General features: G+C 41.8%; 1 protein-coding gene across 1 annotated transcript; it reads left to right on the plus strand.

The window, feature by feature from the left end:
* Positions 1-24,996: 24,996 nt before the first annotated feature.
* FUNDC1 (FUN14 domain containing 1) lies at positions 24,997-38,734 on the plus strand. The gene is made up of 5 exons (XM_064472934.1): positions 24,997-25,131; positions 27,643-27,799; positions 29,664-29,739; positions 36,384-36,512; positions 38,091-38,734. The coding sequence occupies exons 1-5, from the start codon at positions 25,020-25,022 to the stop codon at positions 38,166-38,168; spliced, it is 552 nt and encodes a 183-aa protein (XP_064329004.1). The 5' UTR covers positions 24,997-25,019; the 3' UTR covers positions 38,169-38,734.
* Positions 38,735-60,948: the final 22,214 nt, after the last annotated feature.

The following is a 60,948-nucleotide window of genomic DNA, read 5'->3' on the forward strand; positions in this document are numbered from 1 at the left end:
CCATGGACATGTAATCGTTTGTGTTAGAAGCTTAACTGTTGTATGCGAAGTGAGAATCATGCCTATGGGTATTTAAAACGGAAGAATAATACCAGCTAATGACTTCAGTGTAACTAGTAAAATTACATCAGGGAGAGTATTTTAGATTTCGCAGATTGGCCAAATTTATATTGATGAGAAATATATGAGATTTAGCTCAGTAAAATCTAATGAAACCAAGCATATATTGAGGAAATGAAAGTGTACAGGCTTATTTGTTGCAATGTGTGGAAATTGGTTAACTTTTTATTTTGGAGGGAAACGAAGTTCTGCTTTATGGACATTTCTGATTATTTTTCCAAAACATTGTTACTTCTTTTGACGTAAACAGTTATATGGTCTTACAGATGGGCTTCTTTAGTAAATTAAATTTATGGAACCTGCTGTTTCCTTCGCAAAAAAACCATGTTTCTTTACCAGGAGTACACAGAGGCATATTTCTTTGCAGAAAGAATGGTGTCATTTTGAAATACAGAAGGAAACCAGAAGAGTTCCTGTTCAAAGTTCTGAGAGTTTTCTAGAGAAATGCTCCATCACTTTTCTGCCTGTGTTCAACTTTGTAGCATCCTCTTCTGCTCAAAGATACACGCACCTGCTCTGAAGAATACCCAGCTCATTACGCTGGGTAATGCCAGTAGGCTCTAGCGTTCAGGCCCTGGCAAAATTCATTTGTGTTCACCACCTGGCTTGCCGTGTGAGGTATGATTTGTATCATAGGTTTTGTTTTAATTACTCCAAGAAGTACAACTGCTTCTCACTTCTATCTTTAATATGTGATGTAAGGGCATCCTCCAATTTCAGGAAAGTTTTGGTTAATCTAAGCTGCCGGGTGCTACAACTAACTTCTTGCTGTGAAAGAGAGAGCATTTTGGATCTTGATATTACTTGCAAGGAACCGAGAGGTTCAAGATGAAAATAGGATCAGTATTTTGGACTTCCTAGTGAAGATATGGAATCTGAAAAGATTATAATAGAATTTATTTGTTAATTAATAGAATTAATTGGAGAACTTACAGTAAAATACTGGACACTTGAAAAGTGTTAAAAATAGAGAGATGCAGATTCAAATACACCCATGCTTTAATGAACCAGATACAACTTTCAGGCAATCAGTTGATGCATGAGTGCTAAAACAGAATGAGATAAATCTAATTTTTAAAGTTGGACGGTTTATTCAGAGATTGAATCAAATTAAGAGCCTGGGTGTATGTTCTACTAGCACAGAAATGGTATAATGAATGAATAAAAACATAAGCCTAATAATGTTATCCATAGAATATCTGAAAGGAAGTAGAACAGAACAACATGTTTTAACCAACCAGCTCACAAAGCAGTCCTCTGGTACATCAAAGCTAATTAGGACAGAGTCCAACAATTACAAAAGATACTTAGTTGTGAAGAGATACCCAGCAATGTTTTGTCTTATCTCTTAAGCAGATCATTAAAGGCCTCCTGTTATATTTCTTCATGACTTCTTTGCAGGAGAATCTATTACCCTCTCCTCAGGAGGAGTTTGAGACCTACCAGGACAATTCATTTGGTTTACTCTCAGCAACCCCGTCTTCTGAGATACAGCTGGGGAATAATAATAGCCTGCATGAATCAACAGCAGTCTGCTCTGATTGTTACCTTTCCTCATCTTCCTCATTATGCTATACAACATAGGTTCCAAATTTTGATCCAATCAAATCTGTTGCACATGTGCAGACAAACTTCTGAACGTGTCAGGGATGTCATCGCAGCACAAAGCTGAGCTGTGAGTTTTGTCATAGCAGCAAGCTTGGATACTGCTGGCACAGCAAAGTCTCAAATTCTCGAGGAAAAGATAGAAATTATCTGTAACAGGTAATGTGGGGCGAAGAAGGGCTGGCATCATACGAGAAGTTTCTCGAAGTCCTTCTGTCAACACCTTCTTTCATATGATTTGGCTTGTGATAGTGTCCTCGTAGTCTGGGGCACAATCCTTAAGCAAAGCAACAGCAACTCTTTTTACAGTTGAACAAAGTCTGGCGGGGAATAGAGGTAATTATTCTGCATCCCAGACTGAGGCCTAAAGGTATCATTGTTTATTTTTACACATAGATATCAGTATTTTAAAAACAACTTTTCAGTGGAACCTATTCTCATGCTCTCAGGTGGCGCTTGTTCTTTTGTCCTTTTTTGGCCTTCCTCCACAGCCTTCTAATGGAAATCATGGCTCAGCCTTTGGATTTCTAACTCAAATTTATCACTTTGGGGGGGGGGGAAATGTGTGTGCTCCACAAGTATGTTTTTCCAGGCTTCCTCTGTGTCACACTGTAAAATTGATGCAAAGCATGTCCTGCCATTTTTCTAAGCAGAGGGAGAAATTGTATAATCTCTCCAGAACAGATGCCTCATTGCCACTTGACCTGTCTACTATCCACTGTTCTGAAGTCCTATCCGTAGGTAATCTTAATGAAAAGTGGTCTAGAAGAAGACAGATAATGCCTCTGTGTTTTTAGTGTGGGTTTTTGCCCCTGGTCTACTTCAATTCATCTTTCAGTAACAAAGCAACTGAATATAGTATTTAAAAATCAGTTTGAAATCAAGTGAACTTCATCCAAGCTCAAAATCCTGACAGTCAGTTCTAACATTTGCAAGTACACACTGGAAAAAAATATTTTGACACCTAGGCTGTCAAATAATCTGTCAGTAACAGTTATATCATTCAGGGAGAGAAATTATATGTTCCAGAGGAATTTATTGGGAGAAATAATACATTATGGCAGTGAGGTACCCTACTGGATGCTAGAAAAGTTACTTAGCATTTTTGCAGGGGAAGTCGTCGGCTTCAGAACATGGGTTATTCCTTTGTGACAAAAACACAGAAAAAGAACTACTGGCCAGAAATCATCAGTGAAGAGCACGTACCTGCTGACAGCAGTGCGTTCACATATGTTTAGGAAGCATTAGGAATCTCTTGCTGAAGGATGTAATGCATGGAGAAAAGGGAAGGAGTGCTCAGCGTTGTCCTTATAGACAAGGCTGGCGGGGCACAAAGGGTCATACACCAACTGCTTTACTTGGAATAATTTTTAAAAGCTAGAGAAGTTCTTTGCACTGTTTTGCTATGGCTGGAAAAACGGTGCTGTCTTTGGGCAGAGGTGTTTCCTGGCACAATGCAGTGACTGCTCTGTAGGGCTTTCACAGCTGTTGGTTTTACATCTTCCAATTTTGCGTCACTGACGTTTTTCATTTTCCTTTGTCTGTTAAAAAGTAGTCTTGTTTCTGTAGAGAAATGTCTGAGCATTATGTGTAATGACAGTAGTAATCATTTCCAAAGTGCTCAGAGGACTAAAGCCCAGGTTTTGTCAGCTTGCATATTGCTGTTAGACGGTATCAGTCTGAGGCTACATAGCATGTCTGCTTTTAATCTGGCATAATTTGTGTCCTATACTGATTTACACATAAAATTTAAGTAATAATTGAGGCTTTTTGGAAAGAAAATAAGTTTTTTTCATGCATTTTATCATGTAATTAACAATTAGCAAATTTGTTATCCAAGTTATAGCTATTCTTGGCAATGATGGCAATAAAAGCCACGATTTTGCAAGGATAAGCAAGACCAGGTCATACAAGGAGATTGGCAACTTTAAAGATTATTCAACACTTGAAGAAAGGTGTTTGTAACTTAGACAGTCTCAGCTTTCAAACTCTTCTTAACTCTGCCCTGTCTAATTCATCAACCAAGGCTCATTGGAACTTACCTTTCTCTTGATGGTTAACATCACTAGCAGTGCTCCATTAAGCTGCTTCTTCCAGAGTCTTTTTTTCAGTCCTTTTCCTGATGCAGGAGATGTTTTCCATTTTCAGATAGGCTAAGCTGTTAGATTCTGTTGATGACATTTGCTCTGAGCTTCAGGTGTTCTGAGTCACTTGTTAGGAGTTACAAAATATGTAAGACATGATCTTAGATTGTTACATCTTACCACATCTACGTCAACCTTTTATTCTCTTGTCATTTTTACTGGAAAGACAACCTAACAAATTATTGTGGAACTTCTTGTCTTATATTTTCATTTGTCTTCAGTGAAACTAAAAAATGAAAACCTGTTGCCATATTCATCTTTATTTGTCCTCCTTATTTGTTCTTCTGTATTGCTTCTTCTTTTTCTGAGGCAGAACAGAAGAGGGGGAAAGAGAAGGCAGAGGGTAAGAGGAGGAAAGGAAAGGGTAGAAGAAAAATAAAACCAAGGAGAGAATAAAAAGAGTTTTGATACTTTTTCATGGAAGCTTCTAACTTGAAAAAATATCCTATTTAAAGGGTTTACAGTTATTTCATATGGAATAACAGTAGTTTTGTCTTTTTTAAAAAAAGTTCTCTACCGTTTCTAATGTAAATCAGCATAGCTCCAGCCAGGTCAGTTGAGGACAAGTTACGCAAACTTTAGTCACTGTATTAGCCCATACTTAATATGTTTTAAAATACTTCATCCAAGTTGACAAGATGTGCATATGGTATCTGAGTTACCAGACTGAAGAGCTGTAGCCTTTAGCCTTCCTCTCTGTCTCCTCACTGTCATATTTCACTCACAGTCTTACTCCACCAGACTTACATTATCAGCCCTTTTTTGTCAATAAAGCATCCAGCATATTAAAATGTTTTGTATAAATTATAATTCTGTATATTGAAAAAAACCACCAAGTTTCTATCTCGCATTTCGTAAATCAAATTCTCCTGTATATAAAGGACATGTCCGAAATTAGTATCTAAACAACATGCCAGTTGGCTTCTCTATGTGGCAGCTTGTAAACAAAAATATTTGAAGACTGCGAGTTTGTGACATGACATGTAATGGAATGTGCAGGCACCAGTTATTTGGAGGTATCCTGTTCCCCTACAATGAAAATAAAATGATAAATCATGCTTACATTGCTGTGTCACGGTTCAGTGGTGGAACTTTCCCAGTTCAGGTGGTACTGTTGTTTTTTCAAAATAGGTGTACCAAGAGGTTAAGTGTTTTATCAGTGACCTATCTTTGCATCAGAGTGATACATCAAAACTGACACGGTGTTTTGTGCATTTACCTTTAAGCTACCTGGAAATTTTTTTTTCCCCTCCATAGTAATTGCGTTTCAATCAGAGTCAAATTCCAGTTGTACTTAAATCAGTGAAACATTTTCCACTAGCTTCAGGAATCAGCTGTCAGAGGACAGGGGAAGAATACTGCTACCTGCTGAAGCTGATCTAAAACCATGCTCTTGCGGAAAGGGGAAGTCGTGTTCTTGTTTCCACCGATGGCCATATTTCTGGTTGCATCTTTCATGCAGGCTTAGCGATCATGTGGCTGTGCAAAAAGGAAGATCGTGTTGCTGATCCACCTGAAAAGTATCCCAGGAAACAAAAAAAAATTATCTTGTGATAATTGCTAGGGCAAACAGTGCCAGCTATTGTTCACGTAGTACAGATTCTGAGCTGTGAATCAACATCCATGAAATATTTAAATTCAGTACGAGAAGAACTGAGAACACAAAATGCACTGCTGCCAAGGTATTTATTTCACGAAAACCAAAACAAACAGGCCGAGTCTTGTGGAGAAGACGTACAGGCACATTATTACATTTTTCCAATAGAATTGAAGCTGGAAAACGCTAAAGAAAATAATGTTTAAAGCACAAAAGGGTGAGCAGGCTATAGAAGAGAACTAGAAATAACAAAAAGTAGTTGTTACCTGACTGAGTGGCTATTTAAGTAAGCATTGCAGCGCAGAAGCTTTCAAGCAGGGTTGAGGATCAACTGGCCTAACACATTAGTACATCATAAAGTACAGTGCATAAAAGTAATTTAAAAACCCCAAGCATTTTTATTATTACTTAGACAATGATGTAGATCCTTTTAACATTTTATCCATTTTTTGTTTGTTGTCAAGCCTGCAAATATACTAAACATTTATAAGATCCTCTAGAAAATTATTTCTTCTTGTTCTTTTGCAACTGCATCTAGTAAAATAATCTCGCGTTTATGTTTGTGTGTCATTATTTTTTGCGCCACATTCATTTTTGTGAAATCAGGAAATACCAACTAAGAAAAATACCACTGATGAACAGTGCAAAAGGTAAGTAGCTTCCTAGAGTGGTGACCAGAGGGGAAAAAAGCTGGATTTATTCTCCAGATATTCCCGTAAATCAAAGTAATCATGGAAGTATCTGAACCTTATCTCCTTCATTTGCTTTCATAGGTTTCCAAATCTCTCTGTTACTTTCAGCCAAACATAAACTAATTATGGTTCCAAATGCTTATATCTTATTTAATTAAAACAGAATAAGTTCTTTCTGCTGTTTCAACTAAGTGATAAAAAACAGACTTTGGAGGGTGAATGCCAGACTCCAGATTCTGATGTTCCTAAAACATCTGTATTTCAAGAATTTTACTAAATTCTTTATTGTTTTTGTCTTACTGTATTAACACACTCTTTGGTGTTTTCTCTTTATAGTAGGCATCCGGAATCCCAAATCATGTTTCTATCAAAGTTTTGGTTTTGGGGTTTTTTTTTGTAGGTGAAATGTTCTTTTGCCGCTTTTTAAAGTCTGATTATCTTCCTAGTGTCTTTCTGAGGACTTTTTGTAGCTCAGACTTATTTAATTGATAAATAGTTTTGCATACAATTTTGTATTCCCAGTTATGCATCCTTTGCATAGCTAGTTTTGTAATTGTTTCGAAAGAAGAAAAACAAGCTTGAAAAACTCAGTAAACCTATCCAGTTACGTGACTACCAAATAGAGAAACACAGGATTAGTCAGTGAAGCGAACATGGCAAGTAAAATATAACTGGGACTTCAGTGGAGCATTTCACAATGTGTTGTTCAGTTTTACATGGATTAAGTAAAGGTTATGCAGCATGCAAGCGCTCTCCTAAACCGAGGATGAGGATAAATGTCTCAGGCTGGAAGGAAAGCTGGGAGGCATGGAGCACTGTTATGTCCTATTTGGTATCTTGATAAGTCATTCAGAAAAGAAGGAAGGAAGTTGATCGTTATCAGCTAGCGTGGATCCCAACATGCAAACACCAGAGAGGAATGCAATAACGCAAACGCCAGACTGGAAAAAACATGACAGAAGTCTTGGCCAAGCGCAACTTAGTGCTGCTGAGGCAATGGGGTCAAGAACAACGCCGTTCCAGGGGAGGGACGGGCCTGGACGACAGAAATGCCAAATGGAACCTCGAAGCGGTGTCGGGCGAGCATCCAGCAAAAGGCCAATGCAATTTTGAATAGCAGAGGTATGACCCAAGAGACCAATGTGTATGGCCTTCTTTTCACAAGGCTTTTGTGATCACATTTTTGAAATACTGATTTCAATTTTGTCTTGACAGCAGAAAAACAACTAGGGGATTTACAAAAGAACAGAAAACTGACAGGGAGATTAAAGTTATGATTTAAAGAGCAAGATGTAAAAAAACCCAAACAGATGAAACTGTTACTGATTATCCTAAGTAGCAATCTCTTGAGTAGAGACTGGAGTGGAGTTAGCAAGCTCCCTAAGGTTTGATGTTATGGTTTTATAGTTTCAGAGACTAAAATTGTCAGCAAAAAAGGGAATATTGACCATGTTTATTGTGCTTCCTTGTTGTTCCATTCCCAAAATTTGCCAGGTGCTTGTGTGTTCTTCTGAAACAGGTTTAAATATTCAGGATTGATACACAACTGAAGCCCTATAGCACCAAGAAGGGAGCTAGAGTGCAAGTCATTAAATAAAACAAAAAGAAAATAGATGAAATTTTAAAATATAAGATTCAGGCTAATTATTAGCAAATGTTTAGTTACGGATGTCTACATGGCAGCATAAATCAGCGCTTTGAACATTTAAAACTAAATAGGAAAAGACATGGAAAAATCATGTAGTGATTCATTCTGCATTGGTCAGATGTATTAGGATGACTAGTAAAATAGCGTTTTAATATCTAAAATCTGTACCGCGTCCAGCAAATTGCAACTGCATATACATGCATGCAAGGGATACCCGAATTTGACCCTGTAATTGGTAAAATCCAATTACTTCAGTTTGGCAAGACAATCCCAAAGTATTCTATGCTGCATGAGAATGAAGACTCTAAATAAGTAACGTATTTATTTTTACATAAATGGGAAAGAGTAAATTTTCCCGTATTCCTAAATGCTTATAAATCATTGTAATTTATTGTGTCAGTCTTATTTTTCAGATCTGCCATCTCTTTGAGTTCAGCTTAAAGGCTGTACATGTGGACAGACTGACTACAAGATTTTCGATCTCTGGAAATCCAAATCTGCCAGAAGAAAATTTCTGGAGGCCAAGCTTACCCTTTTACCTACAGGAAGAAGTGGCAGCACTTCTAATTAGGCAATGTCCCAATCAAAAACTGCATTCTGTTAATTAATTTGGGTCTATGGGATATAGCTCTACCTTTGTATAAATGTGTCATCTGAGGATTCACTGGAAGGAAAGCAAATAACAGGCCAGTAGCAGCATTTTATGCAGTTTTGGTGCTGCGGAGGTGGGTTGCTTGGTTGGAGGTTACCCTCTTGTAAGAAGGGGCACAGAAGCACACACAACCAGTCATCGGTTGGTATTTCTGCTGACCGGAGTGCTGGGAGTGAATAGGCAGACCGGAGCAGAATTTCAGCTTTAGAGTGTGTTTTCTATAAAAAGCTCCCTTTTGATGTCTCTCTCAGTTTCATTCTGCTCATTTTTCATATCAAAGCTAAAACTTCCTTTCCCTTCCTCCATTTCACATCAGTTTGCAGCAGAGTGAATTAACTCTTCCAAACCAGGAGTCTGTAACGTCTTGCTCCAGGAGATGCCTAATCACTGCGATGAATTGTCCTAAAAAATCACGGACCTTTACAGATGACATTTTCATCTGCAGTAAGTTGAAGAGGGGTTTAGCAAACAGCTGCTTTCCACAACAGCCAGGATTAGTCATCTTATTCTTACATCAAGCATAAAGTAGTTATTTTATATGGGGAATTAGGAAAGAGCCATATAATTCTGGATTATTGATCTATTTGTCTGCTGGGAGGTTGTGAGTGAAAAATCTTTTGCTCTGTTCTTAATTCAGATGCCATTAGTGCAGGGGTTACTCTAGGATCACTGTGAAAGAAATTGATATAATGCCCACGGTGCTGAAAAAATGTTTCTTTTCCAAATAAAAATAAATGGAAGTTAACACAGGAAAAAAAATGTGGTGTTTGGTAACTTAGAAACCACAATGTTTTACAGTAACAACATCAATCAAAAGCCGCCACAAAACATGGCTTAAGACCTTGTAGAACTGTACTTAATACTTCAGACCTAAACAGCCTAACTACAGAGTAATCGGTAATTATTACCCTGTCTTCTAAGGGACCTGTTTGCACTTACTTTCTTTGACTACCATCATAAAATATAGACTAGCTCAATTTTATGTGTGGTGTAAATACGCTTTTTCTGATTTCACAATAATTGCCTGAGGTTGTTTAATTTGTCACTGTGATTGAGATCTTTCCTCATTTACACTTCCAAAGTCCTACTGGCTTGATGTAACAGTAACGTATTGTGTAACTATGAAAATTAGTGCAGGGTATGATGCAGTAAATAGTATTTGCAATAAAAAGTGGAACATAATTTGTCCTTATTTATACCCAAGTAATCGAGAGCACTTTGTAGTAATTTCTACAGTACGTTTTTTCTATATTTAGAAAAACAACAGTGTATCTTTTATAATGATGAATAAGAAACTGCAGAAATCTTCCAGCTCAGCGTAGGTGTTTACAGCTTTTTGCCTTTCTACTGACTTACGTGGTGCCAGTTTGCGTAATGGATGAGCGCCTTCCAGCGCGCACCTTTTGGGGGTGCCCACCTGAAGCCCTTGAATGCACTTGCCTCCCTGGATCACATCACGCTCCCGCTACATCCCCTTTTTTGCTCCTCTACCGTACTTTGCTGCCTGGTTGTTGTTTTTTTTTTCGCCTGAAAAGCAGAAGCAATTTAGCTTTTTAACAACTACTTTTTTAAAGAATTCGTCATATTTCTCTTTGTGGCTGAATACTTCTAAGTGTCCGTTCGAAACCAGGCCAGAAGGTGGTTTTGGCCTGTCCGGAGTAGCTGGCAGGAGCTGTGCCTTGGGGAGCTGTGCAAATCTGTGAGCGAGGAGGGGGAGTGGGACTGAATCTGTGTCACCCATCAAAGGGGGAAGAGGCACACCAGGCTGCCAGACACAGAGGGAGGGCAACTCACTAGAGAGAGAATCCTAGAGGCCTCTGAAAAAGTGGGCCTTGGGGCTTGTGGGTAAAGGAGAAGGTAGAGACTTCTGGGAGACAGCAACGTGAGCAGGTACAATGACTTGCATTGGAGAAAGGGGCTAGGCAAGACCTCACAGGCGTGTGTGGTTTTTGTGGGTGTTTGGGGTGTCTTTCTCTAAGCGCTTTGGATATCTCATATGGTAAAAGAGAGAAAAGAGGACTTAAGAGCCATCTCAGGCTGCTGGAGGCACTCCTGAGTACATTCACACCCTTCAGTTTCTCCATGGCAGACCTTTATTTACGTAGCTACAATGGACAACCTGCAATCTGTTCAAACTGTGCTGCTTCTACCACCTGCTTTGGGCAGTCCCCTGCATGGAAGGTGTTTGTGGGTTTTACCTACGTCCACATGATCCCAATTGTGAAATGATGACCCTTGGCTTATCCCTGAAGTTCAATGATGGGCTTCCATTCCTTATTTCAATATTGTTATTGCTTGAGCAACTTTGGTCACAGCCTAGCACTAGATACAGACCTCAGCACTGCACAGGAATCTCGGTTAAGAATTTAAAGAGATTTTACAAAACACTATTAAAATTCTTGCAATGTCACCATAAATGAACATGCAGAAGTGAAAAGGCATGATACTATATGTAAACAGGGCTTGTACCAGCCTGCCCTTTAGCGAACACAGTTACTCAGAGCAGACTGTCGCTGCTGTATGTGTAAGGTACCAAAGGACTTTTTAACAAAGTTTGTTTGGAAGAAATGAAAATTCATATCTCATTTTTTCTTTATGCTGTGGAAGATGCCATATTCTTTGTAAACAGAAAGCAGCTGTTTGCAGCACTAGGCATTAAACCAGGATCTCTAGCTGTTAACTAAGAGGGTTCAACAAGTTCACAATGCAAGTGCTAATGAATGAATTGATTTTAATATGTATCACATTCCACTGTAGAAACATCCTTACATTTTGTCTACCCACGGTTTAATTTTATCCTCATTTGATGTTCCCAGTAGGCAACGCCAAAAGTAACCTGGGCTAGCCAGCATTACCAATCCAGATTTAAAAAAGGAGAACTCTGGGATAAGTCTGAGCCAGTTGAGAGGACAGGGAAATGCCTGAACCCTAAGCAGCATTCCCCGGCTGGCGAGGATGCAGCGCAGGATTGCCTACCCCACCCCAAAAGTATGACGGAGTGGTCAAGGCTGGAAATGAGCACAGTCAATTTCAGGATGAGAAAGGGAGGCGTGGGAGTGAAAAACCAGGAGGGAGAATGGGGATTGGTTTTTCATCAGATTTTCTGACCTTGTGGATTTGCCAGTCCTTCTGCTTGCCAACAGGGGAAGTCCCCTTCTCCCCACTCCTTTATGCTCATTCCCAGCCTGGCTTTGTGTGGTGAGGCAGTGACATTGTTCACTGAGGAACAAATTTGAATTCTTTGATCTTAATATCCTAACTTCATATTTGCCAGGCAATTAAAACCAGACAAACACGCACGCACGCGTTAAAATACAGCAATGTATTTATAAGTGTAATTGAGCTGTGATTAATTCCTCATGTTTCATTACAAACTAATAAAAATCCATTACAGGGCAATGAATGGATCTTGCTAGCAGGAGGCACGTATCTCCTCTATTCTCCATAATCTGTAGCCACATAAAACTTTGCAAAGAATGGGCAAATGCTAACAGGATGATTTGGCAGTATTTCATATCTGCGTTGCACATGTGAAAGCGACAGTGCAAGCTGTAAGAACGTTCAGCATCAGAATACCAGCAGATCTTTTAAGTCTTACATACACTTCTGCCTCTGTGTAGGATAATGGCATTTCTTCTGTTTCTGAGATAGAGAGAAACTTGCTTTTCTCTCCTTTCCTTCAAAACAGACACTATAGTGGCAGAGGGATGTTATCTTCTTGCTAGTGGCATGAAGGCAGCATCTCAGATATGGATTACTTCAGAATTATCCTTCTTGACAAATAGGTTGTGAAACCATCGCTTAGCCTCTTGGCAGGTCCCAGCCCTGCCTTCACCCAAGGAACCCTGAGCAGCTGCTGCCTTCTCTCTACCACTGCCTGCATGTACGTATTTTCCTTTCCCTTTGTTACCCTGTGCATTTCAGGGGGGTTTAATCCATCTGATGCAAGGTATGTAACTGCACAGAGCACACACAGTTAGAGGGCTTTATCTGCTCCTTGTTCGGTTAGCTCAGTTAAACACAGAAGCACCTGCCAGCTATTCCACCAGAGCCACAGCCCGTCTGCATGCAGCTCCAGCTAAGTTGTTCTTCTGAAATACTCCTGTGCTAAATATACTGATTCCCTGATGGCTTCTTGCACCATTTGCTCCTGCCCCCAAATGGACACAACGGTAGCATCCATTTGGGGAGGTACAAAGAGGGAAGAAAAAAACCCCATATTCTTAGTTCCTTTTATTTCATTTCAGTATGACCACTTTCTGGTGTTAAAGGAAACATAACTGAAACCCAATGTGGTTTTGGAGTAAGGAAAATGTTAGATTAAAAATAACATTTTAAATCAGGGAAAGGATTTGTGAATTAAAATACTTTCTTCTTGTGGCTTTGCAGAATCACCTTCCTTTTGCTTTCGGGGTAGCCAGAACAATTTTCAGGCCAAACCAATATTTGAATTCTTGTTCTTCCCAAAGAAATATAGCGGGTGGGTTTCTGTCTAGGAGCTAAACCAGACATTTGCCGTAGGGCTGAGCTGCAGTTCAGCTTTGGGGAAGCCACAATCCTGTCCGTCCTGCTGCCTTCCACCAAGAGCAGACACACGGTGCCATGTAGCAGGCATAGGGATAACGTTATACCAGAGTTGCTACAATGCCTGCTGTCCCACTGATCATGCTAGAAACATGGTCTACAGCAAACACAACTTTGTTTTCATAAAGGAGTGATCCACTGCTTTAGACTAACAATGCTCAGCGGTGTGTCCAGTTGGCTGCTCTGGCTAGCAGAACCCAAAAGGAAATGGGGAATATTCAACATGAAGATACCCTGCAACAAGCTCAGAAGCTCAGCGTTGCTTTTTTTTTTTTTTTTTTTTTTTTTTTTTTAAAGTTGCCTGTCATTTTGGTAAGAGAGGTTTCTGTTCTTTGGCTTGATTAACAAATATGAACAGCAAGAAGGGCTATGAGATATGTCTGGTGTTGAAAAAAAGAACGAGGAAAACTGCTGTGTCTTTTCTTGATGCATTTCCCTGCACTAAACTCGTTTTTGGGGCAGAATGGCTTTCAGCTCCAATCCCTTCTGCGACCTGTGAGCAGTGTGGCATTGCAGGCTGCAGCGCTGGCGTGAGGAAGGGCTGGGAAGCTCCAGCGAAGGGTCGGGAGCAGGCAGCTGCTCCAGGGGGGCAGGCACCACACAGGCTGGCTTCCCTGCTGGAAGCACTTGCGAGGCTGTGTCCCAGGTTCCTGGCCTCATCCCCCTGGGAGCACAGAGACCCGTGACTTTGGCCCTCTGGAGACAGAGGTTTCCAGTTAGATGTCTGCAGTGCCCAGCGGTGGCGGTGTGGGAACACTCCAACATGGCCTGACTCGTTTTTTAAGTCTATTGTGCTTTACCATGATGAATCTGGATGAAAACCAATGCAAAGCCAGGAATACAGCTTCCCTTTCCTCAGTCAACGGCCATGACAGAGTCCTTCCTTCACACAGCCTTTCGAACCCCATGTTGCAATCATATCAGCCCAAAAGTCAATGACCAGCAAAAGATACTTCTGCAGGCCAGGAAGCATGGAGCAGGAATTCCCACAAAGGAATCCTTCAGAAAAAATTGCCCATTATTATTTTGTTCATCTAAGGTATCTAGCTAGCCCTGATCACTATGGATTTGAGGTTTTCATTCTTTATTTATTCTCTTAAATTCTTTGTGAGATATGTTAAAGCTAAGGCATAGAGACCCCCACCTAACATGACGTAGGAGGTCTGAGACAAAATAACACCTGAACTCAGATCGCAGGCTGTGGCTTTGACCACCGGGCCAACTTCCTCTACAATCTTGCTGGATTATGGAGAAAAATAAACAGTTCATTTCACTAATCATGTAATAATATGGATTTTACGCTAACTATATTTTTATATATACACAGACACAAACAAAATAGAAATGCATGCACATTTATTTCAGGTAGTATTTATAACCTAGTAATATTTGTATAACATATGCATGATTTATATAACACTTAAATGATATATATGCATATGTTTTCAAAGTGCATTAGTATGGCATTTAGTATGACATGTTGTCTCTCACTGCAGAATTAGTATTTTCAACTTTCCCCCGCCCTGTTCATTTCTTATTGCAACCCACAAGAAAGCAGCTTCATCAGTAACTTATTTAGGCTGACGTGCACCTATAAGTGTGTAGCATTTATTTGCCATATTGCTGCTCACAAAAATGTTGCCATGCTATTGCAGTCCTTTGTTTAAAGTTCTCTAAAAGGCTCTCTGCAAGGGCTGCGTAGGAGGCTTTGCAGCAGGGAGGTTTGAAATTGTTTTTCTGAACATTATCCTGGAAAGTCTGTCCTTTTCAAGGTCTTGGCCAGCTGCACAACTATTTTCTTCTTTTCATTTTCTTGACTTCTGCAGCACTGAATAATAGTCCCTATCTAATATTCATATATAAAATGTATAGTTGAATCTCTACCATATACTTCCCTCTTTAGCAGCTTTTACTGAGCACTGAGGCATTTTCAGCGCTTCTCCTTTTGCCAGCGTAGTGTTCAGTCCCTTAGAGACCAGCCACTTTAGGGACCAGTTTTGCCACCATTACACTCATCCTGCATTCCTTCTATTGCATGTAGTCCCCCAGATGTCAACAGGTCTCTCATATTTATGGAGTAAATTGATACCATCTACGTCAAAACCTTGTCTTCAGCAGTTGTCTCTTGCTCACCTGCAATGCCAAACAGTCTCACAAGGTATTTCCAGGAATACTGACCAGCCAGCATCAGTATAGCTGCCAGTCCCCCCGCAGGAAATTCCCACCAGTTTCGACCACGGCCAGGGAAAGGCCAACCAAACGCCCCAGCACCCGTAGTCTGCATGGGGTCTTACACTCGGCTGTCTCTGCAGAGAAAAAAGCACTAGATGTTGACTTAGAGACAACCTTTTTCACCAAATGTTGTAAAGTAGGTGTTTCACCGGGTTGGTGTCCAGGAGTTTGATCCTACGCTCCTAACGGATGGGAGCCAAATGGCCCACAAATGAAAACCCTTGTCTGCTTCAAACTGTGCCGGTTCCTTTATTTGTGGAGGTCACAAGTATCCTGCACAAAACCCAGCACTGATCTGGTTCCTGCACACCCCCCTAGGCGATTCAGCCATCTAAGCAGCGACACTTTCCTCAGCCTGTTCACCCGGGAAATCTACCTGTGTTCAGAAGTCCTTGTAGGATCTGTCCTCTGCTATGCTGTGGCACATTTCACATGAAGATAGGAGCAGCCTTAAGGTTTTGGCTATGTTGACATATACATGAAAAAGTGGATACTTTTCCTCGTTCCAGGCACTAGGACTATAAATCCATAGAGAACTTGAGTAAACGTAACTTTCTTAGTATGTTAAAAAGTTCAGACTGTGGAAGGAAGACATTTCTGAGAAACAGATTTTAGCCTTTGAAATAATTAGACTGAGCTAAACAGATTTTTGGCATTATTTGTAAGCCAGTCATTGTTCAGCCTTTGTACTTAGAAGAGCAATTATGACTCCTTTGGAAACATCCTTAGCTGAACTCTTAAAATAATAAAAACACTCCTCCATAAGACCACATCAACATATGGTTTTCCTAACGACAGCACAAACAAATCACCCACTCATCAAACACATTTAGGAAGAAGACAGGAACAAACAGAACAAACAAATTTTCTGAAGACTACTTACGGGTCCTCATCAATCAGAAAAAAATAAAAACCCAACCCTAAACTGAATTCAGGAATTGCCTATGGGATACAGAAGACACATAAAATATGCAAAATACAAGTAAGCAAAAACATATACCACCAAACACTGTAAAGCAGTTTATAGGTAATATGCTGCAAAGTTGTATTTCAAAAATACTGAGCTGCTGATGCCCAGCTTTCTGATCCACTCACTAGTTTACTTTTTAACTTTGGTGATAGGTCATGAGTAAGCAAGAAAGAGATAAAGTGTGTCTACACTAGTGATCATTATCAGAACATCCTCCCTGGTTTCACCACCTTCCTGGTAACTCCAGGGTGAGGTCCCAGCTGAACAAGAGCTGGTGGGTGATGTGCATCCCTGCTGTGGTTCCCACTGGTAGATGCTGCCGCGTGGTGACTACACGGGTGTTAATTGTTTTGAGATTCACAGAACCCTGTCACCTTGGCGTAGCCCTGTGGTGCGTACTGATGAGTTAGTATCACTTCAGAGCAGCGGAGTCCCAAAGCACATCTATCTAGGCCTCTGGAGCTTCAGCTAACACAGAAAATATAAGCATCCATGCTTTCTAGGAGCCCAGTCTTGAGGCAGTCCTGAAAGAATCCACGTCTTTAGAAATGTGGAAGTTGGGGTAAATGGACACAGAAAGGTTTCGAACTATGGGTCACTCCTGATCTTACTTCATGTAATGTGTGTACATGCACACACAGATACAGAAGGCCTGTACCTTTTCGTAGCTTTAATTTTCTCACCACTTTTGAGCACCTTTTAGGTACCAGTCAGATTCTTACAGAACCTGGAAGGACTCTCCTTTGGATCACAACATCTGTCTCTCTGCTACTGCATCTTTTTACGCATATGCTGGAGACAGTGCCCAACAGCTGCTTCTCCACAACCTCTTCCTCCACCAGGTGACCTACAGAGCAGTCCTCCCACATGACCTACGCCCATGCAGTACACGTACGGCTTCCCGGAGTGGAGCACTAAGAAACAACTTGGCTGCCAGCAGCGGCCAGTGCAGCTTCCACGCAACTCCCTGTGAAAACTTCAGCTGAACATCAGTATACAAGAAAAAGGGAGTAAACAAGCTCCACATTCAAAATGGGATTTGCCATCTGACAAATACCCAAAGGCATCAGTATGAAACAGAATTTAAAAAATGAACACAAGCAGATTCCTCCAAGAAGCGATCCCGCCTGCGCGTAGGTCTCTTCTTGCTTGACCTCTTCCAAGTGAGTATGTGTTTTGTGAACAGAAGAACAGACTAGAAAACTCTATGTGCTAGTTTTGATTCCAGTTGGAAAGTGGACCAAGCAAATGTCTCACACTTTTCATCCTACTCTGCGTAACTCCACACAAAACTGAATGAGAACAGCATTAAAACACTGATGGCTGGAGTCCTTGCTACCACGCTCTCACTGCTGCTGCAGCCTGTGGGACTGGGCAGATGGTATCACTGCCAGGAAGTACATGGCAACCAACACTTCTGTAGATAGAGTCAGAGTGTCTTCCTTGTTGTCAATACAATGAGTTAATGACAGGGAGAGAAACTAGGTTTTGTCCTCTAATCCCCTACCCATGCCATTTTCAGGTTCAGTCAAACTCAGGATTGCTGTTGCTACAACGTTTAGCTCAGAATTATGTCCCAAATAGCTTCAGGAGATGGCACTGCCTCTGTCCTGCCATGTGCTGAAAGCTCTGCATAGCAGTGCTTGGTCTTCTTTAGGGGGGTGTAGCTCTCACTTGCAAAAATCATTGTCGAGTCCTTGGAGAGACTGTAAGTGCTGAAGATGATCAGTGGTGATGAGTCACGATGGGTGGAATAGTTCCTCGGAAACAAATATTAATGAAAATCAGGTGGAAAAGGTGAACATTATCTGTCTTTGAACAGTTTTATCAGAGGCTATGCATGCTTTCAATTTTTGTCAAACTGTGTTACTATTTTAACAGAGATTTGAGTATTTAAAAATGCAAAAATCAACAGTGCTACTGGAAACAATGCTGTGATATAGTCTATTATTACTGGGCTTTGAAATGTAACTAAATGACAGTCTGATCCTTTGGGGAATTTCTCAATACTTAATCTTTGTTATAAAGAAATTATTTAAATTTTATTTGACATTGCTGTTGTGATGTTAGGAAAAATCTTGGTGACGAAGTACCGTGACTCTGTACGAGTGCAATATGGAATGCTTCTCTAATTTGTCAGTCTGTCTCCCCGGTTGCCAGGGGCCTCAATCTTTGCAGGAAAATTACCCTTGAAAACCAAATCCAGCTCACCTTATCTCAGGGCCACTAAAGTAAGCTAGTCCTTTGGGCAAAGAAATGTTATTTTGAGATCTGCATCTAGGAAGGGGATACAGCCACAGGGACTGGGGCAGTTGGCAGCAGTCCTGTACTCTGAGAGTCTCATGTTTGACTATGTTGGCCATGTGCATGTTTTCAGTAATCTGGGGAAACTTACTTAGTTTTATTTCAGCCAAAAGTAGGAAGCGCTGAAGAAGCTTTAAGAGGGGTCTTCATAAGCACTTCATAAGCTGAGGTGAGCTGAGAGCAGCCAGGTGTTTCAGTGAATGTTACCTATAACTAGCAGAGCAATATCCGATGGAAGGTTTTTCCTTGCCAGCAGTGATGACTCACATGAATTATCTTTTCTCTTTGTATACTGCCTAGTGTTTACTCCTTACAGTTGTGTATTGTTTTCCATTCTTTGCAAGAAAATCAAAAACATTATTGCCACACTTCCCTTCAGTTTAGGATTTTTAACCTTTTCTTGGTGCAGAGCTTCACAAATGGAGAAGTCTGAAATTCTTTGGGCTCCTTGCTGCTCAGATGGCATTTCCATCTTTTTCAGTGCGGATTGTTTCTAAATCTGCCCTGCCCAGTTGTTATCAAATTACTGTTAGCTTTGTAAAAAGCTATGCAAAAGAGTTTTATTTTTCTCTTAATTGGTTATGTGCACTTACACTGCAGAAACTTAATAGGAACATCTGTTATCTGTGGAAGTGGTATGTGTGATTGATTCATCATCATAGCTTCTCGAAAAAAAGTAATTCCTTACATTTTCCTTGTGATACACACGGCCAGAAGGTCCTCTGTCAGTCTACATTCTCAGTCTCTCTACTGGTTTGTCCGAGTATTTGAGTGACAGCGGCAGGGAACTCCTGAATACCTACAGGATATAACAAGGGAGTCCGATATTTGTCTCTGAAGGACAACTTAAAAATAAAATATATCACTATATTCATGATCAGGGCTAAGTGCTGTTTAAAGAATTTCTCTAAATACAGTACTACAGTCAGTACCCTTTTCTGAAATTGTGTAATATGGATATACAGTAGACAAAAAGTTACCTCCAGAAAGTTAAAGACCTTTTGGTTTTTTACTTATAACAAAACTAAAAACTTAGGAACACAAACTTTGCAGAAACCTTAAAAAAAAAAAAAAAGAAAAAAACAGAAGTCACTTCACATATACATAAGTAAAGTTTTTAACAAGAACCTGACAGGAGCTGCATCTCATTGAGACCTGTATCACATTAGAGACAACCTTCCAGTGCCTTGCAAGACTTTCTGCTTTTTTAAGACTCTCAATTCCCCTCGCCGCCCTCTATTTGTCTAGGTATTCACATGAAGCCTCAAATTTAGCTCAACACTCCAGTCTTTATTAAGCATTTTGACTGTGCAAGATTAACCTTCATGAGTCACAGTAATCATCTCCTTCTGCAGTCTGCTCCCACCGCCTAAGTACTGGCTACATCCCGGAGAGATCCTAAAGCAATAATGGGCTCAACTTCCCCAGACGTGCGCTCTACCGCAAAACCTAGCTCTCCTCTCGCCACGGTCTCAGCACTTACAACACGCATGCCATACAGGCCGTCCAAACACATTGATGGGATTTATACAATAGCGTGAGGTCATGGTCAAAGCTTTGTCTTTTAGTCCAGGTCTAGTAACAGGTCAGAGGTGAGATCAAAAGCTTGCATTATTAACAATGCTGTAAATAAAATGAAGTGGAATGATCAATCTTCCCCCTTAACGTTGGATTTTTATTTCCTCATGATTCCAGGTTAGGGTCATGGGAATGTATCCCACCGCAGCCTTACCTGATGCTAACTGTTGTTTTTGTTTAATAATTAAAATGCAGGTGCTGTGGATTGAGTGCATCTTGCTTTGGAGATGCCTTTGGTTCTTGCCTGTTTAAAAACCTCTCACAGCACACTACACTTAAGGTTTTTCTTTTTGTAGCTATTAGTTTAATCCTTTGGCAAGGGACAATTCCAGACAACAGACTCCCTTTCTCTGCCCATTCCTCCTTTCCTCATGCATGGATTGTGGTGGGAATTTCTAACCGAAATCTCATTAGGATAAACAAATTAAGATGAAAGAGATTGTTATAGGATTAGAGGACTACAAAATGGAAAAGCAGAATTCATATGATGATCACAAACGAGGAAAAAATTCTCATAACTATGTAACAGTTTACAAAGTTAAGAAAAGCAACAAAGGAAGGTTGAAGGCAACCAGTACAAGCAAGCCACCAAAAGTCTCATCTGGAGACAGCACAGAACAGAAGGATATGTATCTCTTAGCGTAATAACTGCAGCGAGGAGGATCTTCAGTTTCACATCTTCCTAGTGCATCACAGTTTGGATTATGGCCGCTCTCTGCCAGGCAAACAAGAAAGAGCTGAGATAACTCCTGGTGCAAGCTTTCGCTCCTGCTCCAAAAACAATCTGGCAGCTGTTGCAGAAGGGACATAACCTCCAAGAGTCAGAGTCTGCTGCCTTCAGCCCTTGCCCAGGATCTTGATGGACTGAGAACCCAAATCCCTTGCCATATCTGAGACGACATTTCTCTGCCATTTGCCGGCCTATTAAGCTTTGAATAACAGCATGTCCACTCTGGTTTTTTGAAAAGGAATCATCTACCCCTTCCAATACATTCATTGCCAGATTATTCAAACTGTATTTATTAGGTTAAATTTGCTGAGAATGTAAGTTTCAGTTACATATATGGCCTGGTGAAGATGGCCTGCAGTGTGTGTTGTCTTTAGCTTTTACAATTAACCATGCAAGATGGTTAAAAATTCAAGCGTGTGTGTCCCAGGTTGGAAGTCTGGTCAGCAGCACAAAGGAGCTGTTAGGATTGGAGTCATGCAGGTGTTTGAAGGTTAGGGGGCTCTCCTCTGCTTTTTGGGGTTTGGGTTGTTTATTGTGGGGTTTTTTTAGTATCTGCAAGGTAAGCATGCCATGTATCTTCTCTTGCAAGCTGTGGTAGTGAACTTGCTTGTCACAGGTACATGGTCAGATGGTGCGTACACAGCCTGAACTTGTAGCCAGGGAATACAGAGCACAGACAGCAACTTTTCTGTACAGTACTTCTGATGCTACAGTGAAACTCCTTGTTTCTAAAGAGCCTTTAAGGGTGAAGCCAAAACGTGGCCTGAGTTTAAATTGCCTAATCTTTCCTTGAAAAAGTTGTCCCCGTGGATAGCTTGAAGAAGGCACCTGTGTGCACTTAATTTGAACAGGCCTGGGGTTTTTTGTACAGCTGCAGAGCTCGAGTAACATGGGGTCTCCTCAGGAATAACATGTGGTCTCCTCAGTAATGTCTAACACAATTATGCCAAAGATCATGGTGGGGCTGTTCAAAAGCCCTCCAAAATATTCTGGGTCTCTGGAGCCACTAGGTTTGCTGCCTCTGCACAGGTTGTGAAGTTTGCAGAAAGCAAGAGCAATCCTGATGGCATTTTCTGTGCTGGCATCAAACCAATGCTGCAGGCAGTGCCTGCAGATCCCGTGCAGCCGTCGGGCGCGCTCAGCAGCTGCCCAGGAGCCGCTGAGGACATGGCTGAGCTACCCACCATGGCTGTGGTTTCCAGAGACATACTGCACCCTACACAACAGGTACCCCAATGGGAAATGCCTTGTGTTAGGAAGTGGGTGCATCCTGATCCTAGAAGAAAGATACCACAGTCCCACAACCTGCTGAAAGGTCTTCCTTTCAGCTTGTCACACTGCCCTGACTCTGCAAGAGGGGTGCAAAAGGAGGCAGGGCTGCCTGGTGTACTTGTGTGGTACACCCAGGTAGGATCCAAAACAAGCGCAAGGACGGTCTTGCCAAAAATGATGCAAAGGCACATGGACCAGGTGACGTGTAGTGTGAATGCACTTGATGAGACATGTGGGTACCCTGAGAGCGCAGCACCCTGGGGCATGGCCGAGAGAAGGGTGCAGACGTAGTCATTTGAACCAACGAGGAGAGTGAGCCCAAAGATCAGAGGGACCTCAAGACAGTGGCATTAAGTTTGGAGTAGTAGTTGGACCGCTAATTGCAAGTGAGAGGCAGACACAGCCTAACAGGTAAGTCACAACACTTAAACTTCAGACCAAATTCAGCACCCAGCATTTTGTCAACACACACTTCAGTATTTAAGACAAACTCCATTCAACACACACACCACCGCTTTCTAGTTCCAGTCCCCAAGTTGATGCAAAAAGAAGTTGGATGTAGAATATAATGCAGTTTCTAATATTAATCTTTAAAAAGTATTGGTCACATAAATCCCTCCATTCTGAAGGAAAATTAATATAATTGTTTGTACAGACATGAGAAGAGTCATCTGAGAAGTGCTGCTGCACGATCAGATTAAAATAGTGAAACCAAATACCAAGAAATTGGGCAACAGAAAGTAGAAAAACATCTCAGCCAGCAGGCTCATACAATCCAAGCACAACTTTCTGGTTGCCTCCCTTACCTTATTGGCGTCTGACCTCCAAATCTTGCACAGACTTAAGACTGTCAAGCTTGGGATAAGAAATTTCAAAGCAGTGACAGAGATGATACGAAACAAGGTGGCTATAATGACCATCCTGAAAAGCCTTTCTCTCTATTATCTATTCAGCAGTCTTTCCTACACAATGAACAAGAGAAGTGAATGGTTGCAGGATCTCCACAGGGATGCACTCAGCCAGAAGAGTAAACAGTAGTAAAAAATTATCTTCTGGGATCTCCCCGAGAGATAGAAATAGAGGTGAAAGCCAGCCATACCAACTGCTGAAGTATTTGCAATTCCATCAGCAGTCGTGAAACTGAAAAGAGCCAACAGGTCTGTCTGCGTTAGACGAAGCACCTTCCCTGTTCTGGCCAGATCATCTGCTACAGCAACCAATATTGTGCGTGCATATGCTCAGGGATAAACCCAGACTGACAACAATCATGAAGACCCAAAATACCTAGATAGTGGGAACCTTTCCTAGAAGTACCACGGACGAGGTAGCTGGGTTGCTTTTTGTGCAGTCTCAGCATCATGAAGGAAACCAGGAAAGCAGCGTCTTTAGTTTTGTTAGCGTCCTGCCTTCCGCTGTTAATTACAAGGACTGCATAACACACTCCAAACTCTTTTTTTTTTTTTTGACAAACTGCTAGTGTTAGAAAAAAGACTGCAATTCATTCAGCAATAAAAGTCAACAAGCTTTTTGTTACTACTTGGGAAATCCATTAAAAAAATATGCTTATACATGAGAAGTCCAAAGATGTTAGGTGTCTGTCAAAACAAATAGTAAGAGACAAATTTGTGTTCCATACAGAAAGAGATTTCTTGAAAATCTTCAGGAAAACAATATCTTACCTAGTTCTGCTATCACCTGATTATCACATTGGCAAATATTTGTAATAAAAATGAGTTAATAAGCAAGCCACTATTATATACACTAGCTTCAAATTTTATAGGCTAACTTCAATCTCAGAGCTGATCTAAGAAGTACCATCATGTAGAGTATGTTTTCCCTTTTTTTTTGTTTTTTTTTGGCATGTCTGTTAAGGCTGGGGTTATTAAAGGGTTAATTAGAATCTTAAATGCTTAGTGCGCATGTTGCAAGATACATCTCACTCCATAAAAATAGCTTTATGACATGGGAAAAAGTGAGGGTTTTTAAATTATAATTGCATGTCTTGTATATTGGCAGCATAAGAGTCCAAATGACAGACTGTAAACATTTTTAAACAATCCGTTTCCAATTTTCTTTTATTATTTATAATAATTGAACTCTCTTGCTTTCTTGATGTTAGTATTGCCACAACATTCGTGAAGCTGCATGTACTGCGTCAGCTACCTCTACACTATGACTATAAAGGTTGTACGGAGCTGGACACAACAAAAACAAAATAAATGCAGCGAAATAAAATTGTGTGCCTTCCAGCCCACCAACAGCACCCACCTTTGCATCAGAGGGAGTAAACTGGGGTCGAGCAATTCCAAATGTCACTTTTTGTTTGTTTGTTTGTTTCACGGCTCCCACTGACTTTACCCTTTGTTCTTTGTCTTGCATTTTGTTTTCTTTCCCGGTTATTAATTTTTATGGGGCACTTAATGCCCGTGACAACGCGACGTGCGTCTCCCGACGGCCCCGCTGCCTGCACTACGCCCGCTGCCGCCCCTTTACTTTTCATCCACAAAAAGAGACATTCTGAGGCTTTTTGAGGACCGCACCCCCGTAGCACCGGGGTGGATAAGCCTCCCGCCGTACTGGCAAGCAGCCCCAGGCGGCCAACTGGCGGGGTCACCGCCACAGTGGTCGGGGGAGGAGAGGCGCCCCTCGGGCCTGCAGCCTTAGCCCTTCCAGGGCAGACGGGACGGACCCTCCTCGCTCAGGCACCGACGACGGGAAACCAAACCCGGCAGCGCCGGCCCGGCGCTAGGAGAGGCGACCGGGCTGCCCCCCACAAATGGCCGCCCCTCCCCGGGCTTCCCCTCCGGGAACTACAGCCCCCACAATCCTCCGCGGCGCCGGGGGTGGGTCCCCACGTGAGAGGGCGGGCACTGAGGGAGGGCGGCGGGCGCATGCGCGCTGCCGCCCCGCGGCCCTCCGGGGGCGGAGCGAGGCGGCCCTGCCGCCAGGCTCCGCTGTCAACAGCAGCCAAGATGGCGGCGCGGAGGCCCCGCACCGCCTCAGGTCAGTGGGCTCCCCGCGTGGGCTCGGGCGCCTCCGCGGCGATGCGTCCCGTCCCCTCCGGTCCCCTTACGGGAAAGGCGAGGAGCGGGCGTGGCGGCCGCCCGTCATCTTGGGAGCGGGGGGCAGCCTGGCGGCCCTGCCGGCGCCCGGGGACGGGGGAGGGATGGCCCGGGCTCTGCCCCTCCCCCGTCCGTCCGTCCGTCCGTCCGTCCCCCGTCCGTCAGTTCCCGGGCCTGGTGGTGGTGTCCGGCGGTTAAACTGCCGAAATAGCCGCCGGGCGGGAGCGGTGCGGCAGGAGCGGGGAGGAGGCGGCAGCCCTGAGGCGGGAGGGCCGGCGGAGCCCTGGCAGAGCGCGGGGGGCTGAAGTGACGGGCGGCGGGCCCCGGCGCCGGCGGGGCCTCGCCGGAGGAATCACGGGATCACAGCGTCGTTGGGGTTGGAAGAGACCTTGAAGATCATCGAGTCCAACCATTAACCTTGCACTGCCACGTCCATCACGAAGCCATGTCCCTAAGCACCACATCTACGTGTCTCCTAAATACCTCCAGGGATGGTGACTCCACCACCTCTCTGGGCAGCCTGTTCCAATCCCCGACAACCATTTTAGTAAATAAATTTTTCCTAATATCCAGTCTAAACCTGCCCTGGTGTGACTGTTTCTTCTCATCCTATTGCTTGTTACATGGGAGAAGAGACCAACACTTGACCCCGCTACAACCTCCTGTCAGGTAGTTGTAGAGAGCAAAAAGGTCTCCCGTGACCTTCCTTTTCTCCAGACTGCTGAACCGAACCTGCAGAGCACACTGGGGAAATGAGCGGTTTCCCTAGCCTCCATCATCTCTGCATCTTTTAACGTACTGATCTTTCAGTGTATCGGTATAGCCTTATGGTGTAACGCCTTTTTGCATAGGCAGAGTTTTAGGTGCCTGAAGAGTATGTGTAATATTATCCTGCAAGGAAAGGAATATTTTTTTATTGATAGAAAATGCTCCAGCATTTTTATTTTCCACACAATGTGTTATACTTCAATGATTTTTTTATTTGAATAATATTAATTTAGGGGCAGAATTAATGGAACTAGCAGTCTATGACAGCGTTTTTTTGTTTTGTTGCCATTTAGAGGTTAAACAGTTTGCTGTCAATACCTCAAAGTTGGAAAGAAAGGAGATTCAGTAATGACTTTCTAGCGTTATGGGTGTTGCTATTTATGTTTTAGTACTCAAGAACACTTATGTGATAATAAAGGGAAGGAATGAATACCTACATGTGTGTTTCTTGCATTCTCGATCCTATTACCCATACTTGTAGTAAGAGTTAAAAAGAGTTGCTGACATTCTTAGTAGAATGTTTATATCTACAGTCTTTCTTTGTAATTCTAGGTAGTAATTTAACTTCTCTTCCTCTTTGGAATGTCCCAGCATCATTGCTGAACTTGTACTTCACCTTAAATATATCTAACTGAAGTGGACCTTAATTCATGTATGTATGTCCATAAACTATGATACTATTTTAAAACTTTTTTTTTTTTAAAGAGTTTTAGCCATCTCTTCCCTTTGATGTTTGAGTATACATGGTATTTAGGACCTCTAATTTGAAGTCACAGGAGGTCTGTTTTGAAAATGTTGATGGAATTGTACTGCAAGTATGGAACTTAATTGAAGCTTCATCCATTTCATGTGTTGTGGAAAAGGAACAGAAGTTTCTGCTCTTGGCTTATTAGCATATGCTAATGTCTAGCCCCCTGAGGAAAACACTTAGGCTGGAAGTTATCAATCTTTCAAAGTTTTGTTCTATCCAGAAAATATGTGTGCTTTCTCTTACGTTAGACATGTTTCACATTGCTTAAGATCATAAAAGGAATTGTAGTAGGTCAGATGAAAGCCATCAGGAAGAGCTAAGAAAGATTTAACAGCATGAGCATGTAGTGATACCTTCTCAGAATGTTTTTAATGATTTTCAGCTCAGGGCATCGTTAAGCATGGTTGCTGTCTTTGTCTCTGACAGCCCTTGGTGGGTTGGCTTCCCCGCGCCTCCAACTTTGTTCTGTTGTTATTTGGAGTCCACATCAGCTTTTGGTATCCACAGCATCCTGCAGCGAGCTGTTACATAGGTTAAGCAGAGCTTGCAGGGGGTGGGGGTGAAGGAGAGGAGAGGAAGACTTCCTTTTTTTTGTGCTGAACCAGCTAACTTCTAGTTTCACCTGATTTCTCTCGGTTTCTGTACTTGAACAGGTCGGAGATTCCTGTTCACCTTTTCTATGCCAGTCATGGATTTTATAGATTATACCTTCCCTAAAGCCTTCTCTACCTTACGTTGAAGATTATGGCATACAATCTCAAAATCCATTGATCTGTGAGCTGCTGGACCATAGGTAGCCTGTATGTTGCAACTGAAACCATTGGATTAGCCAGTTAATACCAAAAACAGTTCTGTTAATGTTTGGCGTTTTTACATGGATTGTTAATTTACTGTATAACTGAGAAAATAACCTTTTTCTTTTTTTTATTTAAGAACGTGAAAGTGATGATGATTCCTATGAAGTGTTGGATTTAACAGAATATGCACGGCGTCACCATTGGTGGAATCGTGTGTTTGGCCGGAATTCAGGACCAATTGTGGAAAAATATTCTGTAGCTACCCAGATTGTGATGGGCGGCATGACTGGCTGGTGAGGGAGCATCACTACTCATAAATGTGCTAGACCTTTTGCTGTTCTTAGAAGATCCCTTTCCAAGGCTTTTTGAAGCGGATAAATGTATCCTCTCTAACTGGATTTCCTTTATCATTGATCAAGATTATTCATGCGTGAATAATTTCTTAACTTGTTACTCTGACTCATCGTTGTAAAGTGTTTTGTAGTATTGGTAAAACACTAGTTAGCTGAGGGAACTCATACCAGTTACTCTGAAAAGCATTTGGGGAAATGTCAGAACTGTAAAAGTACAAGGAATAAATAGAAAATTACTGCATGTAATTTTTGTTTGTATGGGAAAGCATATGTACTTACTAGTATAGATTTAGAAACCTAGTTATGATATTATGGCTAAGACATATTTTATAGATAAAAGAAATACAAAAATATGTGTGGTAGAATATACTTTTAATTAAGAGCCCCGTTTTATACTTTTTTTCCTCTAAATGCAAGTGGAGCCATTTTGAACAAATTAACAGTCTGCTCTCGTGTTAACTGAAGAGAGATACCACAGCATAATTACACTAAAATAATTCATGATGAAGGCTAGACAGTAAAGATGAGAACTTAAATGGGGAAATGTGGCCACAGTCTTAGCGGCTATGTCAGGGTACTTGTTATTTGTCAAAGGTATTTGAATGGTATTTGTCAATTCCGGTATGGTGAAAATTTTAAGTTCAGTGAAAAACAATGTAATGGTAGTACAGTAACTTTTCCAACAGAACTATGCAAGATTTGGAAGATAAAATAGACTAAAAATGCTCAATGTGGCTCTGAGGAGTGTAGGCTTACCTTTCAGTCTGATTTTTTTATTTGCCTCAGTAGCCTTAAAATTATTTTTAGAAGTTAGATGAGTATGCATAAACTCTGAAGCTTCTAGGGAATAGTTCATCTGGCATACATAAAAACCAGCTTATTGAAAGATCTGGAAACTGTATTTCAGTATCTATAGATGTATATACCTCTGTGTGTGTTTCCATGTTTATAAATACGAATTCACTGTTGATCTGCAGGGAGGAAAAAATTCCCCTCTGTGTGTGGGCTGGTGGGGGGGCAGCTCAAACACCAGCAGAGTTGCCCAGAAAATTTATGGAACCATCAGCTTTGGAAACATTCAAGGCCTGCCTGAGTTAGGACCCTGAGCAACCTGACTGAGCTTGGAGGTTGGATCGGACCTTGCAGCTGGCCCAGTTTTGGGAAGGTGGCCAAGCCAGACGACCTCCAGAGGTCCCTTCCTGCCCAAACTGCTCTATGCTACCGATATCTGTGCAGTTCTCTATTTGATGTGGGAGTGTTTGGAGGCTGCGAACAAGATATTAATTTTCTGGTTGCTTTGATCCATTAAAAATGGACTAAGGCCATGTCTCAGTAGAGGGGCCCCGCTGATTTTAACTCTTGTGGTAGGGATGTTTACCTGAGATATTTAAGTTATGGGTTGTGTAGTTAATATAAATGATGGTATAATATATTTATCTTCCATTTGGGATCAGTTATAATGGCACTTTTATATTATTACGTTGTGCTTTATTAACATGCTACATTTATTAGCAGCATACAGCTTTTTTATATAGACAAGATCTAGAGATCTTAACCTTACTTTAAAGGGACCATCGGACAGCCGTGAACTAGCAACCATTACTCATGTTGTCTTGTGTTAGGTATTATTAATTAAATGTTATTTGTATTAAATATTCTGATTTTGAATTTAAAAATGTGAAATGATACATTTGCTTTGTTAAATGAAAAAACAGTAATAGTTGTAGTCAGGAATTTTGAAGTGTGGCATTGTTCAGCAGACAACTTCATTGAACTGGGCTTTTTTTTGTTTTGTTCTCCTAAGGTGTGCGGGATTTTTGTTCCAGAAAGTCGGAAAGCTTGCAGCAACTGCAGTAGGTGGTGGCTTTCTTCTGCTTCAAGTACGTAGTACTTCATGCTTTATAAGTTGGCAAATGTTATTTACTAAACAATAGGAAAAACACAGCTGTTGGGTAAAATTTAATTAGAAAGGCTTCTTATCTACTTCCTCTTTTTAGTCTTATCAATCAAAAACTACATTTCAGCTCGAATAATGTGTACAAAAGAGACATTTCTAAAAATCAGTGGTAAATCAGAATCTACTCTATCATGTAAAATAGTTCGTAGTAAGCCAAAAGAAACCTCTGTGCAGAAACTGAGATGCTGTCTGTGATTCAGTATTGCCAGATTAGAGGAACTGCCTGTATACTGTGGTTAGGGAGATCAAGGAATTTAAGCTGTATTTATTTTCAATAGGTTTGAGAATTTTAGTAGTGCTTTGGAAGAAGCAGGCTTCTTTGGCAGTTGCTTGGAAGGTGTGTTCTGGTCCCATTATGAAGCCATGTTTTTGTCTTTTATCTCTGTGCTGATTTACTAGTTATATCTGTTGAACCTCTGAAGCTTTGCTGACTTCTGATAGCTTCATTGCATTCCTCCATTCAAGTGGATTTCGAGTCCAAAAATTTTTAATGATGTTATCTGGCATGACCATTTGCATTTTTCATCAGATACTATGGTTAGAGGAGGGCATATTTCCAAAAAGCCTTTAAATTAGATGAAAAAACTTCAAGTGAAGGAGAAGTCATACATCCTTCTGTAAGCCATGTAATTCTTAATTTTTTAGTGGCATTTTTATGTCTTACTACCTGTGAGCTTGTTATTTTTCCTCAAATCGTTCTAGAGGAAATAGACTGGTGCCTACTTAGGTGCATGCAGATAATATACCATTTTTTCAGGCAGGATGTTAAAGATACTTTTTTTTAAATTATTCTTTCTAACATCACCCTGCAGGGTTTCTGAAAAGAATGTCCCACTCTTAGTTATTTCTGTGATTGTAACAGCTGTTGCAGTCAACTATTGATGAGGAAAGCTTTGGTGGTACCTCTGCTGCTGTGTGATGCATCAAAATGTCACAGTTGTGCGAAGTACTCTTACTTCCTTCATGATCGTGTTCTCTGCTGGTTTTGGGCTTTATTTTTTTTTCAAACTCCTCATTGAACACATAACTGAACTGTGGCACTTACATGAGGATGTATGTTCTTGGAACTCTCTGGTTTAAGTTGTTTTGAACAAATATAAGGTATATTTTATTTTTAATTACTCACAAGTAAGCATCAACAAAAACGTAAAAAGTCAAAGAGAGGTAGTTTTGATAGGAAGCTTTATAGTATCAGCATTCATTCCTCTTCACCATTGTGCATTGATGACCTTTTCAGATCTCCTGGAAATCACTGGTTACTGGGCTTGTACCTAAACATAGGGACGACTTTTACAAGGGTGATGAATCTGAAATGGTTTAGAATCATCCAGATGCAAATTTTTGGCAAAATGTGCTATGCCAGCAAATGAATCAGTTTGGTGGAGTACTCTGGACTTCTTCAGCCCATAATGTGTATTTCTGGATCATGAGGGAAGAATTAAATATATATGTGTATATAAATATATATATATATGTGTGTGCAGTGGATCTTGAAGTACTTGTCATGCTTTTCATCTAGGTGACTTCAAGTCCAGAATCTCTCTGCCCATATTCTATGCCATTGCTCTTAATTCTTTTAATGACAATTCTTATCTAAATATGACCAAAGAGCCTACAGAACAAAAGCCTATTATCCAGGGGCGTCAGGCAGAACATTGCCTACAGGTGCCTTCATTAGTACTTCTGACTACAGGAAGCTGAAAAGTTAAAACTAAGACCTATGGACAAAGGAAAATAGAAGTTGCTTAAAACACATTACTGGTGCAGTATTTTTGCTTATTGAGCTGTGAAGTTTGGGGAGCTTTTGTGTACATAAAATAGATTAGCCATGTGTTTGAGTGTCTGATTTCTTAGCTGATCTCATTTACAGTGTATCTGAAAAGGAATATTATCCAAGAGGAAAAATGAGTTGCATATTTTGATTGAGTTGTCTATATCTTTAATTAAAGTAAGATCAGATTCTCTTGGAAGGGAATGAAGTAAATGCCTTGGTCTTTAATTTTAATTCGAAACGTTTTGCATTTTAAAGCTGAGTCATAAATTCTATAGTGTAATTACATTTCTGTAGTCTTTAATTTTTTCATTTAAAGATCACACATCGTGATTTTAATTTCCCTATGAATACATGTTTAGCGCTTCCCCTGAGTGGGCAGAGGAGCATTTCAGCACATGACTAGAAACTTCCTTTTTATCTGTAAATTTCTCTGAAGTTGCAGATTTCATTTCAACTCCTGATTGCAATATTGACGTTGTAATTACCTGCTAAACCAAGAAGAACTGCAGAAGGCAAAATTCTTGGCTAAAGCCCATTCAGTGGAACATTTCAGTCCTGAAACTAAAAAAAAATGCATTTATTCTTCAGCATGAGATGGCTTCATGTCATGAAATCTAGTAGGAAGCCGAAAGCAATTTTTGGGAGGGTCAGTTTGTACAAGAAACAAAAAAGATTTTTCAGATTTTTGTAAGTGATCTAGAAATTTTTCAGTCTTAATACAAATGAAATGAAAAGTAGTCTGAGGAAGAGAATAAATAAAAATGGCATTAAGGAATTTGTGGAGTTTTTCAAAATTAAGGTCTGTTATCACAACTGTGTGCTGGGTATGTCAACAGCTTAATTTGTCCAATTAACTGTCCTTTTTATTGAAACAGATGTAGCACCTCAAATATGCTGGTATAAGACCAATACCCATGCACTCTGTTAAGGAAAATGTAATTAATTTCTCATAGCAAGTGAGGGATTTCCTTGTATAACTTCTAGTTTATACAGCACAGGGTTTAGTGAAATCCTGAAGAGTAGGAAAGTATGAACTCACGTGGTTCTGCTATAGTGAATTAGTTAAAAACAATTGTTCTTAATGAGTTCCTGTTGTCTATGTGTTTTTAAACTCCTTAAATCTTTAATAATGGTTTTGTTGCTTTTTGCTCTGCAGTCAGCATACAAATTGCAGGTTTTTTCATCGTGTCTCGACTGTTATTTAATCATAAAATTGTATTTTTGTTCAGTTGGCTTTGCTTGCACTAATATACTTTGCCTCATTCCATTAGCATGTCTTGAATGAATTCAGTTCACTTCTTCATTAAACTACTTTCTAACTTAAGAAAAGTATATCTTTGAAAACAACACAAGAAGCAAAATAAACTCTAAGATATCCTTGGCTATATATTGTAGGAGCATTGTTGATACCATGCCATGATGATGTTGTAGCATCTCAGTGAAGTGGGGAGAGAACAAGGTATTTCTTGTATTCAGGTTTGCGTTGAATATCCCACTGCACAGTTGATGTCTGCAGACTTTGAGGGAACATTCAGTAGAACAGCCAAAGCAAATGGTAGTTGGAAGTTAGCTTTTTAAAGAAATACCCTATTTCTGGCAGGTTTTGACATGAAATGGAGGGGCATCGTTTCTCTGCCTTTGTAAATTGGAGTAGTTTCACTGGTTATGGTGGAGCTGTGCCAGCAGATGGTGGCTGAAGATACAGCCTCTGCAGTTTAACTCTTACAAAAAATGTTGTCTCATTTCTCAGTCCCTCCCTACCTGTATATTGAAGTTAGAGACTTGTCAGATCTGTTCTGGGAACTGGTTGAGTGTGATGAGGGTTGCTACCCATCTAAATACCAGCCAATACCTAGAAGTATACATGGCTTCTGTATGCTGCGCAAGCAGCCGAACACAGGGAGCTCGCCTGTACCTTCTGGGCTTGGCTGGGCTTTTTTAGTGTGAGAGATTTTGTCTTTGAGGAAATTAAAATTCTTCTGTCCCATCTTGCCATACAACTTTTTTGCTCCAAAATTTTTTTTTTGGCTTGTTACTCTTAATAATGTTTCACAATAACAAAGTACTTGCATGCCCCTCCAGTATCACCCCCAAAGTGAGGTCTTACCTTTAGATCTCTGTTTTCTTTGATTAGTGTAAAGATGCACGTATTTTTAGGATTCCTGACCTGATGTATTTTTCCAGTTGCCTTTTGGGAAAAAAATCCATTATCCTTTCAACAGTTCTGGAAGATCTTGAACAAAACCAAATTTTATTGATGTGCTATATGAGAGAGATATATATAATATATATATTATTCTGTTATCATACATACACGTACAGAGATTTTTATATATATAGATATGCACACTCACCCCATATGGCTCTTTGAGGAATCTCTCTCTATCTATAGACTTTTCTGACTCTTTAATATATTATTTTAGTTTCCATGTTATTGTAGGGGCTGGGTTTAGAAACACTAATGAACTTTAAGAATTTGTCTTTAAGTAAATTTATTGTTGTAAGCTAATAGGTTTTTCATGATGTGTTAGAGCCAAAAAATTGGAGCCTGTCTTAGCAACGTTTGAGTTCAGTGGGATTATTTCTGCGCTTACACACAAAGTTATGTAATTGGTAGGATTGCAGCCAAAGTCAATGTGACACAGGCTCTGACTATCACTGCAGTGAAGTACAGTTTGGAGGGTTTTTTTCCTTCTCAGTTATAAGTTTTATGTTCAGTTATAAGTTTTATGTTCAAAGCATTGCCCTCTCTTGCTTATTTCATACATGTCTACAAAAACTGGAAAGCAGAATTTAAGATTTCTGCTACTAAGTTCAGGGACGAAAGTAGTATAATTTTTACTGTGTAAACCGGAGTGTTGATACAAATGTAAGTTGTGACTACTGGAAAGCTAAACAGAACTCAACTAAAAACTTCTGCCTCATCCTTGTACTGTATGGATAACTGAGCTAAATGAAGTGTTTATTTTAAGTCCCATTTATTTGTATTTGTTTACAACTTTTAGGCAAGCAAATACATTAGCATTTCTTACAGTGTGTTGGACTAGGTAGGTCAGTCCATATTTAGTTTTCAGTTTTATGAGTTAGAAGGCACCAGTTCAGCACTTGGGCCTTTTTGAAATTCTTGGGGTGATGTAAAATTTATGTTGTAAAAATTAGCCAGTGTGCAACATTTATTCTCCTGGCATGTCATCCAGTGACTTGTTCATGTGCCTGTGTGGATAAGTGGTTTTAAAATAGACAGGCAACGTCAATGAATTTGTTATATTCTGAGGTATGACGTAAAGGACAGTACAATATTTAGTAAGTTCATTTTGCATTTCTCCAGTGAATTGTTTTTTAAATCTCATTCAAAGATGGAAACTGAAGTTTACTTTCTTACATAGGTGGTCTTTTAGGAGCTTTGTTTAGGAACTTTAATTTAGACAAAATCTGACACTTGCTTCATTTTGGGGTGGGTTTTTTTCAGGATCATGAAATTCATATTGGTGGCAAAATATGTTGCTTACTTATTGTGGCTGTTTTAAAACGAGTCAGATGGTTGAATTTTAGTTATTTGGTAGAAAGAACTATGTGAAAAATAAAATTCACTGCTGTTAAACAATGTCAAACATTTCTTTTTATGCCATACCGAATCCATTGTATATTTAAATATCCATTCCACAAAACTTCATTATCCGTGATTTTATTTACCAGTTTTACCATTCGCATAGAAAGCTCTTACATCAGTTACATGAATTTGCCAAACTTGACCATAAGGAGGACCTGAGAAATGCTATTCTTCATAAACTGTTTGTGTGTAACAGTAATTTACCTTTAGTGGTCTGTATCTATTTGTTTTAGCCATTAAAAAAAGGAGTAATGCTTAGTTTTGATTTTTCCTCTCTTTCTTCCAACTAATGAGTTGTTTGTTAGAACACTCTAGAGCATGCAGTAATTGCATGAATTGGGTTTGTTTTTTTTTAAGCTACGACCTTAAAAACATTTAAATATGTTTTTCTTTTGTGAATATCTTAAGTAAATTGATGGGACTGTCAGTGTTGCTCAAGTAACAGAACATCTTACTTTTTTCCAGGATAAAATCTGAGGAAGAGAACTAAGGCAAAGGGTTAGGACGACAGTTAAATGGGCTAAAGGTCTCATGGATGTTGTTTGGGGAGTTTGTGTGTAAATTGGTGTGAACAATCCCCCAAAACATACCCATTTTGCTGATGTTATAGAACTTGTGCTGTACACAGGCCATGTTATTTTTGAACTTATTGGTTTTGTAGAAACTATGAGAATTCCCTTGTAATAAATAATTTTTTCTTGGACAGTTTAAATGATGTAAGATAAAATAATGATTTTCAGTAGTTCTAGGGATGATTCTGATTAGTCCCAAATACGCCATCACAAATCAGAATTCCACAGTTCTGAAAGAAGCTGAAATGAGACAGGCTTCTTGCTGTTGTCCTATGAATGTGCTTTTCTCTTTCCTTTTCTTACAAGTAAAGCTACAGTAAATGGTGAAGGAAAAATATTGTTATTTCAAGTTTCTATAACTAAAGGATAGAGAAGTGGTAAAATCAACAGTAATCTACTAAACTTTGTCATTGCTTGTTCAAATTTGAATTGTTATTGTGGAAAATACTAGTGTTTAAAGCAGAGTACATGCTGTATTTGGCACAATGTCTTTTACTGTATCTGTAATTAAAAATGAGAAAAATTTAAAAAAATGTGTAGGCACTAAGATACTGTATTTTGACTCATAAAATTCTAGCTACAACTGTACTAAACCCCCTTTATTTTCCTAGATTGCTAGTCATAGTGGATACGTACAAGTTGACTGGAAGAGAGTTGAAAAAGATGTAAACAAAGCAAAGAAACAGTTAAAAAAGCGTGCAAATAAGGCAGCACCTGAAATCAATACTCTAATTGAAGAGGTAAGTCTAAGGTGCTAAACTGTTTTCTACCATTCACTTTTTCTTACCTTACACTGTAGGTTGAAATGCAGGTGCAAAACTGGAAGGCATCAGAAATGGTCTGGCTGTGTATTTTATTAAAAGTTATCAGACTGTACTCTCTTCTATTCATTTAGCTTTCTATTTTGTTCACTCTTAAAGATGACACAAACTTCAAAGTTAATGCATTTCTACAGCTGATATGGCTCAGGGACTGCCCTTGGCTTTGCCGTGTACTCGGTGTGGATTCTTTGCTAGTGAGAAAGCAGTGAGGTCGTGACAGGGTAAAAATTTGAGGGTGTTGTGGTTAAAACATGGTAGCTACAAAGACAAAACCCAAATCATCTTAGTCTGCTGATAATAAAATTACTTGGTTGGAAAAGACTGACCTTTCTTCCTGGAGAAAAGCTATAAGCGCTTAGTAACTAGAGTTGTGGTTTTTATCTCATTTTTATACAGTTTGAAGAATATCTGTCTTCAGAATCTGTCAGTTACATACTATGTGGCAAAGAGGTAGCCTGTGATACTGCTCAGTGTCACTGAGGCTATTCCATTCTGTCATATGAAGACTTTTTTTAATAGTTTTATCTTTTTTTTAAAAAAATATGTTTAGTCTGGTTTTACGTATTTTCAAATTTAATACAGATGATCTAAGTTTCTTTCTCAGTAACTGTGAATCCTGACTTGGGAGTATGTTGCAGACAATGTAACAGCAGCCACGCTAGCGCTCTATAATTAAGAGTTTTGACGTCTCAGATTTAACCTGTACGGAGTTGCATATAGGTTGATAAAAATTAGCTTAAATTTTACTGTGATTGTGAAGTAGAAGCTCAAGAAAGATGGTTTTCTAGCTTCTTTTATACCCCAAATAGCTTAACCTGGCCTTTTCCATAGTCCTGCAGAAATGGGTGGGAGAAGTTGGGGGTTTTGGTGGTTTCTTTTTTTTTTTTTTTTTTTTTGGTAAGATTGCGCACTAGTAGCCAGTCTGAAGTGTTTGAGGTGGAGGATTTATGACATGGCACGTTTGATGTAACTTGTTATACTCTGAGCTACCACTTAATAAAAAACTGTATACAAATGTCATCCTACATAAGTCGTCGTCGTAGCATTAAGTTGTCAGGAAACTGGCTCATAATGGAGTTCAGTGTATTTCTTTTTCAATGACCCAGTCTTCCAAAAAAAGGATTTTAAAAAAACATTTTTCATGTGTTTAAGACTGCAGTGATGGTGGTGCTCATGCATTTTTGCCTAGGGAGTTTGTAAAACAACTGTCTTGTTTTAATCAAAACAAGACTGGCGTTGGCATGAAATTGCTAGGACAGTTGCTCTGTATTTTGATTTTTCAAATGCTAACTGTATTTTAAATAGATTGTTAAAGACAGGCAAGAGTCAGTTTTCACTCCATTGGAGCCAGCGGTTGCCACCTCGCTTTGTATGTTTTACGTCACTTCCCCCCTTCCATAATCTTAATATCCCCGTTTCCAGGCAATTGTGATAAGTATTAAATGTTAGTCAGACACAACTGACTCAGTTCTTTACGAATATTATTTTTCTTCTCAGTCAACAGAATTTATCAAACAGAACATCGTGGTGTCCAGTGGATTTGTTGGAGGCTTTTTGTTAGGCCTGGCATCGTAAGGACCCAAATCGTCTCGTCCCAATGGCATTCGTGTCAGCAAAGAACAGTTGTGGTGACGCACTGTCTCGGAGCAGTGCGGGTCCCTGGGCCTTCCAGAGCAGGACAAGCGGACTAGCTAGACAATTTGGAAGCTTTTACATTTCAGGCTTTTGCCTCTTGAAGCTTGGCAAAACTAGGATTTGCTGAAAAACTGTGCAGTGTGCTCATTATAGCATTTCTGGGCAAAACTGGTTCATCTTCATCACGACTCTTTTGATCTATGACCTTTCAAGATCTAGCATTTTTTAAAATGTTATTCTTGGAATATAGATATGTAACCATACTGTAAGAAAGAAAGCTCCATTTCTACATTTTCAGTTAAATATTGTTTATTTTAAAAGTATTTTTCTTCATGCTGTAGTAGGTAGTATAAATGACTACATAATGTATATATTGTAGTTTCAGCCTCATGGCTGTCCATGTTCTTTAGAAGTCACTGCAATAATCTATCAATCTGTAATACCTTTTTACAGAGTATGAAATAACAAAGAATCATGAGCTTATTAAAGGTGAAAATTAACTTTGACTCTGGCCTTTGTGTACATAAACATGAGACTTTCTTATTTTCTACAGCCTGCAGGCATCTCGTCCAAATATTTGCAGAGGTACTTGTGATATTTGTGTGCTAAGTAAATGTATATACATTATTTTTCCCAGATGTGTAGACGCGCATAAACTCATTGATAAAACTGTAGTACACAGATAAACATTGCAAGCACAGACTCCACAGGGATCTGATGCTTAGTTTTTTCACACTCAGTGAACCACAGAGGTCATTTCAGACGTCAGTAGTTGGTGAGGTGAAGGGAGGAGGCTTCTGTCTGGGCGCTTTGCGAGGGCCGGCGCTCCGTAGGGCTTGATAGTGCAACAGTACAACGTGCCTCCTATGTACCGAGGGCTGCTCTCTCAGTCCATTTTCACTGGATATGATACTCGCTTTCATACTGACCTCTCTTGCCATTATGTTCTCCCCAATGTAGACATAATTTTTCTTTTACAGTTGCCTCTTAATTTGGCTTTAACTGTCTAGGGTGTCAGCTCTGGAAAAACGAGGGTACAGATTGGCTTCAGCTGGCTTATTGGAGGAGTGCCTATTTCTCCTGAAGTCTGGGAAAGCAAAGGGGTCTTAATCTGCTCAATGGGTTTGCTGCCTCTGCCTTTGACAGATCAAAGGAGGATTCTAAAGGAGATTGGAGGCATAACTGTGGATGGACTGGAAAACTTAATATCATCAAGTAGGTTTTTAAGGTGGTTTTGGTAATTTGTTACTAGGTTATTCTAAAGAAGTTAAGAAACCAAACAAATGCTTGATGCATTTTTCTGCATTCCAAACTTGTCAACCTTTTAGAAATTTCTACCCAAGAAGGACTCTTTGCTCTGCCCCAATTTCTCTGCTTTTTACTGTACCAGCAAGTTAATGTGAAATGGAGTGTCTCTCGCAGGTTCTCTTGGGTTCTTGTTCACATTGCCTGAGCAGCAATAGTGATTCACTAGCGTCAGATGGATGGATGTCAATGTCTGACGTGCAGGACATGGGATGAACATCCATCACCTGGGCAGTATGTGAAAGGCGTTTGCCATAGTAACCTAGCATATATTTAGATCGGTGCATCTGTAGACTTCAGAGATCCGTATTATGACCTCATATATGGATGCTTCTGGCCAAGGTGGGTAAGTCACGAAGCACATTGTGCATATCTATGAGTTTAAGGGTTTAGTTAGGCTAGAGCCTGTTTAACGCTTTTGAAAATAAAACTTAACCCCCTCCCTCCCCCGCCTCCCCGCACCAAACCCCCAAACCCAAGGAGCATAAATGGCCACAAATAACATGTTAGCATCATAAATATTTTGTTTTAAGGTGAATATCTAAAGCTACATAAACACAACTGTTGAAGTTTATCGGAAATGGGAAGCCCGAGGAGGAATGTGGGATTTGGGGGATTTAAAGAAAAATTAAGAAAGTTGAAAATGTTAAAATGTGGAATTTTCTTCGCCTTAGTGTTCAGTCCAAAGGATAATGGGAAGGTAACCAGTCAGCTCTTTCCTGCTGATGAAGCTAATGGATTTTTGGCATGTCGAAAGAGTTGCTGAAGCCAACTGATGTGAGTCACCCTCCCGGACTGGAATGAATTCGGGCATTCTGAAGGGCTTTCGGAATGAAGTGACCCACCTCAGTAGCACGGACCTGTAAACTTGTGTTTTTAAAAAGAGACAATGCTGTGAAAGGATTTCAAGGGAGTATCATCTTTTAGTGTGCATGCTAAAGAGGCTGCTCACGTGACCAACTGAGACAGCTGACATTTATCAGGACCTGTAAGACTGGAAGCCAGTTTTAATTAAGATAATTGTGAGGTGGGTTGGCACAAAGCACCCAGTGCTGATCCAGCACAGCCTGAAACCTCCATCAGGTTTGGGCCCACATGCAAGCTAAGAGGCCGTCTAAATCTTGGAGTGCCGTGGAACATGGTGCAGAGACTTAACGTGTGCTGTTGTGCTCGCAGGCTGGACTGGGAACAGCATGGCTAACCCGGGCGCAAGTGGTGCTATGCTTTAACTAAGAAATATTGGTGGACCCAAGCTGGCTCTCGTTCATAGCTTGGGTAAGCCAGTGCAGCATTAATGGATTTGAGTGGCTCATGGGTTCAGCACCCAGCGATCCTCTGCCTCCCTCACCCTCTACTCTTGTCCCCTGACCTCTGTCCCCCCCGGTTTCTCAGTGCACTGCGTCTTCCTGCCCTCTGCTTTTCTTGTTCCTGTCTTCTTCTTTTTCACAGCTGCTAGAAGAGGGCACTGCCACATACACTACTGCTGATCTGTGAAAGAGGAAATTCAGTGCTTGAAAATGGGGTGAAGTTGGGGAATAAATCCCACACGCCAATTCAGCTGTTGGACTATCTGCCAGCTAGTGCCTCTGGGTTAGAGAGCTCACAGAAGCTGGGGACCACCTTCAGTTACCTCTTCCTGGGAGACCTCTCCTGCTTCCTAGACCAGTACCCTGCCTACCAAACCATAGGTATTTTGGCACGAGATACCTTTGGCTTCCCCTGCAGACGCGTTCCATTGTGTGGGTGTGTCTCAGCAGTCATGGGAGTGAGGACAGAAACTTGGGTCTCATCTCCTCAAACTTTACCTTAAATCATTGCTAAATATGCTGCTTGAACTGGAAATGCTCTAACAGGAAGGAAGGAAGGACAGATGGGTGGACGGACAGTAGGTTGGTAGGAAGGAAAGTAGGTAGGTAGGTGGGTGGGAAGGTTGGTTACAGCCAGGATATTTTGCTGCCTGTTTGGTAGGGTGCTTATGTGAGAGCTCATCCGTGGCACAAGAGTTTTTGGCTTCATCAAACCCCCCACAAAATCAACTGCTCACAGCCTTAAGCTGTAAAAAACCGTTTCTGCATACATGCACTGTATATTTTAAAAATACTTAATAGAAAATGTTAACAAAGGAAACTAATGAGTATTGAACCTTACAATTCCTGTTTAACATAATGCTTTGAGCTTCCACTACAACAAGTGGCTATCTACATACGCTTGCCCATACGCACTCATGGGACCTAGAGAATTAAGAGCCAACATATATAGTATGATTTTTAATTAAACATCTTACTTTCTTGAAGTATGAATTGTGAAGTAAGGGTTATGCTGTTTTCTCGTGTGTTTAGTGGAAAACAAGCTTGTACTGCAGCCAAATATGCAGATCTTTATTTTCAGTTTTCAAATCCTGTCCAGTGAGAAAATTGAAATGCTTTGATAGCTGACGTTGCTCAGACAGAAATCTAAGCCAAAATACATCTGAACAACTCTGTAAATGTGAAAAACCTGCAGATGTATGAATGTATGAAAATCAAGCGTTGGCCAAATATTGTTTCAGAATCCACTTGGGACAATGAAGACGAGGAATGAAAATGAACAGCAGTAAGGGAGTCTATATTTTAATGTTCCTATAACAGTGTATGATTGTTACAAAATACTGAGAAATTTCCTTTTGAAACACTGATAATATTTTTTCTATTTCTGTGGCATCGAATATGATACTTAGTTTCCAAACTTAAAAGCTTCTTGTGCCAGCTAAATTGCATGCTGGCTCCTGTAGGAGCTTTGTTTTGAGGCTGCTTGTGCAAGAAAAGCTAAGCATATGCTTCAATGACTAACTGGTTTGTGTATGAAAGCAAAGGTAGAACAAACATTGGAAGTGATATATACATATTTTTCTGTCTTCACATTGTTACAGGAATCTCTAGTTAGGCTTTGAGACCCTCAGGTAGTCTGCAGAGAATCAGAAAACCATGGACTGCGCAATATGTAGGGGTTGAAGGTAAGGCACAAGAAGTGGAATTTGTCTGTCTGCATATGGATGTCGAGCTAGGTACCCTATGGCCTGCTTATATAAATGAAAGGAAATGGGCATTTCTGTGGTAAATTACCTTATTCTAAAACTGACATCTACAGTGGCTCAGATGAATCTGACCTAGAAGGGCCCACTTTTCCTCACTGTTTCTAAAGGCAGCCCAGGCCACGGCTTGCTCACCTGCAGCTACTGAAGGTTGGGTGAGATGAATTCCATTAAACATGTTTGCACTGCCAAGGGCATGAAGGACGAGAAGGTGGTTTACCAACAGTGAATGATGCTTGCCTGGCCTGTTCTCCTCTGATGAAATGACTGGCTATATAGAGAAGGGGAGGCTGGTGGAATAGGCTCTTACTGAAAACTGCCTGTGCTGCCAGGCCCCAAGGGCAGCGATCCGTGTCTTGGTGTGCAGCTGGCAGTGGTAACAAGCGGAGTACATCAGGGGTTGGTGCTGCATTAATATTGTTCAATATCTTCATCAAAGACCTGTGTGATGGGCCAGAATGCAGCCTCTTATCAAATCTGTGGGTGACACCAAATCAGGAGAGGCATTTGGCACACTGAAGGGTAGAGCTTCGATTCAAAGGCAAAGCTGGGGAACCTGAGCATTGTGCAATGGGCAGTCTCACAGAGTTCAGCAAGAAGCAGAAAGGGCAGTGCCAGGGGCAGGTTAACCCCACAGACAGGCACTGGAAGAGCAGGAGCTATGCTGGAAAGGGCATGGAGGCTATGGTGGACCTCAAATTGAATTTGACTGAACCCTGCATTTCACTGCAAATGAAGGAAATCACAATCTGAGGTGCCTTAGGAGGAGCATGGTCAGCAGTTACGGGAAGTTGTGATCCGTCTGTCTGTACTTAGCACTGGTGAGGCCACACCTGGAATACTGTGACCACTTTTGGGCCCTCCAGATCAAGCAGGATATGGAGAAATAGGAAAGGGTCCAGAGAAAAACAATTAAGCTGATTAGGGGCCTAACGCGTAGGACCTACAAGGGGATCCAAGGTTGTTCAGCCTGAGGAAGAGGAGGCTATGGGGCAGTCTAAGGCAGCCTACAACTACTTGAAGGAGAGTTACAAAGACAATGGAGCCAAACCCTCCTCAACAAGGGGCAGCAGCCACAAGTTGTGGCTTGGGAGGGTCACACTGGACGTTAGGAGAAGCTCTTCCACCAGGAGGGTGGTGCAGCACTGGATCAAGTCACCTAGGGTGGGTGTAGGTTCTCCTTCCTCTGGGGTTACAAGATTTGGCTGAACAAAGCCACAGCTGACCTGCTCCAGTGTCGATGACCAACCATCCTGCTGTGAGCAGAAGTCTCCAGTGGTCCCATGCAAGCAGCACATCTATGGGACTGTGAAAGTGGGTGTTATCCCACTCAGCCCCTTAGTGATTCTCCTGGGTTTAGCCTTGTATTCCTGCACATCTGAACATACATCTTCAGTGCTCTTCTATGGCTTGTCTCTTCTTATTATTCACACTGAACATGGAAAATAGTGTTGAAAGTATGTGGTACTGCAATTAATTCCAGTTTTTAACTTAAAAAAAATATCTATTATTTCAGCATTGGAAAGGTTAGAGACCTGCTGAATGCTTTTTGTGGTATTAGATTTGCTTTTAGAAAATCAAGATCCTCTGTTAGGTGACATACAGGAATTTGTGTACAACGTGATTTGCTTGGAGTCATTGCAGCAAATTGTCAAATATGGAACAGCCTTAAAAATGCCTTTTTTTTTTTTTTTTTAATAGGCACTCCTACATTAATTTAAAAATAGTAAACTGGAGCAAGGTAAGTATCACAGAGCCTGACGTGAAAAAGTACATTTATAGAAAATAAGGAATGGAATATGTGATGAAGATTGACATTGCAAATGAAAAAGGAAGAGGAAAAAAGTATCCCAAAATAATGGAAGATGCAAAGTGATTAGGGAGCACCGAGGGAGAGATGGGAATGGAAAGCTGGTGACAGACGAGGTTGATAAGGCAAAGGGCCTAAAGGAATTCCTCGCCCCAGTAATCACAGAGGCAGCAGAAGGCAACATCCCAGGAACTTCCTGAGGGAAGGAAGGAAATGTCAAAAGGTTTTATTCTTGCACTGGAGTGGATAATAAGGCAATTAGTACTATTAAAAGTTGTCAGCGCACCCAGACTGGAGTGATAAATCACATCCTAGAATTGTAAAGGGAGAGGGAGATGCTGGAAAGCTTTTGTGGAGCAGTTGTGATAACTTACTGGAAAGGGGATTACTGAGAAGTTTACACTGAAAAATGAGGAGGAGGGCCGCAATCCTGGCATTTACAGATCTGTAAGCTTGACTTCACTTCTGCAAGAGAAACTAAATACTGGTGAGTCATGGCTGTGTACATTTGTAAGTGGCAGAATGAATATTTTGTTTTAACATACATGCCACGGGAGTAGTACATATAATACAAGTGATTTGGAGTCTGTGGCACAAAAGATTTATGCAAATAATCTCTATTAATAGGATTTCTCAGTGCAAATCCTTTCTTGTCAATATGAGAAGAGGTCTTGGCAATGTTATGCTCATGATTTACCTTTCCAAAGGGTTTCGGGTGTTTCTACAGTTTCAAATGTTGTTTTTCCCTACATTAATATATATTATCAGGAGGTAACTGCTAACCTTTTGCAAAGCTCTGTAAATATGGGAACTATGCAGTTTATCATCAGCAGGTTGAGTAAGAAGGTAAAGGAATACAAATTCTCCATATACTATACCTCTACACACCTTCCCTTGTCTGGTCTCCACACCTTTTTATTACTTGATCTATTTTAGATAGGAACGTTATTCCTTCATGAAATAGTTTAACTGCTGCCAATAAAAAGAAAATAAAAATTGTGGGCAAACTTCTCTGCTTGGTATTGCAGGCTGATTAAATCCTGTGTTGCCCAGGGGAGCAAGATCCTGTTACCCACATTTATCCCCAGGGACCGGGGCAGTGGGGGCTCCCTATGGTGGGGGCAGCATGGCAGCCCGGGCCCATCCCACCGCTGCAGCACTGGGGCAGCCCCAACCCTGGGCATTGGGCATATCCCTGGGTTGGGGACGTGGGCCTGTGGGTGGGGGTCAGGATAAGCAAGGCCCTTGGCCAGACAAGGCTGCACCACAGCTCATGTGGGGACCAGGTCGAGGGTCTGCACCAGGCAGTAGCTCCCCAAAGAGGCTGCCCAGAGCTCCTTCTCCCACAGCCCTCTTCCCGGCGCCGGCTCCAGGGTCAGGTAGGGGCTGCCCTCAGGGACCCAACCATCAGCCTGCATCGCCAGATATAAAGAGGGCCCGAAGGAGTGAGACCAGGTAGGAAGAAGGTCACAAGCTCTGGAGAGTGTTTCATATACCTTCTCCTAGAGCTGCATGTAGTACCTTCCTCAGAAAGCACCAGTGGGATCACTGCTCGAGGGGTAAAAAAGGAGAGGAAATGGGCTGGAAAAATCTGAAGCTCTTGAAGGGAGCAGTCTCTGCAGAGAGCGGTTGAATAAACCAGTCCATCTCCAGCTGGCAGGAGGAATCGCCTACCAGAAGATGTCAGCCGAAGGGTGGCAAAGATGCTTTGCAGAGTGTTTCCACGGTGCCTACCACCAGCATCACTGCTCTGACTGGGCTGGCTGAAGAAAACCAGTGAGGCAAGAGCTGTGGGAGCAACAGGCTGTGTTAGAATAACCACCACTGGGAAAATGAGAGGAGCATTTATGGACACAAAAGCATCCTTCAGGGTCCCCCCCAACTACAGCGACCACCCTGCCCAGTACACTCACATAGCACCTGCCACGAGGGTTTTCTTCTCCAGGACTTGTGCAGGCCCAAATCCTAAAGAGATGTCAGTGGGACATGGTCATCACCACAGGGTGGCCAACAGACCCTCATTAGATACCCGCAGTTCTTGTGTGGTTCAGCCATGTGCCCAAGGCTGGGAGACCTCATGGGACCACTGTGCAGCTGCACTGCAGAGGCAAAAGAGCTGCCAAGGCCAACCTTGCCAGGACGCCAGAGGCACAGCCAGGGCTGCGACCTTGGGCAGTCCCCACATCCTGCTCCCATCTGAGGAGGAGCTCCCCTCCTCCTCAGCTCCCCACGGACGGTTCATCTTCCAACACAGCCTCTGTTCTGCTTGGCAGCTGCTGTGCGGGTTTGGATGTCTAAACTCATCTTTGGCTGAATTTCAGGAGTTGGGGGAAGAACAAAGGCACAACTGAGTCCAGCTGGAATTAGCCTGCTGAGGGCCAGGAAATCTGATGGCAACCCTGTGTGCGTGCGCGTGTCTGCGCGCATCTAGGAAGGCACCATATTCCTGGTTTATGCACTGGTCCAGCAAGCATGACCCACCTGCGTCCTTGCTTCACCTCGAGGTGTCAAAACTAATACCTGCTTTTCCACGCCGTGCTGCTCAGATAGGACACGGCGATGCCCCTGGTGCTGTTGCAGCAGCGTCCCTCCATGCGTGGAACAGAATCCCTGAGGCTGGGAGGGACATGTGGGGCTCAAAGCAGGCTCAGGCACCTCACTACAGGGGATGAAGGGCATTTCAAAAAGCCAGTTATCCCCACACAGTGAGAGGTAACCCCAACAACGTGACCCAACCATCTCCTAATTTCTGACTAGCCCCCAAACAGCCTCACTTTTTTTTCTTTTTTAAAAGGATTCAATATCTTTCCCTGCAGGTGTTTTCCCTCTTGAATTCTTGTGCTCTACAACAAGCCTGTCTCAGCATCCCTACCTCTGACTGTAATTTTACCTCTCTTATCTGTGTGCTGACTTTCTCATGGCTCTTTCTCAGCAGCCTGATTCAAGGTTACGCAGCTGTGCCGTATCAGAGCTGGGCCTTGGGTCCTTGATAAAGAGGCAGCCGAGCTCCCGAGGGGGAGGTTACAGAGACAGGGGGCTGTACTGCACTGCACTGCCTATGTTACAGTATGGGTGTTTCAGGAACGAACACCAAGCCTTCAAAACCGTGCTTTACTCCTCAGGTCACATAATGGATTGGCATTGCTTCAGTTCCTATTGACTTGTGGGTTACAAGGCAGTGCCCACCGCTGTCACCCATCACTTTTGCTCCTCCTTGCTATCATGCCACACCACTGAAGAGCTACATATCATGTAAAACTGGTGTTTTCTGAGTGACACTTGAGCACAAGTATTTCTACAAATAGCTAGAAGTGATACCGTTCCTGTGCAATATGTATTATTCTCATTTTTGGGTTTGAGTTTCTTCCAGCCTGCTCATCATCAAGAGACATGCAGTCTAATTGCTCCTTGCTTCTTCCTCAAACCGATCCTCTTCAAGATAACGAGCAGTGATGGACTCGATCTCCCCAGCTCCATAATCTAAACTGGAACGGTAGTGTGAGGCACCCACAGGTTTTGCACTGCTTTTCAAAGGCTGCCGGCCCTTCTCACAGATGAATGGCAGCAGTGCCAACTGATTCTGGACTTCAGACAGGGTTCCTGCTCCTTGACAAACAGGTTGAATTTTTCAGAAAGGGCAAATCGAGTTTTGTGCAGGAGTTTTCTTTCTGAAGAGAGAAGGAGACGTGGACACACGCAGCCCAAGGTTTGCACCAGGAGCCAAACACGCACAGTGGAAGTGGCAGCATCAGTCCTACACTGCTGAGAAAATGCTCCTGAGTGATTTCTAAAATCTGGGTATTTTGGTTTTGTTGATTATCTGCGCTGCTTTTCTTAATCTCCAGCTTTGTAATAAGTGGGAAGTCTATTGTGTTACTATCCAGATTACCTAATATAGCTTTCCTTGGCTCAGCAACTAGTCACTTAGGCCACTGCAAGTTCAATAAGGGATCAGAGACACCAGTCAGTTAAAGTCTCCAAACATTTTTGTTGGAACAAAATTGCAAACCTTTATCTCACTAGAAGGATTTACAGATTACACATGACACTGATAAATACGAGTATCAGTTTAATGTCTCACAGGTTGCCTCTCAGAGGACTAAAACCTGTGTTTGCAGAAGGATAGAGATAGTTATCAAATGATCGTCCCTGTCTCTTTCTTTTATGAAAACTGCCTATTTTGTGGCCAAGTGGTAGAAAAGCAAAGTAATTTGGAAGAGTTATTTTAAGGCCAAACCAAGTTCTCAGAAAATCTGCCTCCCAGTCTTCCAGTACGTACAAGGTTGTTATAAAGAGGATTATGATCAACTGCTGATCATGCCCATCAAAAGAAGGACAAGAAGAAATCAGCTTAAGCTGAAGTAAAGAAGATTTATGCTAGGCAATAGAGAAAACTTCCTAATGACGGGAATCGTGCAGCACTGGACGACATAACCCAGAGATGTTTTGTTCAACTTTTCAAAGGGAAGATTAAGGAAACATCCAGCACTGGTGGTTCAGAAATGCTCGGCCCTGTCTCAGTGCATGAGTCAGTAAGGGTTGGGAGGGTGTCCCTTCCAGCTGTGAATTCCCATGACCTTGGGATGTGCTAATCTAATGCAGTGAGAGGCTTTTCAGGTAGCCTAGTGTTGCTGAGGGATTCATTGAGGCATAATGAAGTCCTTCAGGCATTTTGCCCTCTTAAGAGTCCAAAATTTCACCTGATGGACCTCTTTAATGAAAAGTGCCATCCCTGCATGCATGCTATTTGTTGTCGAGGATGTTGTAGATCTGGGTACCACCTCATCTCTGGTGAAACAACAGAGGGGGCAGGACTCAGGTGCCTGAACAGGGGGTCCAGCACCCCTGGGACACCTCAGGATATCCAAGCCATCCACATGGGCCTTTGTGGCATCTCCACCAGCTATATATGGATGACTTGGATACTGTAGAGTGTGCCACATGGGACAGGGTGCCTCTGTTTAGAAAACCAAATCATAGCCCTGAGAGATGCAACTTGTCTCTACAGCTGGGAGTCTCACCCTCACCTCTATACAGCTCCTGTTTGAAAACACGCAACCAACTCCCAACCTGTCTTCTTCCCAAATGCAAAACTGCTACACCTGAAAAGTTTTTTAAAAAGGGGGCTGGGTATTTTTCCAAATATCGTCACAGTTACTCAAACCTCCTGTAAATTATCTGCAGCGAGACAGAGCAAACGTTGCACCCTGAGGAGTCTCCCAGATGAGAGAGGAGTCATGACCAGAATGACCATACTCCACATGGAATGATGTCCCTTCCCTTTCTCAGGACCTTGAGCTGGTATGACATGAACTGAAAGGCAGATGTTTTCTGTGCTCAGCTCTTGCAGCTCAGCCCTGCAAAAATCTTCGTGTTTTAAATTACCAGTGCCACCATAGCAATCCTCACCATGGCTAACCAAGCACTGAAAACTTGTAAGACTGTGGTCAGTCATAACACAGGACAGAACATGACCCGTTTTTCTTTGTAATGGGCTGACATCACGCTATGCGCGACTTTTCACTTGATGTGCAGACTGTCAAGTTGTGATGAGACAACCTCCCCTCACCTTCATGCTCTCACCTAAGAGAGACACTTGACAAAAAAATGGAAGATGTGGTTGCAAAGCTATCTAAATTAGCAGAGGATCCCAGGATCTCTTAGTCCCTGAATTTATTTAGAATGATTATTTTTTTTTAACTGCCTAACTTCAGTTTGATGGGTCCCTTTGAGAACTAAGCAGGTCACGTAGCTAAACTAAGCAAGAGCTTGTCTTCTTTATGAACTGCTTCTGAGTCATGTTTGTACTCAAAGGGAACAGTGTCATGCATTAATTGAGTCTCACTGGTTTAATTTCCGATTGACAAGTGAATAGTGCTGGTTCTTGAAAAATTACACAACAGAAAAAACTCTCTGAAATACCCCAGTGACTGTCTTCCCAGGTACGGTTTTTTTTTTTTTTCTTTCCAGATGAGCACAAACTGCAAATGCAGTTGATATTGCATCATTCTGTTCCCATGGATGTTGTTATAGTTCATTGTATTAATCTGATTATACTGAATTTTGGCTCTTATTTACAGTTAAATTAACTTTTCTTATTTAATAGAGCCGCATGTTTAACACTTAATAAAGTTGCTAACTATTTCAGTGAATCTGTTTTTGTCCCAAAGCAAAATTCATTAAATCTGCCAAACTGCAGGGTGAGGAATCCAGAAGAAAAGCAGTATGGACACGGTTTAAGGGTCAGCATTTCACAGCTGTTTACAGATGCAGAAGAAAATTTAGGCCTGTTGATATCTCCACAGGGAACAAGAAAGTTGGAGTGCTTACTTTCCTGATTATAGAAATTGCAGAGAAATCAGCCTTTCCTTTTGCCAGTTCTGAGATTGTGTTAGGGTGAAGGAATCCTGGTGGGGGAAGACAGGTGGTAAAAGGGGATTGCGGCTGGGATCTTCTATGTATAAATGTCAACCCATCACCCTAGCTGGGTAGCACAAACCAACCCAGGCCACTTTAGCCTCAGCTGCATACTTGCTCCTGTTAGGAGACTGACGGCACAGGGGAAATGCGTGAGATGGCAATCACCTGAACACAGAATTTTGTTAGAAGCCTGGTAGGTACTTCAGGAGCATGTGCAGGTATATGCAGAGGAATGGACCTCTCTGTTAGGGTGTTCAGCCCTGGAGGTCTGTGGGCTGAGAGAGAAAGTCTCCCGCTGCCTCCACCCTCCCCACACCCTCTGTCCACCACAGCTGGGAGAAGACCAACGGGTGGTGGTGGGCATATCCACACCTGGAATACCTGGAGCTCTGCACAAATAAACCCCTTGCTAGCAAGCATGAGGTCCCATCTGTGCATGCACCCAACTGGCTGTTACTTTATTTCAATATGACATTGCATCTAGGAAGAAGACTGCTTAGTTAATTGTGAATTTATTTATATCCCTGGGACAGGAATCTCACTGATTCCTATAGACAGAGTCTAACTATTTGAATAAAATGTAAAGTGGCGATGATCACAGTATACAGATCGCTGCTTCTTGATATTTGCCTGTCCCTCTTGAGACAGCCGATGAAGCAAGAAGGCTTTGGAGGGATCTAGCACTTGCCTTCCCACACGTACAGGAGGTCAATGAGATGAAGGAGATGGGATCTTCACAGAGGTGCATGGCAGGATGGAGAGAGACAACAGGCACACATCGAAACAAGAGAGGTTCAGACTGGAAATAATAAGGAACTTGTTCCCCACGAGGGCAAGCCCAAAGCAGAGCAGGTTGCCCAGAGACTTTCTCAAGCTGCAACCAACACGGGTTGATCTCAGAGCTGATCCTTCTCTGAGGCCCCCAAGGTCCCTTCCAACCTGAGTTATTCTGTGATCCTATGATTACTTTAACACTCGCTATTGGCAATGCATCTCCCACAGGTGGGATAAGCCTGACGGGTGCTCTGCCCGCAGCCTCTCTCTCTGCTGCAATCTTCCCCCACGCCCCTCCCCTCCCCCCCCCCCCCCCCCCCCCCCCGAGAAAACAACTTATCCTCTGGCCAAGGGTACCTGGTGTTGTGTCACTTGTTGCAAGGTTGCTTGTAGGATCTAGGTGAGCAGTAGTAGTGGCCTGTGAGTAGTAACTCACGTAGAGCAAGATACGGGACAAGTTGTGAACGGGGGAAAACATATGACAGGCTAAATTCGAGCCTTGTAACTTCAGCGCTGTAATTTCCCCCTTTGGTAAAACACATCAATGAGCTTCTCCTTCTGTATTATGTGCCACATATTGTGGGGCACATTCTGCAGGTCATCTGTGGACGTAATTCCCTCATGTCAGTGCAGTTGCACTATTGAGTATGTCGTGGAACAGCTTTTGCAAAAATAACAGAACTGATTATTGGCAAAAATGCCTTTGATTAGGGATATTAGTAATTTACTTCACAGAGCAATGACAGAGTGTTGATGCCATTTAAGAATACATAACGTTAATTTCAAATTGATTATGTTTTCATACCTTGTTTTCCTTGACCAGCACATGATCAAAAAATAAGATTCCATTCCTAAGAAACTGTACATTTATGAAGTATTTTGCTTCACCCAGAACATATTTTAATTTACTAACCTGTATGAATTGTGGTCTTGTAAATTACTCAAAACTGTCCAGTATCTGGGCTGATCATTGTAGCTTAGCTGTGATGGCTACCAAGCACCACAAATATCTGCATTTCCAAATCTACAACTATGATGAAGCAGGCACAGAACATAATTAATGTGTTCCTACTTTATTAAAGAAGGTGGCAGTTTCACTCATCTAAACATGTCCTAAATGGATAGGTCTTAGAAAGATGACCTCTCTCCCCTCTTTTTCATAAAATGTAAAAAAATAAAGTCCAGGTGATAATCTTCTACTGCACCTTGAAGTCCCTTTTATGTTGCCTGTCCAGCCAGCATGGATCAGAAATGGTGCTGCATATTCTCTGTGCCCACGTAGTGATAGTACATTTACCCAGAGACTGCATCCTTGGTCTGAAAAATAGTCCAGCTGGTCCAGAATCTATACTGCCTCCTAAATGAGAAGGTGTCCTCTAAATAATCATCTATATACCCATGACTAAAACCTATATTGCTGTACAGAAGGATTTAGATCACAACTACATAAGAAGCCTTAATCCTGGCATCTCCGATCTTGGCAACTGGAACATTTTTTCAGTAATTTGTTTTTTTAGATCCTGTCTTAATATTAATATGCCAATGAATTGTATGTCACGATGAGTGGTATTTGCAGTATCTCTTTCTGATCTAGAAAAGAGGTGGGGGAACAACATTTGAAGGTGACACAAAGTTATTTGGGTTACACTGAGCCAATGGAGAAAAAAGAATTCCCAGAAGCTTTGTCCAGCCTGAGCATAAAGCCAGCATAAAGCTGTAAGTGCTCATTAATGCAGAAGCGTGTCCAGTGGATGGACTAACCTAAAGCACTCTGCACAGTGCTTGGTCCTAGGTCACAGACAACAAAGTCAGGGAGAGACTGGGACATTAACCTGGAAGCCCATCGTAAACGAGTAGTCAAATCACAAACAAGATGTTGGGGTATATAAGGAATGGGATGGAAAATATACTAAATATTATGACTTGACAGTGCCATTAAGGTTTAATTATTCACCTGGAATACTACATTTGGTTCTGGTCAGCCTAATGCTCCACAGAGACCTACTCAGAAGAGCTAATTTAGCTTAAGGATCTTACTCTCCCTGAGATCCCTCTGCAGACAAGAGTGAGTTTTGGGCTCTCTCCTAGGAGGCATTTCAAGCACCTCACATTTGGTTACTGTTCTCCACCACCCTTCAGAATAATCTGGTTTTCTCCATTAAAACAGAGGCTAATGTTAGTCCCTCCTCTATCAAGACACACAGAAACGTAAGGAACAGATAATGGAAGTTGTTAAGGAACTTGGGGAAAAAAACCAAATCAATGCCGAGGAAGCTGTTTGATTTACGTAGGGAGCAATCAGAAGTATACAAGCTAATGAAGTCAAGAGCAGGTAGACCTGGCACTTCTCCTGACTTTTTCATAATAAGACACCAGAACCCATCAGTGACATCAAGAGGCAGGGGATGAGAGAGGAAGGCTGTTCCACTCAACGAGGGGATGAAGCTTCACTGCCTCGACAGCCTTGCAGGATTAAAAAAAACGTCATCCGCTCCACAACTGATGAGCCTAACAACAGTTATGCTAGCAAGGGTTAAACCGCGAGCAGTCTCAGGGCTTGGATATTCTGTGCTTCAGATCTGTGCTGTAATCTGTGCTTCAGGTTATGACTTAACTTCTTAATGTAGAAGCCAGATTCTTATATTTGCCCTTCTTCCATGAACACGCAGTTTATTCACTGGTTACCCACTCACCAGCTTCTGTGTTTCTCGCTGAGGCGTCTGGCACAGCTACCTCCAGAGACAAAATATCCCACCCACTGGATCATCCTTGTGATCTCCTCAGCCATTTCTGAGCGAGTATACAGCTGCTAGCTGTGCAGAAGGAAAAAAGACCTCAGGGACAAGCCTGTAGGTGCACCTTAGAGCGAAAGATGAGACAGATTGCCGTGAGTGAAAGGCCACCCATTCCCTCACCTTTCCAGCGGGGTTCCTGCTAGGCCATTACTGCAGATACCCATCACAATATCCTGGGTGAAAAACAGTGATGAAAGAGACTGCACAAACTCATTTACCACATCCCTCTGACTCTGGGGTGGATCAGCTGTACCTAAGCCATACCTAGCAGAAATCTGTCTAACCTCTTGTTACGAGAACTGGAAGATGAGGATGCTCTGCTCAGCAGGGGCGTGACACTTTTTGTCATCCTCACCACAAGAGCATTCTTCTCATATAACTGGATTACTTTTCATCATGTCTTATCCACTATGGCTATTATACATAGATAAAGAACCACAAGCTCCAGAGAGATACTTTGAACCTTGGGCTTTCTTATATGCAGCATCCTTCCCCACATTTGGTGGTCTCCTTAAGGCGTTGGCCCAAGCATCTGGGATGCAAAAGCACAGCGAGACAGTGTCAGCACTGGGCAGGTTGGCTCCCTCTTTTCTGCAAGGCTTTTCAGGTCTTCTCCTTGGCCACACCTTTTCCTGCTGTTCAGCTCAGGAGCACAGGATGCTCAAAGCTACACAGCAAACAGCCCCACCAGCCCACAAGTGCCCCTTGTGTCCTCCCCTCCTTGCTGTGCATCATCTTTTTGAAAAGAGCCGCAACTGCTCTCAGCTGCAAGAGCACTGTGAGAGCACACCCGCCACTCACGTCTCTCCCTCCCAGCTCCCTTCAGCCCTTGTGCTCCCTGCATTTTACAGCTACTACAGACCGCACAGTCTGCAGCGTAGGCAGCTGCATAAGCCCTGGTAGTGGGAAACAGAGGGGATCTCACATTTTGCCTCTGTTTGAAAGCCCCCTCCAAGCGTCTTTGTGGTAGGCCTGTCCAGTCCTACCTTGACCCCCAGCACCCATGCACACACCCGTACACACAACCTTGTGTGTGTTGTTTCTCTTGTACCTACAATGCTTGTTTCCTTGTCATAAAAGGAAATCAGGTGGATTTGGAAAAAGGCAAATCATTGCAAGCTGCATCTCATTTTTTAATTTCATGGAATTATAAATTACCTGATTGGTTGTTTTAATCTTTTCTCTGGCAGGAGTTACAAGGATGGTGATTATTTCTGATTCCCTGTCTCCACAACTCCCTGCCCCTACTTTTAACAGAAGCACTATGTTCATACTCTTCTAGTCTTCTTTAAAAAAGGGACTAAGCTTTATGAGCTTCTCAGCATTATCTGCCAATTTTCCTACCCATGGAGTAATGCTTCCCTTGGTTTCCTTTTTTGTTACTATCAAAAATGCCCTTAAAATGCCTTATTAGTATAAGCAAAGATCAGAAGTATTTTATTTTGTGCTTTAGACTTTCTGATTTTGTCTCTATATGCTCACGCTGAGGGTTTTTTTTAACACTCATTTTTAGATATTTGACCTAGTTTCTATGTTCTGTACACTCCCTTCTTGCACTTGAGATCATTGAAGAGCTTGTGTTTTCACAGGTATCTCTTACTGCATTTTCTATCCTCTCTAGACACTGGGATATTTTGTGATTCTGCTCCTACTGTCTTTTGTTTATTTATTTTTTTATTTAATGAACCATCAACTCCTTCTGGAGCTCTTCTCTTCCATAGATATTCCCAGAGGAATTTACTTGCTAATATCCTCTGTGTTCATTAAAGTCTGCTGCCTTCAAGTCCTTTGCCTTCAGGTATATGTTGTCCTTTTTTCATTCCCTGAGGCTTACAAATGCTGTAACTATCTCACCAACATTGTCCTCCACCTTCACACTCCCCAGCTGTTCCTCTCCTGTGGTAGGAACTGACTCTAGGATCGTCACCTGGGAAGCTGCTTTCTGTACTGCTGCATCACAAAATGCCAGTGGCACACTCGCTGAGCAGGCTGTGCCCTAGTTTATCACATTCTTCATAACTATCAGAGTAGTTAAAGAGACACCCCCCGACCAATCAGCCCTGTTTTTTAAAAATGATTCTGCTGTCTGCTCAAGAAAGAACCTCATCTGTCTGAGTTTCTTAGTTAGGGGAAAGAAGACGAGAGTAATGGTCGTGATTTTTTACCATATAATTTCCTGCTACCATTTATAGATCAGGTCTATCGCACTCTATACTCTTTGTCTGAGAAGAGATGTATGTATTTGCTTTTCCCTCACCAGCTCATATTTCTCCAGTTCACTGCTTTCCATTTCTTCCTCATGCACACAGTCTCATGTAGACTCTGCAGAGCATCCGAGTGGGAGGGGAGGGCAGAGCTCCAGCAGTCGCTGAACCATCCCTGCTTGTGAGCCGTGAGAGTTGCACGGAGAAGTGCCTCTCCACAGGCAAGACCTCTAAGGGAGATTACTTCACCCTTCCAAAAGGTCACATAAATTAGGCAGTAAGATTTTGCCCAAACCAGCAGCCACGATTTGACCATGGGGACCACTTTATTCCCTGTTTCTCTAATAGGCGGCTTTTCTTCTTGAACCTAGACAGTTTAAAATTTGATGCTGAGGCCATGCTGGATCACTCAGTTTAGCCTGATTTAATCTTGTCATCTTCATTATGAACTGACACTACAGTCTGGAACAGAAACATCATAGCTACATTAAATACCAATAAAATTATGTGCAAATACAAAGATTAACTCATTCTAACTTGACTTTTCGCTGCATGATCCTGTCCTCCTCATCCACATAAAAATTATTCAGCCGCAAAAGGCCCTTGAGCATAACATGACATTTACAGCATCTCCAAGTATTTCTTGTTTATTCCTCATAAATTTCCTTTGGTAATAACTTAGTCACTCAGCACACTCTACAGTATACACATACATTACATGATTATCTCGTATTTTATACAACACATGTTAAAGTAATTAATTTTCCCAGGCAAATGTCATACCAGTTAGTTCATCGTTAGAAGCCAAATATTTGTGCAACCGTTTGTTACAAATATATGCATAACTACAGAACACTTCAGCTCCGTGGTATTTATTAAGTGTAATTTAAAGGGACACTGTCGAGGTTGTTGCAGTCTCAACTTCCACATTAGTTTTTGTTCCATTTGAAATTCCCTTAAGGATTCAAGCTCACCTCATTTATTTATTTGTTAACTATCCTTGCTACAGCATTTAGCACACAAAAATAAATATGGTCTCACTGTGGGGTGGAACGTGCTAGCAACCAGCTAGTGTCGTGCCCTGGCATGACAGAGGGGTTTCATCTCTCATTTAAACCTTCTTTACCCTTTATATTGACAAGGTCTGGAGTTCACCCCATCTTTAAAGTAGTACCATAGCAAATAAGAATAAGTACCTCCTTCATAAAAAGAACCGAGTTTAATCACAAGTTCAAACTGAACTTCAGGTTAAGATAGTTCTTTCTGTGCTAATACAGGTTACCTCCAAACAAACAGACAAAACCCCATGAGGACAGCGGCACTAATTTCAGCAGATGGAAGGCAAGTTAGCCATGCAGCATCGGGACCCGTTGCCTTGAAAAACATATTTTAAGGGCATGAAGCCACCTCTGATAGATAGTGAAGTCTGCTTCTCCCATCCCCTAAATTAGGTCTTACCTATACTCCTCACACACTGATACAAAAGCCCTTCAAAGCACACTCACAGAGAGGAAGAGCAGCAGTGGAGCTGTGCAGTACGAAATTGTGCTCAGGGACTTGACAGGCTCAGCCGGACGGCTCCATTCAAGCTAGCAGCCCAATAAATCCTATTCCCCACAGACCACTTATTCTCCAGCACATTCAATCAACAGGTTTGGAAGGAGGGACCTGACACTCTTCTCACTTATTTTGGCCTTCGATGAGAAAAGCAGCAGTGAAGAAAAGAAGCAGAACCAAAGTACAAGGGGAATGAGAAGGGGTAGGAGGAAGTGCAAATCCAAGAAAGCAGAAAGACAGGAGAAAGATACTGAGAAGACACAGCAGAGAGACAGCAGAGGTGAGAGTGACTGGAACAGTGCAGCACCTTGGTAAGACTTCTTTTAGGTTATTGTGAATAGCTACCTTTATTCAAGGAAGACGCACTCACACTGGAACAGGCAGAGAGAAAAGCAGGCCTGGGCGTTCAGAAGAAAGATGAGCTATCACACAAGCAGAGTGCCAAAAAGTCTGGTTTGCTAAACTTGGTGAAAAGCTGAAAGGAGATGTGATCGTGATCTACCATTATGTAAGGAGCAGGCTTCGAACGGCAAATAAGAGACACGTTATTCAAAGGACAATGTCAAAACAAGGATGAAAAGGATGTTTCCCATTGATACCTTTAGGCTGGAAGTTAGAATAAAGTCCTAATCAGCAAAGGGATTAGGTTTAGGGTAAACCTCAATTCCTAACTTATTCATCATTGACTGATTTCAGTCAGTTTTGAGAAGCTGGTATTGACCAAGACTTTTGATCCGTACAGATGTCCTCGCTATTATTAAAACAGAGCTTGATTAATTTAAGAAGCAATTTCTGGTGCAGTGCCTGCAATTGCCAATGTGTAGGTCTCTGTGACAGAGGGGATTACTGTCATTTCCGTACTGTTATTATCCTGGCAGACTTCACCAGTTTTGAGACCACTGCTTGGAAACCCAGAATGTACTTGCTGCTTTGATATCTTACACTGCCTTATTTTTTTCTATGGACAATGCGCTATCATATTTGAAGCAGAATGGATGAGTTCTCAAAGCAGCTTTGATGTGTCCTAGATCCTCAAAGCAGCCTGCAAGGATAGCCTGAACGCTTTTTATTTAAAATAAGTGGCATTTCCTCCCCTCTCATTTTAATTGAAATAGATGCTGAAGGAGGGCAAATTGTATTGTAAGCTTGATTGCAGAAAACAAGAATACTTTGAAACCGGCCTTGATCAATACCAGTTTCTGGTAATTGACTGTAATCTACCTATTTATTGCCATGGGAATTTTAAAAATTGTTGGGTTTTTTTGTTGTTGTTTTATCCATCAGCTGAAAAGATTAAGCTTGAAAATGGAGGATGGGAGGAGAGGGAGGAATTGATCAGTCATGCAACCTCAACTGATGCCGTATCCTCAAGGCAACTTGCAAGACCTGGAGAAATGCCGACAGAATTTTCCTAGTCAGAAGGAAGCAGACTGGTAAGTCTGGATGAACAGAGCCAGGGCTGGGGTTTTTGAGTGTCTTGCAGTGCCTCTTTGGCTGGATGGGAGAGCTTTGACAATGGGCATGGAGATTCAGGCTACAGGCAAGTTATACCACTGGCGGAAAGGAGGAAAGATGCGTATTGACACTTCTGCTGAGCCAACCCCCCCCATTTTTGTCAGCAAGGCAGTGTCAGGGCAAAAAGAGGGAAGTCAGAAAATGTTTGTGACATGGATGGGTTCAGTCCCATTGACATCCCAAACAGGTCAGAAGTAAAGGAAGAAAACCCAAATATGGTCAGGAAGGCAATGGCTGCCTCCAGTCTTTATTGTGGCCATGCGTGTAACCCACCGTTCTGCAGTGACTGACACTGTCATCAGGTGTCTGGATGCTGTCACTGAGGCAACAGTGACATTTCCCTGACTTTTCTGGGGCTGTCTGGAGGTGGCTGCCCTTTTAAGCCTGTTAGAGAGTCACTGTGCCTCCCTGCCATGGGGGCTCTGTGTGCCCAAGTGATTTGTCTTCACTCTGAAATAGATGTTATTTAGAGGGAGGAACGCGTGATTCGCTCTTTGCGCAGGTGACGACATAACTTGGAGGCCTCGACTGCATTTTGATGAATGGTTATATTGCTGCTGAGTGCTGTATTTGTACTTTCCTCCTGTCAGTGGTGCGTTACTTATCATGGGTTTTTCCTACTCTTCCCAGCAACTACTGCGTGCTGTATTAAATGTGCGTCTATGGTTTAATTGCAAAAAATCTGCATTCCACTTCTGAATTAAATTAGAGGCTTTTCTGTCAGGTTCATTTTACTAGCGTGGCTGCATCTCAAATCAGCCCACGTAAGGAGGGTGAAGAGGAACCGAACAGCTACTCTCTACTGCAGATCTCACTGAATATATGCAGCGGGGGCAACTCAAAGGTATCTACCAGGCCCAGAATATTTCTTTTTCAAACATCCCTGAAAAGCTCACACCTTATGTAAAAGAGCTGGGTATCAGATGAGTAGGAACTTCAAAATGCTTTAAACAGGCATGGCAAAGCGAAACATGCCCACCGAGCTTGTTCTGTGAGACAGCAAACTTCTTCCGTCAAGCTTCCAGAGGCTGACAAATTTGTAAGATGGTGTGATAGGGTGGGAACAGAAGGGAGGAAAACCAGCCTGCTGCACGGCCTCTGGCGCACAGGCTGTACCAGGGAAGTAGCACCAACGGGGGTACTACAGCTCCCACCCTTCTCCCTGCCCAATACCTCGCCTCCCCAAAGGGCATGGCAGATCTCAGTGAGGTGACTCATGTGCAAACATGCCTTATTAGGACACGCCAAATTGGGGCAATTAGCCGTGGAA

The sequence above is a fragment of the Phalacrocorax carbo genome, chromosome 1 (assembly GCF_963921805.1).
Source record: "Phalacrocorax carbo chromosome 1, bPhaCar2.1, whole genome shotgun sequence".
Taxonomy (NCBI): Eukaryota; Metazoa; Chordata; class Aves; order Suliformes; family Phalacrocoracidae; genus Phalacrocorax; species Phalacrocorax carbo.

Bases quoted from the DNA above. Each gene is read 5' to 3' on its own strand.
- FUNDC1 (XM_064472934.1), top strand. From the start codon at position 25,020: ATGCGCGCTGCCGCCCCGCGGCCCTCCGGGGGCGGAGCGAGGCGGCCC. The intron at 25,132-27,642 runs GTCAGTGGGCTC...TTTTTATTTAAG, and splicing joins GAGGCCCCGCACCGCCTCAG to AACGTGAAAGTGATGATGAT. The intron at 27,800-29,663 runs GTGAGGGAGCAT...TGTTCTCCTAAG, and splicing joins ATGGGCGGCATGACTGGCTG to GTGTGCGGGATTTTTGTTCC.